This window comes from Oenanthe melanoleuca, chromosome 8 (assembly GCF_029582105.1).
Source record: "Oenanthe melanoleuca isolate GR-GAL-2019-014 chromosome 8, OMel1.0, whole genome shotgun sequence".
NCBI lineage: Eukaryota > Metazoa > Chordata > Aves > Passeriformes > Muscicapidae > Oenanthe > Oenanthe melanoleuca.
In genome coordinates this window covers 15,489,850-15,561,938 of record NC_079342.1, presented here as the reverse complement: position 1 = coordinate 15,561,938, position 72,089 = coordinate 15,489,850, and the positions used below count along the sequence as shown (strand labels likewise).

At 39.7% G+C, this 72,089-nt stretch overlaps 1 protein-coding gene across 1 annotated transcript; it reads right to left on the bottom strand.

Moving 5' to 3' along the window:
- Window positions 1-27,425: 27,425 nt before the first annotated feature.
- LOC130256323 (vitellogenin-1-like) lies at window positions 27,426-70,611 on the bottom strand. The gene is made up of 37 exons (XM_056497842.1): window positions 70,572-70,611; window positions 70,249-70,269; window positions 69,868-70,019; window positions 66,838-67,089; window positions 64,518-64,679; window positions 63,680-63,831; window positions 60,847-60,997; window positions 60,595-60,752; window positions 60,329-60,494; window positions 59,147-59,269; window positions 57,369-57,587; window positions 55,068-55,285; window positions 54,891-54,988; window positions 50,466-50,590; window positions 50,279-50,380; window positions 50,076-50,195; window positions 49,633-49,822; window positions 49,451-49,544; window positions 49,149-49,334; window positions 43,985-44,129; window positions 42,235-42,454; window positions 41,200-41,369; window positions 40,139-40,559; window positions 39,690-39,814; window positions 39,546-39,629; window positions 39,403-39,459; window positions 38,490-38,711; window positions 37,292-37,498; window positions 36,053-36,195; window positions 35,403-35,541; window positions 34,147-34,282; window positions 33,290-33,476; window positions 32,783-32,880; window positions 32,115-32,209; window positions 31,850-32,009; window positions 30,510-30,671; window positions 27,426-27,608 (listed from the first exon to the last, which is right to left on the bottom strand). Exons 1-37 carry the CDS (start codon window positions 70,609-70,611, stop codon window positions 27,490-27,492), a joined length of 5,619 nt encoding a protein of 1,872 aa, XP_056353817.1. The 3' UTR covers window positions 27,426-27,489.
- Window positions 70,612-72,089: the final 1,478 nt, after the last annotated feature.

The window sequence follows — 72,089 nt, the reverse complement described above, 5'->3', positions numbered from 1 at the left end:
CCCTGTCTCCCATATTTGATCTACATTAAAGGCCTATTTCAATCTCAAATGTGTTTCAGAGATCTATTAAAATGATGTGCCAGGAACTAAAGACAAAATCTTCAGCACGTAAATGGAAAGATTTTTTTTTTTTCCTGTAACTGCCAGCCTAGCAAATTAATTTTTGGCCCTGGAAGCCAAATTATGTTCTTTATTTCTATTTCATTACCCGTTATGAGTGGTTAGCAGGTCAAATTATGCTCCCACAAAAGTGTGCAACCTTTTCTGATGTTCTTGCAGCATCAAAGTAGGAGCAAAACTGGGCTGTTACCAGGCAGCACCTCTGATAGCCCTGCAGAATAATAGATTCCCTGGAGGAGCAAAAGGCTGGAACTCAGTGGAACAGGAAATGGTCTTAGGGCTACAGTAAGGTTGTGGGGCTATGTTTTTTAAGGCAAAGATTAGGGAAATAACTGCTAAGTATGATACTGCAGGAATACAGAAAAAAAGAGCTGTATTTCCTTAGAGACACGTATGTATCTCCAAGATTTTAGTTTTTACCCTTCACATGCCACAAAGTAACACTTGGTACAGGCTCCTGCACACTTTTACTGTTCATATGTGACAGTCAAGGGCTCTTGGCTGCAGCTCAAAGGATGGCTGTCTCATAAGGATATTTCTTCCAGAGGGTGCTCTGTACCCTTCCCTTTCTGCCATGACATGTTTCCCTCTGCCCTGCCCTGAGAACCTCCTTTCTGGGGCTTAGTGGAGCAAGCTGTTTCAACAAGTACCCAAATCTGTCCCAAATTTTGTTCAAACGCCTCCAATCAGAGTGCCCCAGCAGTGCCTAAGCTCTGCTTGCCTGTCCTGCTGTGTAAATTGTGTAGCTGCTGCAGGCAGCTGCTTCCCACAGCTGTGCCAGGTGCAGGGCCACAGGGACTGGGAGCTGGTTATTCATTCCCAGCATCAAGAAGGATTTCTGTGGTGGATCTTCTCCCAGGTCAGGGCTGTGCAGTAGTTGCACTGAGAGCTGTGGAGGTTGCAGTGAGGAGTGACAGCATGTGCTGGGGCCAGGCTGTTGGGACAGCACAGCCACAGACTTGGTCCCAGAACCTGTGAATTAATTCAGGAATTCTGCTTTGTCTTCTGCTAAAGAAAGTAACAGGGAGAAATAGATTCTATATATATATATACATAAATAAAGTGAAACTAGAGTATTGCAGCTATGCATCATGAATAAGGCAAGGGTATTGTATACCATAGCGCAGACAATATACCATGAGGGCCATCTTGTGGTCAGAGAAAGTTTATTTTCTGTGAGCATAGGAAAAAAAAAAACTTCCAGAAATTTTTTTTATGTACCTGAAGATACTGTCAGCTCCATTGTAATTCTTAGAACCATGGAATGGTTTGGGTTGGAAGGGAGCAATAAAGGTCACCTAGCTCCATCCTCTCTGCCATGGAAAGGGACCTTCCATTTGACCAGGCTGCTCAAAGCCCCTGGCCTAGAACATTCCAGGGATAGGGCATCCAGAGCTTCGCTGGGCAAAAAATTCCAGTTCCTCATCACCCTCACAATAATGAACTCCTTGAAGGATGCACAGGAGCACCTCTCGAGCTTGTCAGGGTCCCTCTGGATGACATCCCTCCAGAGTGATAAATTTGGTTCTGATCAGCTGTAATGAATGGAGCTGCTCTGCTGCTCCATTAATCCTTGTGGTCATTATTCCTTAAGTGACATACAGGATTAGCTGTGATCCCATGCCAAAAAACAAAATAGGATGTTCCATGGGTTTAGAAGGCTGCTGTAGATTAATAACTAGAGTAAAGAATTTTTCCTTGATGGATATTTTATGCCTATTTGCTTTGGAAATTTCTTTCATCCTTTATGTTGTATAAAAGCTTTTTGAAATCCATGGATTAAATACCATTCTAGTGCTAGAGTTAAGAGTGCTATTATTTATTGTCAAATAACAGTCCAAAAAAAGAATCAACATTCTTTTCATGGTTATCATATGATGAACCCACTCTGTGTGAGATAGAGTTCTCAGCTGCACGTCTCTTTAGTTCTGTATCCCTGCATTCTGTGTTCTTGATCACAAACTAAAAATGCTGAATTGAAAGGAGGACTGTCCATTCAAATTAAATGTATTATCCAACACAGACATAGAAAGTTGAATAAGATCTACTGTGTATTAACTGATCTACTCAGAATTACTCAATTTCCCTTTTTTTTTTTTTTTTTTTTTTTTTTTTTTTTTTTTTGTGTGCTTCCCAGTGGATCCAGATGCCTCCCAAAGAACCCAGGAACTTTTCTTTACTGCTTTCCTAATGGGAACCGTCTGCCAATGGTGCTGGGCAGGCACAGCTTTGCTTGGTTTATGGGACCATGATCCATGGTCTATTAACCAGGCTTTTTTGGTTCTAGAAGAGGTGTGTTTACAAAAAACCAGCCCCTCCATCTGGTGCCATTGGCTGTAGGTCTGCTGTAGATCACTCACAGTGAACAAATATTTTTCTCATTTGTCAGTCAGCCTTTGTCCACACACAACTGACTTTTCTAATAACATTAAGTGTTCCTTATTGTACTGTTTTACTGCTACTTATGGATTATTTAATTCTTTTAATGGCTCTGCAATGGTTCATTTGCTTTCTAAAATTATTCTTTAAAGTGCTTGTGCAGATGGGGATAGACAAGGTTGATTCCTCCTGCAAGGAGCTGTTGATAGATTCAGAGATGCTGGCTGCAGAGCACTGCTGTAAATATTCACTATCTCAGCTCTGCAGGCTTAGCCTCTTTGTAGGGTGTTTGGGAATATCTGACAGTACAGAGTATAAAAGCAGAGCAGTGGAGAGCTGCCTTCAGCTTCCAAATGAAAATGACTGATTATAAAACCAGTGTTTTAATGGCATTGTCTCTCTCAGGAACATTTGAAAGTTAATCCAGCAGAGTCCCAAACAGATTTTATGGACCAGGCACATCTGTGGGTTGTAGATGCACATGTCACTCACTGTGCACCAATTCCCAGAGCCACAGCTCAGGTTTTGCAGCTCTCTGCCCATGTCCTCAGCAGTGCTCCCACTGCTGGCCTGGAGAGACCAGGAACCAGCCAGGAGAGACCTCACCTGGGAGGAACCTTCACCAACAGCAGCTTTTCAGTGAAGGCTCAGCTGGCCTTGATGTTCTGATGTTCTGTGTGACCCAGCCTGGCTCCTGGACACCTGCTCAGAGGAGCAGCCATCACCTTTGCAGCAGGGAGATGAGAGCAGGATGGGTAAGAATGGCACAGTGTCCCCTGAGGGATGGATTCCCCACCCCTTTCAGCTCCTTCTGTGCAGGCTGCAGCTCTGGTGCCTTCACAGTGCCCTCTGCTGCAGGCTGCTGCTTCCAGTCTCTGCTCTGCCTCACCTGGGAAGGGAGGAACAGCTCCCAGCCAGACCCAGCACCCCAGTGCAAAGAAATCCTGACACAGCACAGGGCTGTGTGAGCTGAGGGAGCTTGGCATTTAAATGTATTTAGGAATTTTAATTTTTTTAAAAAGCAGAAAAGTTTCTTGCATCTACCTGTCAGATTACACAAGTATAGAATGCTTGTTAGAGATATTGTGATCTTTCTTGTGATGCTGAATCTCTGAGGGTCTCAGAGATGGAGAGCAGAGCCATGTAGGAAGTGCACTGGGTATATGTATATAATTAGTGTACACAACACACTTTCTTATGTTCCTGAATGGTCTGGTAAGGAATAAAAATTAAAAAAAAAAAAAAAAAGGAACCCTTAGAAATTCCGACTAGAATTAGTTCAAATAAATGAGATTTTTCTTCAGATAAAGGTACAAATATTGAGATAGATGTGCATATATGCAAAGTTGATTGATTTCTTTACTCCAGTAACAATCGAGGTCCTTCAATTGCAAAACACCTGGATCCAAACTTTCTTGGGACTCTGTCAGCACAGGATATGTGAGGAGCTCAGGGGGCACTTTGACACGTTTCTGCAGCTTTTGGAGGGGTAAAGGCTCCTGACTCCGAGGCCAGTTTGCACAACGTGGCTGCAGGACTTTTTTATATCTAGTTAAGTTTTCCCCAGAAGATGGAGGAACCTGCTTTCCATTTTCAGAGGGAACCTGTGCAGAGGAATGAGGAATCCAAGGCTGCTCAGGGCAGCAGCCACAGCTGACAGCCTTTGGGAATGGGGGTGCTTCTTGTGGCTGGACTGTGCTGCTGGGTTTGGTGTCCTGGCCAGGAGAGAGCCTGAGTGCCCTTTCTGACCACATCAACAGGATTATTAATCCCTTCTGCTTTTTCCTTGCACAGGAAGAGTGGTAGAATGTAAGTACTTCTCCCACTTGTTCATTTCCATTTCTGAGAGCGTTTGTAGTAAGTGGTGAGCACACAAAATTACAGCTTGGTAGTGGGTGAGAAAGCTGCTTGCTGCAATCACAGTGAGACAGACTCTTGACAGCAGACTTTGGTGCTTGCACAGGAAACCAGAAAAATAAGAAATGTCAGGAATTATTCTGATGACATGCCCAAAGCTTTGGGTGAATCTTGCCAGACCTCAGACCAGATGTTTAACCCTCCCATCTTCTTATGACATTGCCACTTGTTAAGAAAATGCCCCCATGTAAACAAAATACAGGGTTTTTCCATCTAGGACTGTACTGAGACATTTCAGAGTGTTTGGTCTGCTATTTGGAGGCATTGTAGTTGCATTTCCCTTGTAGGGAATAATTGCCCCTTTGCAAAAAAAAAAAAAAAAAAAGTTAAATATCTCTCTACTTCTATATATACCCTCTAAGGGAAGCTTCAGAACATTTTCATATCAATAGTAAAGAACAGTGAGCATGAACATGTTCCTTAGTATTAAAATGTTAGCAAAGATAGAAAAAATAAACACAGTCATGAATGAGGCCTCATCAAATTAATTGCTGAAATCTGGTTAATACTCATTGATATTTTTGCTTGTGCCACAGCTGGCTGATATTTTATGTAAGGATATTGTTCAGAAAGGGCTAATGCAATTGATTGATTATTAATAGTTACTTTTACAAGAGCAGACCATAATGTTATTTATTATAAATAACATACAGGCAAGCAAATCAGTGTTAGCAGTGTAAATCTGTACCTGGTATTTTATATTGCTTTACTTTTAGCTTTCTGGAACTCAAGACTATTCATGTGTAAAACATGCTCTTGATATTTTAATTAATTAGCTTATCTAAACCAGTAATGGAAAGTGGAACTTGTGGCTTTGGTGCTGTTTGGTTTATTATTATCCTGCTACCTTTTTGGCAAACAATGCACAAATTTCATGCTGTAATAACTCCCCTTGGATTAGCTAAGGAGCAGAAGGAAGGGAAAAGAGAAAGGGTATAGAATGAGTGCTATGTTTGCAACTTGTATTCACTTTTTTGTCCCCTGTGACAGTATAGGTTTGATGTAATATTTAAATACAAGCAAAGCAAAGTTATTGATACAATTTCTTTCTTGTGCCACGATCTATTTAGGCTGAATTCTGTTGACAGCTGAGTAACACTGTTACCTGCCAGTATGATTACAGCCTTCATTTTCAAATCCAATTTGCATTTAATAAAATGAAAGATGAAAGCAACCTGGCTGAAAGTGCATCATCAGCACCAGCTTGCTGAATAATGGATTTGAAAGCCTGGGAAGAAGTCACCAAACTAGTTACAACGTTGGAGTGAATCTAGGTCAGAGAAACTTCAGCGTGACTTATTGCAAGCCCATGACATAAATCATCCAGGAGAGGCCAGAGAAGATCAGCTTCTGAGCTTATTTATGGTGGGAAGATTGGCATTAATGAGCTGGAGGAGCAGAATGCATCCATCTGGGATCACAACCCAGCACGTCCTTCAAGGGATGGTGGCTCCAGAAAGCTGGAGCTGCTTGTACAGCTTGGCATTCTGGGCTCAGCTGGCACTGCCTGTTCTGGCATTCCCCTGGTGCTGAGGTGGCTGAGGGGAGCCTGTGGCTGTGTTACAGATTGTGGTGAACCAAAACCCAGCCCTTTGTGAAAACCAGCCCTTTCTACCACTGTGATTCGTCTTTTTGGGCACAGGCAGAAAAATGTTACAGCTTTGGTTCATGTGGGTTGAATTGTTGCTGTTTGCTGCCTTTGGGCAGAGAGGATTGAAAGTTTGTGGGCTTGGGACTAGCCTAGTTTTCTTCTCCTCTGGGGTATAAATATTTAGTGCTCAGTTGGACAGGGACGTTTTCCAGTGCAGTTCTGTTTTCAGCATGATTTCCATTTTAGCTTCCATTTCTAAATCACAAAATGTTGCACTAATGATTTTGGGTGCAAAAGGATGGAAGCAGTTGGATTGTGGGAGTTTGGATATCATGACAGTATTAATATGTTATTTTCTTTCCTCTATCTGATTTATTTGTAAGGCCTGTTACTTTACTGTCATTTTCCTGGCTGGATTTCCTGTTTTATGTTCTTGTCCCAAAGAATTTATTTCTCTTTTGTCTGAACCCAGTACTTGCAAGTGTCTTAATTTTGTTTTTTCTTGACATGCTCCTGTGATGCTTTATTTCACAAAAAAGTACACCTGGCAGGGAAGCCTTGTTCAGCCCATCAGTTCTCAAGAGTGTTTATAGAAAAAAAAGAACTTCCTGATGTTTCTGAAGGCGTAAATGTGTTCAGCCACACCTAACATTCACAATTGTAAGTTATTTTAGTAGGTTTTTTTTCAGGAAATGATAATTATACAACAGTAATTTCTTTCAAGTTTTACTCTCATATGCATTGCAAGGCATGCAGGAAACTCTTTGGTTTCAAAACTTTACATATTTTAAAAGGACTAAGACTTTGGTTATTACTGCTGGCACAGTCTCTATAATGCTTGTCATTTTAATAAGATTTTAAAAGTTAAGCTGTATTAAACATGCTTTTGAAGCAAGGAAAGAGGACTTGAATATACCTAAAAAAACCTACATAAATCTTACTGGGGAGCTGATGTAACTGGAACCAGGATGTCAAAACTTTCAAGGGCCTGACATCTATCAGCAGGACCTTAAGTGAGGGGAAGCTTTTGTTCAGGAGAGCTGATGAACAGCTCACTGATGCTAATAGGGCACTTTTCATGTACTTTGAGTTTTTGGACTTTGAATCAGGTCTAACATTCTCATTGAAAGTGTGATATTGCAATCCTTCTGTTGCCATAAGAATGACACCTTCTTCAGAGGAGATTATTTTCTTTTGGAAAGGGAGGGAGCCATGAAGGAAATAATTGATAGTCTTAAATCCTGTACTTTGGAAATTCAGGTTCTCTTTATAATCCTCACAGAATGAGAAAAATTACTAGCAACTGCACAATACTTACAGTAGACCTGATAATGGAGTAATTATTTTACAGAGGAGCCCATTCTTTATTGCAAAGATGAGCATTTAATTCTATCTATGCACAGCTTTGCAATAAAGGTAATAATTTCTACCAGAACATGTATGATTAAATGAGCAACTCAGTATAGAGTTGTCAATCTTGGATGTTCTGGTAGCAAGGAAAGAACAAGGACACCTTGTCTGTGATTATTGTTATTGGGGTGGGGGTGGACAGAAAGCTCTTACGAATATTGTCTCAACTCACCTTAGCTGTATCCTTTAGATCCACAGAAGAGAATGGGGGATAAGGGGAATTAAGGAGATAAAATGACTGCCTGCTTGCTGCTGAACAAACCAGTCCCTAGGAAAAATGAAGTAGAAGTCTAAGATGGGGGAAATGCATGATCTGTGCCTGAAGAGAATAATATGGAAGTAGACAGAAAAAAATTAGTACAACAACGTTTAAGAGAATAGCATTATCTAAAATTACAGTGCCTTGAAGGCAATAAAAATATTTTAATATCTTTAATCTATGGGATTTTTTTAAAAATTAGTAAGAATTGGAAAAGCTAAGTTCTAATTAATTTTTTTATATATGCAGGCAATTATATTTTTCTTTCTAATGGTACATATGCGTGGATTAGTAATTTAAAAAAACTATTTTATTTTTTGCTTAAAATGATAATTGCATTAATGGTTCATAATCTGTTAATAATAATATATATTTCATGTAGTTTGGTTAAAAGACATGCTCCAAAGTAGAAAAAAAAAAATGCATTAGAGATATGCAGTGCAATCTTCAGTGTACTGGCAAAACACATGAATGGGCACAGTGGAAGTGGAAGCAAATTTTTAGGAACAAGCATTTGAGCTTCACAGTTTAAATCAATGATGTGTCTCTGGAGAGCTGTGGGTCACAGCAGCAGGAACTTCTGTGCCCACCCAAACTTCAGCCCTGGGAACATTTCAAGGCTTCAGGGCCAGCAGCTTTGTGTGCCCAGCACTGCAGCCCTCTCCACACTGCAGCAGAGAAAGGAAGCTCATTTTTCATCCCTTAGGTTTTGCACTGTGTGGCACAGATTCTGATGAGCTTTTGCCTCCTGTTGTGTAAGCAGTGGAACTCTCTGCAGTGTTTCAGTCTGTTGTTGTCCTGTGGCATTGAGTTCCTTGAATTCCACAGGCTGCATTTGCATGAATTTTGGCTTCTAACTTTCCTGTTATTTCTCACTTTGAGCATTAGTTTGGGAAGACAAAGGAGTGTGATCTCTGTTTTCTGAGCCCTGCTGCAGCAAGGACAAGGACAAGAATGTATTTGTTGGTGAGCACACAACTTAGCAAAACGCCATGAGCTGTGAGAACTTTGAATTTGCTCCTTTGTTGATCTGTTATCCGTGTGCTGTCCTCTTTGCTCCATCCTCCTGAGGGTCTCTTGACCTGGTGTTAGTACTTTGCTGCCTCTGTTTACCCGGCTCCTTGTAAGTGAGGTGTCAATGAACATGTAAAGGGACTCTGTGTTCTATATATATTGAAAAAGAAGATGTTTCTTAGTATCAGGTTTTCTTATACAACCTGAGAACATTTGCAATGGTGCATGTTTTATTATAAAATGACTGTACAGATAATTCTGATCCCTATTTAAAAGCCATGCAATAGCACTGGGTTGTATGTAAATACATTGTCACCCAGCTACCAAAGTGATGAACCAGGTTCATGAATCTTTGTTTTCTTTGCAACTGGTAACAGTGAAAGCCATCTCATTTTGGCATGTGCTATTCATTCTGTCATTTTCTGCCCCTTCAAGCTGCTGGTGTTTTCATTTCTGTATTGAAGCTTACAGACCACAGAGAAGTCCAGGATAGAGCCCAGCCCCTGCTGAGTCACTCCTGCTCATCAAAAGGTATAGATGAATGCTATAGAGCTGTGGATTTGAGGTTTAAGGAAATCTAAGCCTCCACAATGGAAAAAGTACCCTGTAACAAAAATATTAATCCCAAATTGCTTCAGAGTTCAAAGCTGTAGACGAGACTGGGAGTGCTCACCCTTAGTTGTGTACATTTTTTTCAACACAGAGATGAAAGAAAGTAAGTGGCATTCAGAGGAACTTCACAATCCTTTTTTTGATGAAGACTGTAAGATATGTGTGAGAAGAAAGGCAAGGGAGTCTCAGCAAACCTGACGTCTTTAAAAACAAAATGAGTGAGCCAAGTCTATATAGGCTTTATATAGATGTGAAAAGGGTTGCATTTAAATTTCATACTGGTTAAATGATTTTATAAATGCACAGGAATGGGCTATGAACCCTTGGCTTTTGTTTGTTCAGAATCTACTTACATGTTTTAGTGTGTATATATATGCATAGAATTGGTGATTAGGTCCTTAACATCTCTGCTAGACATTTTCAGCCATCTCAGCTTTTCTACTTTCCATTCTCTGATCAGCTAAAATTTGATCCTGAAAATCCCATCCTTTCTCCAGTGATAGTTTTAAGAAATAATGGAACATAATGAAACAGACATCTTCCAGTTTGTGCAGAGCAGATGAAGTCACTTCTTTAGAAGCAAATATTGCATGAAGAAATATGGTTTTCCAAAGAAATAGCCCTTATAGGGAACATTTTCAAGAAACCCACAATGAGGACTATCATTGAATAGCTGAACCCAATGTTTGTATTTATGAAATCATGTTTTATTAGCGAGAGCCACAGTGATGAGTTTCAGACAGAGAGCAGCAGCGAGGGTGTGACCCCAGCCCTTACTCTCCATCTGCAGGCTGGGGGACACACTTGCAAGTGACAGTAACACCAGAAATTAAAACATTCCCTTGACATCAGAGACAATAATTCAGTCTTTTTTTTACAGATGAAAACACAGACACTTGCTTGCCACAGCGACAGAAATAATTTCAGAACAAGTGTTAGGGAGCACTCCGTGGGCTACGATGAGCTACAGGTTTATTGTGTTTTGTATCTTTTGTATCATTTTTATTTTGCCTGGATTTAAGTTACTTAGGGAATCTTGAAAGATTCTTTTAGATTATCTGGGGCTGAAAGGAGATAATGTTGTATGTATTTGATACAAGTATAAGCATCCTGCCACATGAAGATTTATTTTTCAGCGTACAGGTAGATGTACTCAAAGAGACCTTTTGATAATAAAGAATAAGAGATGTGAAAACAGCCTGACCCACTAGTCAGGAAATTAGCAATCTGGGCTATGCATACCTGGCCAAAAAAGGACAATAACCTTGTTTGGGGGATGTTTTCTCATCTGGCTGAACAGGGAAGATTTATTCTGGCAAAGCTTCCAGTATGAATAGGAGGGCAAAGGGCAAAAGCAGGGTGTGATAGAAAAATAATTCAAACAAGGAAACCAACAGCTGGTTTGAGTTGGGTCAACCCATATTCTAGTTTTTGACACCCATGCACAAAGAGGAAAATGCAAGTTGGCTAGAAAAATGCACAGGTAAAATTGTTGTGCTCCCTAAGCGACGCAGTTTGACATTCCAGAATTCAAGAGGTTTTTGCAGACCATAAAAATGTCAGTACAACAGTCTGCTGTATGATCAGTCTTTATAGAAACTGTTTAAAATATGTCTATAAAAAGTTTATAAATAATGCAAAATATTAGTGAGGACATAGATATGATTTTACTCACTCAGGACTGACTAGTCTAGTAGTTTTTGATGCCTTTTTAACTCTTAAGAAAAAGTAATTGCAAAGATTATAAAGTCCTTGAGACTATTTAAAGATTTGTCTTGTGTTTCTTTTCCTTTATCTTAAAAATGGAGATAAAACCAGTTGCTTTTACTCGTTTGCCTTGTTTGTTCCAGCTCTGGGCCTTGAATTTCAAGAACCATAATTTCTGTTCTGTCATCTCTCTGACCTCAGTAGCCCTGACCTCAGACTGGTGTTTCCAAGCACTGCAGCTAAAACTATAACAATATTAATGTTACCAGTAATAGCCATTGCATCTGATGTGGGAATAGATCTGTAAATATTTTTATTTTCACTTTCCTGTTCAGAAAAGAAGTATTTCTGAATTACTGGAATGTAATTTTTTATCTCTTCTTAATTAGAACAGTGTCCCTGGTTACCTTGCTGCTGCCAGTAAAGCCAAGTGTTGTCATCAAGGTCTGACTGTTAGCAGTCATACAGAATAAAACTGATGGTATTTATAGATGTTTTATTAGTCAAATTATATTCCAGCTGAAAGGTTTGCTAAAGATGAAATGGATTTTCATTGCACATTTAATAGGAAAGAGTGCAAAGGAAAAGTATCCTACTATAGACAATGCACTGTATGCAAATTTATAAAATTGACCCTCATTTTGGAAACAAGTCTCTAATCTTGCTGTGCAAGAAACACATGCTGCACAATAACAGCACAGCCATAACATCAGGTTTTAAAAACTGCACGTTCAGTGTGACAGAATTCCTTGGAAATTATCTAAATCTCATGGAATGTGAGCCAAAGGCAGGTTAATCTTAAAAAGCTCTGGTTACCCACTCTGCACTGCTCTGTCTCCTGGTGAGTGTCTGGCATGGACACAGATTGCATGGCAGAGAGTCCTTGCAGCAGCTGCTCTTGACTGTGGTTGGGAAAGTGACTTCTCTTGGGAAATAACTAAAGTAGATTCTAGGAGGTCATCCAGTTGTCTTTGATGCTTGAATTTTAGGTTCTTACCCATTCCTAAGAAGTCCAAGTGCCTCTATGCCTCTTGCATGCTCCCCAGTCTTGTGGTACTGACCTGGAAATGCAGCTGTCCAGAAGATTTCATCCCCATTGTAGAGAGGGTAAGATATGTTAGAAAAGACAAGGACAGATGAAATATAACATACTATTCCTTCTCAAATGATCTTTATTTAAAATCCTTGAGGATATTTATTCTAAAATCCTTTAGGTTGTTCCTTCCTGGATAGGGGATTTTTAATTTAGCTTTCTTTTTACTGCAACCTAATTAAATATTACTTGATATATAATATTACATCATACAGGGGGTATGATGCCCCAATTAAATGGATGACTGCTGTAATAATAGAACATCTTTGAAATTAAATAGAAAGGTTTCCTGTTCCAGGTGCAGGCAGTTCCATGGATACCAAAGATATGTGCTGTCCCAAAGACAAATGCATGAGGATAGTGAAGCTGCAGTACTTACATTAATGCTGCTGTTCCACATCTCTGTGACCCAGGGAATACAATAGCTTGAACTTCAGTGAAAGAAAGAATATCTGCACTGTGCCATGGAGGGGCAGTGCAGAGACATTCAAGCTGCAGCAGAACTGAAATAATATAATTGCACTAGCACTTTGCAAATAAGGCTTGCCAAGAGGACTGGCATCATTATCTAACCTAGTGATTATGGAGCTTGGCCAAGAGTGATGTATTCCTGGTCCCAGTCTCCCTGTCCTTGATTATTTCTGGCTTGTATTTGTATTTTAATCCAGATGCCATCTGATGTTAGGTATTTGAACATCCCAGGGAGCAGAAACAGAGTCCCAAGTCTTTTCTACTCAAATCCAGGTTTGTCCTTCTTTGCAGACTCTGCATTCCCCCCAGGAAGTAGAAGCCTTGGTTTCAGCCCTTCTCAGCAGGGAAAAGCCTGGAATTCAGGTCTGCCACTTCCTGAGCAAATACTCTTTTGGGTATAATGCTGAAGGCCATGCCTGTGAATAAAAACTTGGCATACATTAAGATTGCTCAAAGCATACCAAATAAATCAGGCTCTTCAGGAGGGATAGCTAGTTGGTAAATCCCAAGCAGCCTTTGTTGACAGAGAAGTGCTTAGATTGTCAGCTCAGCTTGGATTTTTCAGAAATCTAGTGCAAAATCCCTTTGTGTCTTCAGTTTTCATTACCCCCTGAGCTGTGAGGTGGAGTATTCGTGTTTGGCATCCAGGATGAGGTGCTTTGCTGTCCTGTGCACCCATAGCAGCTGCACCCAGAGTCCTTTTCCTGTAAGAGGATTGTGGCCAGAGAGCAGCAGCAGTGCTGGACTGTTTGAGGGCACTGGCCTGGCAGGGGACAGCACCCAGTGAATCAAAATTCAAAACAGGAGACTGGTGAATGTATCAAGAAGGAAAACACAAACAGATTCCCAGTCTGCTTACATGTTCAAAAGCTGCTTCTTAAAAAAAAAAAAAAAAAAAAAAAAAAAAAAAAAAAAAAAAAAAAGGAGAAGAAAAAGGTTATAGCCATAACAAAGAGGTTAATTTTAAAACAATTGTATAAGCCCAAATTTTAATTCAGTTTTGAAAGGAAACAGCCTTTTAATACACACTTGAGCAGCTAATGTCTCATCCTTGTTAGTTTCCCAAAAAGGTGATGCTAATTGCTTACAGCCAGTAACTCCATAACAGTGACAGCAAGTTCTTCTGTGCAGCTGTGCTGTGCTTGCCTAACTGCTCAGGATGTCCTGGAAATAATGTCTAATGCCAACAACATTTGTGTCTTGGTTCTTGTCTCAGACATGGGAAATTAGAAAGCTTGATATGCCTGTCCTGGGTATTCAGGAAGTTCTTACTTCTCTGGCATCTTTTCCCAGTGTTCATTCTCTGAGTTACAGAATGGTTTATACACACTAAATCTATTTATGTGTTCATAGTATAAAGATTGCCAGGGCTTATTTGCATTTGTGGTTTATAAAACCTGAACATGATTTCCTGAGTGTGTGACAGTGCCCTGTATTGTCTCCTGATATGCTCTGAGAACCAACCTCCTAATGACTTCTAGCCTATTCCTAAGGCTGCTTACATTATTGTAAAGTTGTTGAGTTACCTCTAACAGAGCCAGCAGCTCACTGTGGTGTTTTATTCCCTTGTGAGATGGTAAAGCAGCCCTTTTTCTAGCTGCATTAGCTGTCTCACTGCAGATAACTCGGCCCAGATTTACACAGGTGTTGGATGTCACAGCTGCATGTCCCAGTGGCAGCAAAAGGCACGTGGGACTGCTCAGTGCCTGCTGAAAAATGACACTATTCAGATTCCAAATTTACCACTGCAAATTAGAGGAGTGGAAAGTATGAGGCAATGAAGGATGGGATTTATTTGCATTCTCCTGATTCCTGTATACTGTTGTGACTGCTAAATATATTTTGAGATCCCCTGAGTCTTAGTGAGAATGCAATATTTTTTTTGGCCTTAACAAGGAAAGGAAGAAAATGATGGATGAAATTGGATGTCACAAATTTTATTTAAACATGCTGTCATTGATTTGCATTTTATTTCTTGGTCCAACTGGAGTAGGAAAATCCTGCTTTCTCCAAGTTCTATGATTACAGGAGTACCCCCTAAAGAGCTGATAAAACAACTGTGACAACTCAAGATAAATAATTGCTCCTGGCTAATTGTTTCCAAACTACAGATGCAATCACATAGTCAAAAATCATCTTGGCCAGTTCATGGAACAGCTGTTTCATATAGAAATGCTGTGATTCATTTTGTATTCCTGTCCATTATGTGCTCTTGGTGAATTTAGTGCAATTATGTGTAGAAAAAGGTTGTTACTGTTTTTGAGGAAGGCACTGTAAACTGTCATTTTTCAGCACTGTATTTCTGTCCTGTATTATTCCTCTCTACAAGAAGCAGCCAGAAAGGTGTGTCAGAAAGACATTATCTTCAAAAACACATGAAAGGTGTCAGTCTGATTTTAACACAATTTTGTGCAATTTATATTTGTTTTCTGTCACATTAACTGTTAACTGTCCTGTTTGGTAAAAATGCATGCTGATAGGAAAAAAATCCAAATGAGAAATGGCAGGATTTTCTAAAGAAAATTGCTTGTGAGAAATTTTTGGGGCTGTTCCTTCTATTGCAACAAATAAACAAACTGCCATCCCAATAAACAAGATTCTGCCCAAATCTGGCTCTCCACCCATGGGAATGGATGTGGAACTGAAGCTGCAGTGATCCTGTCTGTTAATTTTCCTGGGTGTTTGCTCTCTTATCTCACTTTCCTTCCTATAAAATGGGATATTAATCCTTCTTTCATGCAGAGAATTAGTTGGGTTTTGTGCAGTCCTTTGGTACTATTAATGAAGGATTTCCTCTGCAATTTAACTCATCTTTCCCTCTTTGCACAGACAATCCTCACTACACCAGGAACCTTTCTTTTCAGAGTCAGATTTGCTGTTTTTCATTAGGAGCTGATGAATGCAAGAGCCAAGATTTTCCCTGAGAATCTGGAAGCGAAGCTGAAATCACTTCAGTGAAAAGTGATCCAGCATGGTGAGTTTTATATCCCTAAATTAGCACTGAAGAGAAGGGGAAAACTTAAGAAGTAATTTCACAGAAAAGCCTCAGTGTGCTGGTGAGTAGGAAAATAAAGTATTCTTCATCCATGAATCATGCTCACTCCCAGGGAGGAGAGATAGATACTTATTGTTCTTGCCATTTACCCTCTAGCCAGCTGTCTGAAGAAGAGTCATGCACCTATAGCCACATCTTGAAAATATCTTCTCTGCTCTCTCGAGTTGTTATAATGGTTAGAACAGAGAAGAATTGTGAAGGACTTCATTATTCTCCCCATTTAATTTTGCAGGATGCCCTTTGGTGCTCCTGCTCTGCAGCACAGCAGAGTCATTCTGATTGATGTATACATCTGGTGGACACCAAAATAAGGCTGCCATTACTAAGAAATACTGACTTTGAAGTCATGAATTACAAAAAGAAGAAAGAAAGCAGTAAGAGCATTTTGAAAATATGAAGTAGCAATGCTTACTAATTTAGCAGATATAGCACAGAAGGAGAACACCAAAAAGCAAATAACCCCCCCTAAAGTATGGGACTCTAGTGCTAGCAAGCACCAGTTAGTCTTGTCTCCTATGGATACAGCTGGATGCAGCAGCAGGAGTGTTATTTTCTCCCTGCACGGTACAAGTCACTTCCACAGGAGACAATGAGCAATCCTAAGAGCTGAGCACTAGGTGTTTCATATTTGCTGAATCTCTTGCTTTGAGTCATTGATTTCTTCACATCGAATCTCATCTCTGGCCCAGTTAGTGAGCCATTAAGTGAGGAGTCTACTGTGTTGATGAAATAATAATTCTGTTTACAGAGAGCCTTCTCACCAAGGCACTGTAGGTGCAGCACACTGTCTGCTTAATTCACAGTCTTTTAATTATTAAAGCTTTTCTACCTAATGCCTTTGTGAAAAACTGAATTCTTGTGTGAGCTTCAACCAGAAGCAATTGAGAGAGGCTTCCTGGGGAGCAGTTCCTAGAAGGCTGTCCATTTGTTTGGTGCCAGAGCATACTTTTCTCTAGAATGAGGAAAACATTTCCTTCTTTGGAGGAAGATGTTCAGCCTTGTACTCAAGCACATCGGCTGAGGAAAATGCAGCTCTTCTCCACTTCTGCCACTTTTGTCCCATCAGGGATCACCATTCTCTGAATACATAAGTCATGGGACAATTCAAAAGCTTTTTTCACCTTCTAAAAAATTAGGGTGTGCTGAAATGATACATATTCCTCAAAGAATAAATTTTATTCAGTTAGCAGAGAAAAAGATGAGCTTAGGAAAAGTAAGGGCTGGCATGAATTGCTGCATCCATCCCAATCCAGAACAGCAGGAGTTTACCCACCCAGCTGAGGAGTTCCCTTGAAGGAAAAAAAATTATGTTCATATATTTTTTGGACAATCACCTTCTACAAAATGCCTTTTTTTTTTTTTTTTTTTTAAATCTCAAGCATAATTAGGGAAGGAAGGAGAAAGAGAGTGAGCTATGCTGGCTGTTAGGTGATGTGCTGTCTCATTCCCTAACACCTGCACACTGCTGGCTTCAATGTGAGCAGTTCTTTATGTTCCACTTAACATTCTGTGGGGGCACTTGCAAAACCTGTCCAGAGCTTTTCTTTCCTGGGCCACAAAGGTACATCTTTGTATGCTTGGTGAATCTAATCCAGGAGGGAAAAAGATTTAGCTATAAAGGCAAAAATTTTGCTTTAACCTTAAGGGCTTGTGTCTCCTTTTTTTCCCCTTCTGTGGACATTCATGAAGTTTTTGCAAAAAGAGACACTAGGTCTCTGTACATACCTTGTGTGGGTGTAAAGACACCCAAAAGCACAAAAAAAGAAGGATGTAAAGGATCACATGTCATAATCTTAAAGTGGCATTATTTGTGATTTGCATCTGTAGACCTGCCCTTGGGCTAATACTGGGTGATTAATTGGATATGGCTCTGAAGTGACCATCTACAGGAGCATAGCTGAGAAACCAGCTATGAAACCTGGTGACTCTCACACCTGACTGCTGTGGCTTCCCTTAACCTGTGGGAAGAGCTGCTGGAAGCTGCAGCTCTTGTAGCAAAATTTAGACTTCAGGTCACATTACTGCTTGTTTTGGAAGTATGCTTTGAACAGGAAGAAAACCTAGCAGGGAACAGATGATAGTCCATGTTGGCAGGAATGAATTAATTTGCTTTTTACACTTGTGTGAGCATTGGCTTCAGGAAGCAGTGTCTGTTCCCACTGCCATGGCGTGTCCTTGGTGGCCATGTCAGGGGACCACTGACAGAATAGGTTAAGCTCATCAAGCAGAAACATCTTGAAAGTGCCAAGCTGTTTTTTTTTAAATGTTCTTGCATTTCTGTTCTCTCTCTCCCTGTGTTTGGAGGGTCTCTGGTTAAGGGATGGTGCAGAGAGTGTATTTCAATTCTCATTGTGCTGTCCCAAGCACTTTCTCTGAAAGCAATAGACTGCAGTAGTAGATGAACAGTTCTGGTGGCATTAGCCCACTGTGAGCTGTTTCCTGAAGCAGTTCTGGGTGTCCTGGTGTGCTGACAGAGGGCTGGAGCTCATGTGGGAAGGGTCCCCAGACCCCCAGGAAAGGTGTTAGTGGAAAGCAAATGTCATCAGCCAAACTGCACCCACGTGTCACCATTGCTGGTGTGAAGGCAGAGGAGCAGCTAACACTTACAGTCTCCTCAAAAAATGTCTTTGAAAATGTTTTACTAAAATTTTTACTTTACTTTTGTCACAAAAAGCAAGGCTAGAAGATAGTTTAAGGGGTCTTTAAGATAAATCCTTTTGTGCCTTTCTTACAGATTCAGGTAATTGCAGAGAGATTTGGGATCTGTCTAAGTCAGATCCTGCCCATTAAAAAATATATCTCAGTGTTGGATTTGACATGCAGTGTTGACATCCTCCTTTCTATAGTAAGTCAGATGATATGTTTAGCAGACAGCTACTTTGACAACTTTCCTTCTGAGAAGCTGGAGGAAAATGCTGAAAATTTCCTATAGCTTTTGACATTTTGTGTGCTTGCTGGGCTAATCTTTGTAAAATCCTGATGTTGGGAGGTCACTTACTGATACCAGAGGCAAATGCAACTCCATTTCATTGCAGTTAGGGAGCTGGACCTCCTGTTAACAAAAAATATTGCCTTGCTTACATTAAAGGGAAAACAGACTCACCAGCTTCTGAACTTTGATACCAATTCTGCAGGATCTTTCTAAACCTATCATTTCTTTCCATTAGAAAAATCACCTGTGCAAATCTTTCAAGAAATTATCAAACAAATACTTTTTTCTCTTCATAATTTAAATTACATCTTGAATGATTCCCTACAGAGTTTTTTTGCTTCCTCCTTTCACTTTGCTGCACTAGGAACTACCTTCTGTATCTGGAATAGTTGAATAGCTAAGCACCCATATTATGGGATAATGACTAACTCCACATACAGACCCTGAAGCCATTATGAAGAGTTATTGAACAAGGCTTGAGCTGCCTATGTCCTCATTCAGAGTGAGATGAAAGCCAGACAAGAGCCTTGTACAGAGAGTCAGTCTGGATGTCTCATTGTATCACCTCCTGCATTAGCAGGAAACACCCAGAGTGAGATCTCAACACTTTTCTGGAAGCCTTCTGACTGGTTACTGTGAATATGGTTTTTCAAAATAATTCTTTTCCATAGAGTGTAAAATATCTGGTTTGTTTTCATTTGTATTGGTTTGAAGAACATCAATGCATAAGCCATATTTGTTCTTGAATATCTAAAGAGAGTATTTCATTTGCTCGCAGTTATAAAATTTTTTAGGGATCCCTGTTATAAAGTGCCCTTGTATTTTGGGAAAGTTCCAACCATTAATATTTTTAGTGTGTCTCTGGTAGAGGATACCATCACAGTATCCTTTCTGAAGGTACAAGTAGGCAAAGAGGCTTCTTCTCACAAAATTAGCCATAATGAACACTGATTATCTATTAATGCAGTGGGATTTATTTTATTAAATGGCTTGGTCATGTTTGCCCTCTAGTGGCAGTGAATTTGCAGCTGATGGGCCCCAGGAAGTGGCCAAGAGGAGCAGAGAACATCACTAAGGGATTTTATTTAACTCTGCTGTTTGTTTTGTGGTTCTATTTATCAGCCTCCACTGTGAGCATATCACTGTAGAGGGAAGGCTTCCTCTCACCTAGAGGTCAGGGTGAAGTGTGAGCAAACCTAATTCCTGCTGCTCCATTCCCTCAAGGGTGAAACCATAGAGGAGAGCACCAAGTCTCTTATCTAAAGGTTAATGCAGCAGCAGCTGGCAGGAGCAGAGGGGGCTGCAGTTTGGTTTCCTGAGGGTTTGCTGTAGGAATCTGTTCAGCTTGTTGAGACACACTTGATTATGTAGTGCTTTCCTGACAGCCCTGCTTACTGACTAACAAGGGAAAAATAAGCCCTACAAATAGCATAATGCAGAATTCAGGCAAAGAGAAGAACTCAAAGTAGGAAAGGTCTTTTCATAGGAAGAAAATCTTCTGGGGAGAGAAGAGGGTAATGAAACCCAGTAGCTGTGAAATTGCTGTGTGATCACCAAGCAAGAAAAGTACTTGGTTTGTCATTCAGAAAAATTATTGCAGTTTTCAGTCTTGAGACATTAGAATAGTAAGACAGACTCTGCCACACATTTTATTTCTCATATACCATTTTAAAAGATCTATCAACATTTTTGCAGCAGAAGAAAAGTTTTTTACTTTTTTTCCTTAAGCACATATTGACATGGAGGAAAGCAGGAAGGTTCATGTTTTCAGTGTTAGTGCAACTATTGAGGAAATTGACATTTAAGGATGATGTAATGAGGAAATCACCAGGTATCTTCCTGAGGGGCTGACTCTGGGTGATCCCACTCCATCTGTATTCCAAACACCTATGACTCAGGGCCATTGGTTTTTAAAAAGCACTATTTATTACTGTCTTGATTGCCTTAGGATGAAGTGATTGTAGAACAGTGGAAGTGTAATGAGAGTCTTATTGGATGAGAGACTTCCCAAGCTAAAATATGAGTTTTGGCAGCTTGGCTAAACAAATATATTTCCAGCTAACAGTTGTGAAAATCTCACACTGTCTCCAACCCAGAGGTTATGCAAATGTAAGCTGTTGTGGCACTGCTTGTCTCTTCTGCTCCATATGGAGCTGCAGTTAAAAGGGGACTTGATGACTGGAACAATGGTGAAGGGATGGACACAGTTACAGGAAATATTTTTATTGCTGTTAGGGGGCCATTCAGGCATAGAGTTCTGATCACTGATTTAAAATAAAAATCCAATGCATATATAAATAATTAAAAAACCTCCTTTAAAATGAGACTTTTAAGGAGAAACAAGCTCGGGAGGAGCAAAAACTTCTTCTATATTTCAACTACTCTTTGGTACCATGCTGAAAACGTGCAGCAGCTGAGTGAAGGTGACATTCAAGTGTTTGTAACATAAAGGAGTTACCCTTAGAATTGATAACAGAAGCTGTGAAAGAAATGAGAAATCCTCCTTAATTATTTTGATATTTATATTGATACGATATGGAGCCATCCTATACTCTGAGCTATGATTCTGCTTGGTCAGGACAGGGCTGACTCTGTAGGTGTTTGTCCTTGTAAAGCTGCAGATTTGGTAGAATACAGAGCACAGAGCTTTGCCTGTGCCTATAACCTAAACCATGACCTGTTATCCAGCCAGTCTGTGCCTAAGCATTGAAAGCAAGCTGAAATGGGACACTAAATGACATGCAAAAATTTAGTGCTTTGAGCTTCAGATCCTTTGAGAAATGCAAATGAAGTGACTTCATCACAGCATCCCCAAAAGGCTGCTCTGTGCCCTGCCCCAGAGAAGAAGGTGAGGCAGAGAGCAGCCTGCAGGTGCTGCAGAAAGAACCCACTGCCAGGGCAGTCTGGGGCTGTCACAGCGCTCTGCCAGGAGGGGATTTCAGCATCCCAGGATTTCTCATGAGCGGAGCAATCCATTTTGTCTGTCTACCAGCTGGCCAAAAGGTGGGGGCAGTGCCAGGCTGCCTGTCTGCCTGGTGCTAAGCAGCTGGCCCTGGGCAGGCTGGGGAGCCTGCAGAGCCAAGCTGCAGGCAGGAGGCTGGGCTGGGAGCTGGGCTGGGAGCTGGCAGCCCTACCCAGCCCAGGAGGCACTGCAACCCGAACGGCTGCAGCTGGGCAGCTGAGCACTTGGCAAAGGGGGCAACCTGCCTGCCAGATTTATTTTGGTCTGTCAGGCAAGGTCACCAATTAATTCCTCTGGAGCATTGCAGTTTGGTTGCATTAGGATTTTCCAGTGTGAAGCTGTAGTGTTGTAGAGACTGATGCCCGGCTTCACAGAGGAAAGGAAAAGACTCACAAACGATGCAGGTGCTTATACTCAAGACTGAAATCCTTGATACCCCCTTCTGTATTTTTCAATAGCAAAGTTTTTCACTGCCTAATTTTCACAAGCTGTAGAGCTCTCCAGCATCCTAAAAAGCAGCCTTGCCTTTGCTAAGAAATGGTGGAAAATCTGCAGGGCTCAGCCCCTTTTCACATGTATGATGTGAAAAGCATCACACAACTTCCTCTTCCCTCTATACTCCCCCTGTGATTATGCTAATACCTATTTTCATACACTGATTTAACAGGTTGAGCAATCATGGGAGATGTGAGCCTCCTTCCCTGGCCCACCATCTCTGCTGTGTTTCAGAGTGGGCAATGCATGAGGCAAAACCTAGAAGGTGATTTCAGGTATGGAAACCTGTTCCCAGGGAGCCCAGAGCACTGTGGAATGGGGTGTGTATGATGACATCTTCAGCATTTCCTGTTGAAGTCTTGGTAGGTATTGGGCTGGAGGCAAAGATGCCTTAGATCCCACCTGAAGTGCTTTACACTCCTTAATAATGGAATTCAGTACATTGCCCTGGGATGGACACTGTGCTCTGGCTTCAGACACAGGAAGGTCAGAACTTGTAATCCAGGGGCTTGGAATGCCAGAGACAATGGGAGCACCATGGTTCAGGGTGTAGATCAAAAGGAAGTGGTGCTGTTTCTCAGAGGTGAAACACTCAGAGACTGATGTGTCTGCAAAATGTAGGCAGGTTAAGGCCAGGGTGAGACAAGCACTTGTCTGCCCCAGCCTGAGCCTGTGTTAATCTCATATGCCCATAGTGAATCTATCCTGTATATCATCCCCCAAATCATGAACAGATCTTGAATTCATATTTTTCTCCAAAGCACTGTCAATTTTCCTAAAGATCAAATGTATCAGAGATGGTGGAGAGTATGGCTTTTCAGTAAGAGTATACTTGGGTTAGCTGCTACTGGAAAGATTTTGACTTAATTTTGCCTACAGTATGCAGATGGCAATTGGAGTAATCCAAAGTAATCCATAGAGGTTTTGGATGCTCAGGCTTGGGTGTTCTGGGACCTGAATCCAACCTTGCCTAAAATCAACATCACCATTGCAACATCCATGGTGTCACATGCACCCCTGACTCAGCCTGATCAGAGATGAGTGAAAGGCACTGCAGAAAGAAAGTCCAGAGAGGAGAGGGAGCAAGTTTGTAAATCTCCAAAATCTTCAGCTCACTGATATTTCAGCCTGGGGTGCAATGTGAATTTGAAGATGCCTGAATAGATGGGGCACAGTGCAAGCTGCAGCACTGCCTGCTCTCCCAGGAACAGGGGGAGGCTGTGCTGAGGTGCCTGCATTTGTCCTGACCAGTGGATGCATAAACAGGGAAGGGAAGCTGGATGGCAGGAAGAGACAGGCTACAGATTATGAAGGGAAAGCTCTGCGATCAGATCTGCCAATAATTCCTGCTCCCAAACCCCACCTGAAAGGCAATTTAATATTAGTGTGCTGGTTTTGCATAGAAGTGTTTGCTGTGAATTACAGCTAAGTGAAAAAAGAGGGGTAACCAGATTTTTTTCTGTACATTAAGCATTTTCAGGTACCAAAATAACAACATTCTCTCACTGATCCAGGATGAACTGTAAGTACTATTTTGAACAGTTTTGGATTTTCATAGTAAACTGTTCTTCCAGTATTTGCAGTATAATTATTGCCTATCCAGCAATACCAGAAATAAGAATGTCTTATGCAATGTCTTTTTCCTCTGGGGACAATGTGAAATTATACTCAGAATGGTGCCAATCTGTAATGTACTTACAGGAAAAAAAAAATCACATAATAATCAGGTGTGACGATAACAGGGAAAAATCATCCCACCCTAAACCCTGTTTAGAATTTATGTAAAATTACCTGGAATATATCAGACCTATTAAAAAACTGAAAGGAAAAAAAAAATTAAACTACTGTAACTAAACAAAAAAGCCAGTAGATGGCATGAGAGACCTTGAGATTTGACATAAAACTCAGATGGCCACTAATAGCTCCTCACTTCTGCAACCTTCTGAGCTGTCTCTGGTTTTAGCCCTAACCACTGTATTTGCTAGATTCCTGAGGTTTCTTATTCATCAGCTGCACTTAGATCCGCACAGTACATTTATTTTTAGGGACAACTAAAGTTCATTTAATAACTCATTCAAACATGCTGAGTAAAAGCCTAGCTTTGTTGAGTTTAACCATTGGCTTCAGTGGGGTTAGAATTGTAGATGCTATTTTTTTAATGCTCATGCTGTGGAGCTGGCATTTCATTTCCAGGAGGGGTCTGGTATTAGTGGTTTTGTCCTTTCCTATCACACTGCAGCACTTTTCTCTGGAGTAGAATGATCATGCTTTCCTGAGTCACTGTGTCATTTAAAATTAGTGAATCAAAAGAGCCAGATCTGATGGACAAAAGGTTTGTTGTCTTTGTCCAGGATACAAAAGGCCTTTTTGCCTATCTGTCTGTAATAGCACCATCCAATTCTAGGCTTTTAGGAATAATCCACTAAGGTTTAACCAAAGCTGACCGTGAACAAATTAAGTATATTGTTTTGATTTTTTCCAAATGTATAGTTATTTTACAGTTGGATGAATCTGAAAATGAAAACTTTCAACTTAGCAATAAAATATACTCATGTGGTTAGGAGATCTAGTGGAAAAATTTACTTTTCATTTCCAGAATCACTGAAGAACTTGCAAAAGACATATGGGACTATAAATTCATAAGCATTTCTGACTCCATCAAGTAGGTAAGTAGTCATATCTTTCTGATGCAGAAAATGAGACACAGAAGTCCCCAGCTTCATGAAAATCCACATTACAGAGCTGCAAGGGCAGGATTAGGACTCAAGCCTGGCTTATGCTTAGGTCTGCATTTTTTTTCTGATGCTTTTTTAAAAAACAATACTAGAGTACCATAATTGCAAGATTATATTACTTGGTTACTGCAGTAAAGTCCAGAATTCATTAATACATACAACTGAGAAGCACTAGGAATGAAAAGCAGAGTGCATAAAAGCTCAGCCTGTGTAGCACACATTTTAATACTCAGTTGGGTACATAGCTTTGGCTTGCTCCATAAGATAGGACAGGCATGATTTCCAAATGAGGTTTAAATCTGGACTGCAGATATTCTCCCAGATGGGTTGGAAATGCCTGTGTGGTGCATTAGAAATTCCAAAAGGGCTTTTTCACACTTGTACTGCTAATGTTCTTAATTCCTTTGGCAAAATGAGCTGGTTCTAAGTCTTTTGCTTTGCTGTGCACACTACCAACCTCAGGCTTTTCTAACATTCATTGCATTGTGATTTTACAGCTGCAGTGAAGCCTTTCAGGCAGTCAAAGGCATTCAGCTGTCTCAGCAAGAGGGCACTAACGAACAGGAGCTGGACAGAAGGGAAAGCTGCCCCTTGGAAGTGGAAATAATGAGAGCTGTGTCCTGCCCATGCCCTGTGCAGACCAGAGAAAGGTCTGTGCCTGGGCTTTGCCAGTGACTGCTTCCCCTGGCTGAGCCTGCACCCCAGACAGGCTGCAGTGCTGGTGTGGTGATGGGGAGTGAACTCCCTGCCCTGGGAGCAGAATTTCTTCTCTTACTAATGGCTCTTTGCTGTTACTAAATCCCTGTTTTAGTAGTTGAGCATGAAACTTCATTTTTCTTCTCTCCCTACTACCTTTGTCTTATCTGAAGTGGTTGACTGGCAAAAGTTTCTCTTTTGTAAACAAGGGGATTAAAGAGAGAGGTGTTGGATTAAAGATGACAGCCTGATCCTATGAAAGTCAATGTCAAATCTCCCATAAGACACAGTGAAAACAATACCAGCAAGAAAAGAACTTTCCAGGTGTAAGACTAGTGTAATTTTAAGGGAAAGTGGAATGCAATATTCTTCATCTCCCCTCTTGTTTGAAGCTATGTTTTGCAGTCTAGCACTTCTGATGAGTTAGTAAAACACAGCTTTGTGCAGGGAGTTTGTGAACGCTTTATTACAAATAAAAACACAGGGCAAGAATTCATGTTACTGGTCTTAGTTTGGAGATACATGCATGAAAAAAGCTGTTAAATAGAGCACTGGCTATTTGCATATATTCTCAAATACAATACATAGATCAAATTAAGGCTGGGGGAAGAGGAAGAGGCAGGTAACTCTCCCCAGGAGAGAGGCTTGGGGCAGAGGCAAATACCCTTGCTCCAGAGTATGCACCAGGCATGAACAAACTTGTAATGGCTTACTTCTGGAAGTGATGTTATGGCTGTACAGGGAGGAAAAATGGGCCTTTTCTGAAAGTGGGTGGCAAGCTGCAACTCAAAAGAGAGTAAAAGGAGTATGTCCTTACATTACTCATGCTTCTGCTCTTGAAAGAAGAGCAAGGGAAGTGTTATGCTGCAATTGTTGAACTATTTAGTCTTCAATCATCTTTCTGATAGATCAGTTTTTAGTTAGAAAGAAAGGTATTTTCTTTAATTACAGTTTTCTGCCAGGGTTTGGTTCAGTTGTACCTTGCCCATGCCAAGGCTTCTCTTGGAAGAGAGTGCTGGCTGCTATTGACTGTCATGGCAAACAGAGCATGGTCCAGTGCACGGCTGATTTGTGACACAGGCTGAAGAGACACTGTGCCACTGCTTGGGGCTTTGAAGGTGCCACCTATTCCTGGTCCCCTGGGGTGGGAGGGAATTGCCTTTCTGTACAGGGAAAGCCAGCAGATTGACTCTTCACTGGTCAAACACAGTCTGACTGTCCTGCTTGTATTTTATTTTAGCTTCAGGATGCTATTGATCTTACATATCTTTCTATATATTGCTTTTCGGAGTATTTGGAATGCTACTTGATGTATTATTGTTCCCTGAAGTTTTTGAAGCCATCATTTTCATAAATATACAATAGGAGATGGTAAAGCAAAAAAAAAGTTCCTATTCACACTTTTAGTTAGTTCATGAAGCAACAGCACATCCATTGAAATTTAAATGAAAATGGGGACTGTGTCACACACTATAGCTCTCTGGAAAGCTACAGTGGGAGTCTAGCAGTCCAATTCATTCCTTTGTAGAATGTACTAAGGCTAATGGTCTTGCTGGGAGTAAAATATATTTTTTTGCAGAACGATTCCAGGAACAGACGTTGCTCTTTACCAGAAAACATAAAAGAAAACAAATGCTTACTGTGTCTTTAGTATGCTAAATATGAAATTCTTTGCACAATGGAATGTTAGCAGTAGCCGTAATCATGTTTTCCTTTCATCACCTAGTGAACATAATTTTAAGAGCAGACTGCTGTAATTATATTGCAGATAAAAGGGAGCAGAATTTCTGTATAATATTATAGTTGGCCTGATTGTTTTGTTGATAGGGAAAAATAAAGAGAGACCACATGAATACTTATTTAATGAACATATTTATTAAGCAGTGCAGACTGTACATAATGCATTTGACTTTGCAGTAGGCTTACTTTCTTCAAGCACCTTTCTTAATATTTTACTACAGCTATTATGTTCCCTTCCTATCTGTCCAGCTATTCAATTATTTGTGTAGTATGTCTGTAGCACAACGCTGAAGTGTTTAGCTTAACTGCAGCTGCCAGTGCAGGTACAATCAATGTCAGCATCCACAGACTCCACAACATCCTCAGATGCAGATTTCTTATCGCTGCTTTTCTGCCATTCCAACAGGCTTGCAGCAGTTTCTGTCAGAAGAGTGAAGCCATTGTTAACTAACATCAAGCAAATTAACACATTTCAAAGGAATACTGTTTTGATGGCTGTCAACTCCCTCATCAAGTAAAGAGTGAAATCCTGCCCTCACGACTGACATCTGACTCATTGACTTGGAACAGGATTTTCATCCCTGACATAATTACTGTAATACTTCCCTAAAACCAAACTGAATTCCTTTTTGTGAAGCACAAAGACAAAAGGAGGCTGTGAAAGCGCTGGAGGTGGCCCCTGTCAGTGTAAGACCACCACGTACCAACCCACATCAGCAATCACTTCTGCTAGTGCTGCTTATCTCTGGGTATTTCAGCTATTTGTCCAAGTTCATTTCTGAAGGGTAAGCCCTCTGGAGAATTTTCAGAGGTTCATAAACTTCTAATTAAAGTTTCCTGTATATTGTGAAATCTGGCAGAGCATTGTCAGTTGCAGTATTAACCTTACCACACTGCTTTATCAACAGCATCTTGAATAAGCCATATTCCTTAATGCTGAAATAATCTAAATGGAATAATGATATTCATCCTGCCAATAAATATTCCTAGCTAGTTGGAGGTTTATCATTGCATCTGGAAGAATATTAGGACATCCATTTAGATTAAGTTTGTATAATGAGAATGCATAAAGCTTTCATAATTTTACTTCCATTTGTTTTATTCCTTGGTTGGACAGTACATTTATAACATTTCCCTCATCACAGGGAAATGTGGACACTGCTGTATGAGTTCAGGTTGCATCAGTCACTTATCTTCTGAAAGGTTAACACTCTCATGGCTAAATTACTGTCCAACATTAAATGCAGGTTTTGCATAATAAACTGGATAATAAATATTTCCCAGAAAGATGCTGGAGATGCTTTTAAAAATATGTATTATGTTTTCAGGCTGTGAGAAGAGAAATGCTATAAAATGTCTGAATTCTGTTTTTTATAGACATTATTTCTCTTGGCACACTGTGGGTCTGAGCACATTCATATCCATGTAGGAAATAGTTTCCTTGCAAACTGGATCATGGCTGAGTAACTGATTCCCATGTGTAGGCCTTGTGGCATGTTTGAAATATAAACCAATATGTGGGCTTAAACTTGGAGTGATGCCTGCCTCAGGTTCCTAAGGCCACAGCCTTGCTGATTTGAGGACAACAGGAGAAATTGTGCATTGTTGTACTTCATTTTATCCTTGATGGTTTGAAACAGAAAACTATAATGTCTTAATTCTCATATAAAGAGTTGAGAGAAGTTCTATGTCCTGCACATGCATGTTCCTAGATTGAGAAAGGTGAAGATTTCTACTGTTTCTACTGATTCTCCAAGCCATCAGACAAAGAAAGAAAAAGAATAGTTTTTAAGTGCTGGCCTTGTATTCCTATTGATCCTTAGCCTAAGAAAAAGTAATTAATTTATCAAGCTAAAGAGTAATAAATGGCATACTTTTTCTTTTTTTCTCCCCCTCCTCCTCTTTTTCTGCTTCCTCTTCAGGACAAATAAATGAATAAATAAATAAATAAGGCCTTGATTAGAAGTATTGCAAGCAGACTTTCCAGTCTCTGCTTCAGTAAATGAGCAAGAGAAGCCTGCAGTTGCTCTGAAAGCAGCACTGGCTGCAGCAACTAACATATCTTTTTTTCTGATTTTCCTCTTTTCTCAAACAGTTTTGTGAAAGAACGAGACAGCTTTATTATAGACTAATGTTCTGAGGCAGTGAGTGGTCTGGGGTTATGACACTTCAGAGATACAGACTTGGATACACAATAGAAATCTGTGAAACATGGATATAACAAGATTTTGGAAAGGTTTTTTTGTAGAGGGTGGGTTTTTCTATTTATGAAAGAATGCATCCATTCTCATCTCAGGGAGCCACCAGAAAACTATTAACACTCTCTCTGTGCTACTTGTTGAACTGGCTGTTGCAGATATTTGGCTATTATAGAGAGGATCCTCTCCACTTTTCTGGGCTGATTCAGCACATTGCAGATATTAATAACATAAGCAAAGTACAAAGTTCTACACAGATGTTTAAATTCAGACATAAAATACCCTGTGCTTTCCAGAACTACTCAACACAGGGGTGCATTGGCTCCAGTGAAACTACACTGGATTATCCCAGACAACAATGGATTTGGCCAACAATGGTGAGCAGAGAACAAACCACTTCAATAGATACTTCCTAATGGTAGGTTTCTCCTGAAAGCTATATAGGTAATTAATTAAAAGACATAAGAAAGAATGAACCAGAAATATCTGTACGTTTCAGGTTGGATTCTTCTTTCTTGATTATATAACTTCAGTGTGAAACTCTGCCTCATATCCTTTTTCTTTTTTTTTTTTTTTTTTTTAAATCTGGGGCATGAGTGTGTGTATAAAAAAAACCCTTTAAAACCAAACCATTTTCTGGAACAATCTAGAGAAACTTCCAGAAATGTGTTTTTGCTGATGTATTGCACAGTGGCATAGCATGGCAGTCTAATTACAGCACTCATGTCCCACTACTTGACTGACTTTCAATTGCCTTGCCTGCCCTGGTCTACACGAAATTGCAGGCTGTAATGTACATAAAAGGACTCAGTGTTGCTTATCTCAACTTTATGGAGATCCTGAAGACATGACAAATTTTATTTTGTGATTTTATTGATCGCTGCTGCCCCTTTTACCTCCTCAAATGTTTTTCTCAGATGATGCTACCTGCCATCCCCTACCCTAGCTTTTAGCTGGCCAGCACTGTCAGCAGTTATAGCAAATACTAACAGGATTAAAAACAGCAGCTCAGAGAGGAGCCAGAGCAATGCAGGTCTGTGCATGGCTGTGCTGTTTTTTGTTCTTTCAAGGGCTCTGACAGCTCCTGCAGTACATGACACATGGAGGGAGAAAAATACTGTACCTTTTGGGAAGCAGTGGAAGCCAACCTTTACTGAGGCTTTTTCAATTGGAGTACAGTCTTTCATACATTTCAGTACTGGGTCAACAGAGTAGCACGTAGATTCCTCACCATCAATAGTAGGATTTCGATTCAGCTTCACATAACTGCGCTGCAGCTTGCACCCTAAGAGGAAAAGGAAAGGTAGTTAAAATTGTAGAAATAAATCCCAATCGATCCTTGCAATAATAAAGGTCCACATTTTCTCTTCAGCTTTTATTAAAACACAGGTATCTGACAAACCATTTTCACAGTAGTGAGGTTATCAAGATAGGACAATAACAAGTTGAGGAAGGAGTCTGAAAGGGGAGCTATTTTTAAAATCTAATTGCACAGCATAACCCAAATGGAATCATGTATACTCAGTTTTTTAGAACTACATAATACACAGAAAATAACCTCTCCTGTCTGAAAGCTATTAAGAATAGATACTGCAAGCACAATGGCTACTTCATTGCATTAGGAAAAATGTCAACCGTAGTGAATGGATAAAAAAAAAAAGGCAGCATTTATATACTAACAACAAGGATAATTTTTGTATTGGATGATTTTTATAATGCTGCAATTATCTCACTAGAAAGGTATAACGTAACTTAACAGGATCCCAGCTACTACTCTGTTTCCTGACACACAGATAAGTACAATTCTGCTGCCACTGAAGTCAAGGAAAAAGCAACCATTAACTTCAATAAAATTATTTCAGGTCCGAGGTAAATGGAGACCTATCAAACAAAATTGTATTGATATTATGGGAGTCTAACATTGTTTTTCCAGCTACACGTAAGATGAAGCTCTTTAGTGTAGGAGTAGTTCTAAATATTTTCCTGAGATTTCACCTTCACATGGTGCAGAACAAAAATAAAATTTTTTTGTGCTTTGGAAATTTACATGGGTGTAGGATCTGACACTGCATTCATAGTCTGCATCTTGTGTGGTGAAATTAGTCTGCAGATAACAGCTGAAACTGCTTTGATACAAGGGTGAAAAATCACACTTTTTTCCAGTGGGAACAAGATTAGGGCTGATTTTGCCTTGTAAGAAAATAAGTGTAAGAAATAAAAATATATTATTTAACACTGAATTGCACATGAGACAAAGACTTTTGCTGGAGTATATATCCTTTATATTCACAAGCTGGGTTTTAAACAGTCAGTGGTTAATAAAGTTAAAATGGATACACATTGCTATTGAAATTACTAAGTAAAAGATATCTACTGATTTACAAAAAATATTTTCTTGCTGTTGGCAGAGGAAAAGTGAAATCATAATCTATCCAAGCATAAAATTTTTCCAGATCCACTCACCACCAGAGCAGGTTTCTTCTAGCAATACCCATGACTGAACAAACGCAGAACAGCTGTGTGCCAGCCTATGGTTTGGCATGAGGAATTCATTTTCCTTTTCTCTGTCATTATTGCCACAAACTCCACAGGTCTTTCCTCTCATCCATGAAGCAACTGTAACCTGCAAAACAGCTCATCTTTGTAGGGAGTGCTGAAGTGTTGGTCTGTCACACCAGCAAGGTACTAGGCAGAAAGAAAGCAGAAAACTTGAAAGTCAGTGCAGTACCTTAAGATTTACACCATCAAAAGTCACCTTCTTCAGTCCAAGTTCTGGAACTTCCACAGTAACAGTTTTTCCATCTTTATAAATTTTAACATTGCCTGTGAAAAGATGGTGAATCATACAGTGATCATCTTAAACTAATGGAGAAACTGCAACACAAAACCCACCACAATGCATTTTCCTTCACAATGACAATTTTGCTGCTACAGTTATATATATATTTAAGTGGAGACGAAAAACAAAAATAAAAGAAATAATATATTTTCAAAAATATTCTACTGCTCTTACCTATAGCTGGAACTGACTTCTGTATCCAGTGTGCTAAATTTTGAAATTATAATGACAGTGGTGGTGCTCCAGCAAAATGTCTGAACTAAAGCACCTCTCTGTGACTATAACATGAACTTTTTTTCTGAACAATCACCAACCCGGGTATATTATGAGAAAGGGCTTTATTCACCTGTCTGTTATGCTGGAGGACAGTAAGAGTGTATATACGATAGGAAATATGAACATAAGTCATAGCAAATCTTAAAAAAACTAGTCTTTAGTTTTCTCTTTGAATTAATTCCAATTGTGTTTTCTTTACACTGAGATTTTTCTGTGAAATTTATAAAATCTTGATATTTAGTTCCCAGGTCAGTCCTGGAAAACTGGGTATCCCAGCTTACCTTTTTCATACTCAGAACCTCCACTGTGTGATAGAACTTGTTCTTCATTGCATGCCACAAGGAGAGATGAATTTGAGGCAGGACAGATTGTGATGTTCCTTCAGAAAAAGCAAAAATAAAAGAAAATAAATTAGTGGTTAATTTAAAATGTGAAAAGTATAGATATTTGTGACTATCTGAATTTGAATGAATGAACAAGCAGTTTTATTTCCAAAGTGCAAAATTCATTGGGACTATGGGCTTTATTATTCAGCCTTTAAAGAAAAGACAGCATGGGGATTTAGTGAGTAAGTTATAACATATTGGTGGCTGTGGAATTAAGAATTCAAGACAATAGAAACTACACCATAGAGTCTCAGATGAGGACCCCTTCTGGAAATTCTCTCATTCCCCATATGTCTCAGTGAAAACCAGTTTCAGCTAGAGACTAGGTATCTCCCACTCCTAGACTAACTCCTTGAGAAACTTTATACCTAATTTCTAAGCCTCAGTATAAAGCACACTTACGCTAATGTTGTATTTATGTGAACCTCTCTTGAGAAAGATTGAGGATCAGCCTTTCTTGTAGTAATGATGAATTTTGGGTGTTCAGTACAGTCTTGAACTGCCACCAGGTTGCAGCTTTTATTGAAAGAACATGAATGGCTCACACCATCAAATGTTTTGAAGTCTCTCTCCCTGATTTCGCACGTGGCTGCAAAATAAAACCATAAAAGAAATGGCAGATATGATCACTGTATGTGTTGCTGTGAAGTACTGAAAGACACCTCTATAAGCCTGAAATACCCAGCAAACAGGAAGAAAACTTCACCTCCTTGGCAGAAGCCAGTCTGTAAGGACATGAGAACACTACAGAATAACTACCTGCTGTACACTATACTAGTATTGATTTTGATTGCATGCCAAACACAAAACTCAAGCTAACAGGGACTAAAATACACAAAATTCTTGAGAAACTGGATGCCATAACAAACTGTGGTAAAAATTCCCCATTTCCCACAGGAGTGCTAGGCACCAACCAGGTAGAGGCTCCTTTTTGAATAAAATAAACTGGACAGAAAATGCACGGACTCTCTTGTTCCCATCACCTGATGTCTCTCAATGCAGAGCTGGCAAAATACAACCTCTAGTCCTTGAAGACAGGAGGCATTCCCAAACTCTGAATGCTTACAGCAGTTTGAAGCCTCCTCATTCACCTGCCAAAAAACCTGCTTCTCTGTGAGGGAACAAACTGCTGGAAGCAGGGCTGCAGATGCTGTGCTTCCCTGTAAGACCATTAGAAGGAAAGCCAGGGCCTAGTCATGGCAGAGTATGGATCTAAACCCATTGCTTATTCATGAGACAAACATATAAGTAACATTTACATTGATCTTCTTGTGCTATTTGTGAAGCTATTTCAGGAAATAAATTCCAGGCAGTGATATCTCGAGTCTCGTAAGCTGGAGATGGGCCTAAGGGCAGAGTGAATGGCAATCGGAATCCCTGACAATAAAGTGTTACCTGAAAAAGCAGAAATGAAAATACATTAAGATAAATTGAACCATATGCTCAAGATATGACTGCAAAAAAATCCTACTCTTATCTTGGAAAAAAAAACCCCTTGAAGATGCATTTCTACAATTGCAGTTGTGTTAGTCTCTGCAGAATGCACCCTAACCTTCAGCTTTTGTGAGAAATCATTATCCTCTCTTCTAGTCATACTTGACTTTTTGAGAAATTGTTAAGAACATTGAAAAGTAACTGATAGAAATGAGTTTAAGTGATAATTGAGCGACTTCTTAAAAAATAAGGTAACGAGTAGAGTAACTGAGATGATGGATGTGTTTGCAAAAATGAATATCATCCATTAAGGGCTGAAAACCAGCATGTTCAGCATTGGGGTAAAATCTTTCACTGTAGCTACAAGTTATATTTGCCAAGAGAATCAAAGGAATGCCTAATGCACCGACATCTTCATGGTCACGTTAAAGATCCTGCAGTACTGAAGCAGCACGGGGAGTTAAAGACACACAGGTTTCTGTGCATGAATAGCTAGCTGTTATCAATTTACCAGAGATCCATAGGGAACATTTTTCCCAGAGAAAAGGAGCACTGAGTGAGTGGGACTCTGCAGACTGAGAGGGTGGCTGGCTGCTCCAGTTTGGTTAGAGCAGAGCTGTATTTGTGGCTTGCTCAGAGAAACTGCAGATGTGGGGCTGGAGTGCCAGCACACACAGATGCTGTTTGTGGCTGCAGCAGACTGAAAAGTGTCCTCAAGGCCCCCTCTATCTGCTCTGAGACCCTCATGCAAGAACTAGTCACACTGGGTAAAAATGCACAAAGGTGTGAGTGCAGAGCAGCCATCCTTGAGACTATTTGGCTTCACTGCTGTTCTCAGAATGCAAATAAATTATTTTACTACATAGTCTGATTTTCAACTTACTACTGTGCTGGGCCAAAGCAGCACAAAATCAAGAGAACTGTTGTATGCATTTGAACACTCATCTAATATAGTCAGGTATATAGTAACTTCTCTAAAAGGGAATGTTTTGCTCTTTTTGTTTCTTTACACTGAGTGTCAAAACATTCCAAGCTGAAAATCATCCAAGGTAAGGAAAAGCAAAATAAAAATTTAACGTACCTCAGGAGCTTTAATTATTGTATCAATTGTTCGTGGAGATGTTGCAGCTGCCCTTACTATAAATTCATGAGATGGATTTCTCTGATGTACTTCTGAGAAGCCCAACACGAGTGCTGCACCAGGAATGTATTGCATGAATCTAGAGATAAACAAGATGTGACAAACTCAGGTGCATGAACAAAAGCACCTATGGGACAGTGAGGACTACTGCAGATCCAAAAAATCAGGAAAAAATGGAAGAACTGTAAAGTCAAGGAAATAGTTCTTTAGGTCAAATTAAATGGTTGATTTATCCAGAAGAAACACACTGGTTTAATTATGCCTATTTAAAATGGCTATTTTTTGAGACTAAATAGAAGAAAATTTTAAAAGAAAAAGGCATTTTGAACTGAAATAGTAGATAATGTAATACTGAAAATGAAATCAAGCATACTTTTTAAATATTTGGAGGCTATCATTTAATATGAAACATGTGGAAAAAGTAGAACACATTCATAAAATACTTGTGCACCACTGAACTTGTGGTTTCTATCCAAGCACTTCCTGGACAGTTTGGGTTGAAAAATTTAATCCAATTCTTTCAGTGTTTTTCAAAAGCCAAGTAGGATAAAAAAGTAAAATAAAAACGAAGGAAATAATGAATTACATACTCTGTGCTTGTCTTTTTTATCCAGGATGGAAGCTTTCCCCATTGCACCTTCAGCTGTGCAGCTGGCTTCCTTGCCAGTTGTCCTGTGGTAGCCACTGCTGCTATCCTGTAATCCTGGCACTCCTTGCCCCATCTCAGCCTGGCCTTTGTAAACAGGGAAACAGTCACCCAACATTCAGAAAAGAGTTCCAGAATGAACCTTGACTGTTTCAAGGTACAACATTTTCTTTCAATTTGTGCATTGATCCTTCACATTTCCAGTCTTTTACTCTAAACAGGGAAATTTTGACTTCATGCAAAATCCAAGGCATAGTAGGAGAAGTTTTCTGGTCTGTGCAGAGCTACATATCCTGTCTCAAAGCAGCCACTGAAGCATTTGAGATTTTCTTAGATGTGGTAATTTCTTAATCAATATGTACTTTTTTCCTAGAAGAGGACTGCACTATAATTTCTCTTTGCCCTCACCAAAACATCCTGATATGAACCCACCTCTCCTTATGCTGAATTTGTTAATTGCAGCTACAAAAAGCTGAGGTTTATAAATTGTTGCACAAACATCTCTTGCTCTAAAAAGCTCTTGGGAAGCACAGCACACAAATATGCAAAAAAAGTAAGGACCTGTTCCTTCATTTAGGATGCTCTCTGGCATCAACCTGTTACCCAACTTTGCTTTTTCCATCTTTTCATATAAATCCTAAGAAATACAACATTGTAAATATATTTGAGTTATGAGTTCTTTTGAAATCACAGAGCAGTCTGACTTGGAAGGGACCGAGAAGAATCATCCAACTCCATCCAGAAAGAGCTCAACTCCTAAGTGAATGGCCCATACAGGGATCAAACCCATGTCCTTAGTGTTATCAACACCATGCTATAACCAACTGAGCTAATCTTGGGGTCAATAAATTATACACAGAAAAACAGGCAGATTCCCAGACAAGAAAACTCATATTAGAACAAATAATAAATAGTGATGAAGAAGTCAATTTTTCAAATATTTTTATGCTTCTACTGGTTATATTTTAATTTATCTTGAAAATCAATATTTTTTGCCAGATTTCGAAGTGTGTATTTTTTTTTTCATTATTATTTTTTTTAATTCTAAGGAATGGTGAAACATTTCCTGAAACTTCCCCAACTTTATGAAACATTTAAGAATAAGCATGCCTTTCCTGTTTAATACTCCTAATCAGCAGATTCTCTGTGCCTGCTCTTTGTAGATGTCTCTCTGTGCACTTACCTGTGCTTTCAGAGGCACTATCACAGCATCAGCACACGCTTTCCAATTGGTTTCAGCCAGCTGAACCACAACTAGTTGCACATCAACTTTGGCAGCATCAGAACGAACATATGCTGTAGCCTGATAACCTTGATTTCTGTTGTCACTCCTTACTGCCTGTGCCACAACCGTAATGCCAGGTGGAATTACGTCTCCCAGGAAGTTGCGCTGAAAAAGAGCCCCCAACCATCTGTGCTTAAGTATTTCTGTGTGCTCACCAGAGAGCCTGCAGTCCAGCCAATGTGTGCTGATAGCAGGCTGCAGTGTCCTTCATCACTTTGGTTTGCAGCACATATTTCTGTATCCACAATAGCTAAGGATGGATTTAGTTGGTAACTTCATTATTCAAAAACGTGATTATTTTGGTGAGGGATCCAAGGTGTTTCCAAGATATCTTTATGCATACAGCAAGATTTTATTCATTATTTTAATGTTTCAAATAGCTGCCTACAATGTGTACTAGAGACATTCAGAGCAGTATACACATTCACAACTTATTTTACTATACTACAGTTTCTTCAAGCCAATCAAATATTTTGAAATCCTGCTTAGTAAAAGAATTCCCCTAGACTTTGCCTGCATTTGCAGAGCTATTTATTCTATTATTATGTAGATACCTTTATGCAGTATAATTATAGAATACTAAGTGCACAATAAAGGTAAAGACTATCTGTGCTTAATGGGCCTTCACATTTACCAATCAGTGATGTCCATGGAAAGCCTGATTTCAGTTATACTCTGCATGCACTCATGACCTCCAGTCCACATTTAAAAATAATAAGGCACAGTTATTTATTTCTTCCTCATTTTTACCTAGAGCAACTGATTTTGTATTCTGGGCTTTCACAGGGAAAAAAAATTCTTTCCTCTTTAACTCACAGCTACATTCCCTTCAATGTGTATAATTTCCAAATCCAGCTTTCACATACTGCAAATACCTTCAGAAATGAAGGAAAGGAAACAGGAAAACCAAAGCCTGAACACAAGGGGATTTGGAAAAAAAAAAAAAAAGTTGGGTTTGTTTTTTTTTTTTGTGGGGGGAAATATCTCAATGAGCTTTGACTTTCAATTACACACTTGACTTTTAGTGTCCCTCCTAGCCCCTCAGCTAGTGGCACCACATCTGCAGCTGAGCCTGGGTACCACACACAGGCTGTACCTCACGTGTCAGGCTGGAGCCATGGCTGTGGTCATGGTAGTGAATGCTGACTTTTTTGCTCCTCTTTGAGCTGTGGGCAGATTTTTTTCCGTGGTGGTGGCTGCTGCTGCTGCTGCTGCTGTCACTGCTACTGCTGTCACTGCTGCTGCTGCTGTTTCTGTGGCTGCTTCCCGACTCAGAGGAAGATGATGATGAGCTGCTTGATCCTTTATGATCTGGATGCTATGAAATAAAAATAGGTTAAAAATGAGATAGCCTTTAGTTTTAGCCTTTTCTGAAAGACAGACTGCATAGACACTGATTGCAAATGACAACATCAAGCTGTTTGTGTCTCATGCTAGGGAAAATGAAAAGTGGCATTTCATAAGTAGTCAAATACATCCATATCCAGAAAAATAAAATAATACAATTTTATAAATAACAGAATAAATCATCTTCCTCTTTCACATGCAGGATATATAATAGCTATACAGGTAACACTTACAAAAGCCATTCCGTTATCACCCTTCTAATATATGCTAAAAATACTTTTGTGCCATAATGTGTACTGAACCTGGTTTCTGAAAAAATCTGTGTCATGATTTTGCCACAGTTGCCTAAGAACGGTGGACATAACTGTTCCCATTGGAAGGCCCCACTGTTTTGTCATTCCCCCATGGTCTTTGTTAACCTAGCTTTGAATGCATTTGTGAGTCCTGACCCAAATTTGAGAATTGCAAGTGCTGCAACACCAAAAAGACACAGTGTAATAACATATTAGTAATAAATCTGCTTTTTTAAAATTCATCTTCAATATTGTTATTGGGCATTATGGAATGGTCAAAGGAAATGGCCCCAACAAAGCCCTTCAGTAACAGGCTTGATGACATCAGCTGCAGCTACCGTGGCAATGTGCACTTGGATCAGCACCTACCCAATGGATGTGAGCAGGCTTGAAGCGGAGACTGTATACTTTTGGAAGGTGAGATTCCTGCAAAATTCCAAAAGAAGTTATTACCTACAGCTCAGTCAAGCCCAGCTCCTAGCAGAAGTCAAAGCATTAGCTGGACATTTTACCCATTCTGTGGAAGTGTCGCGAGTGCTGCCGCTGTTGGCTCGGCGCTTGCCGTGGCTGCTCTCAGCTCGTTTGCCAGGCTTGCTCTGCCAACGGGAAGCACCAGTGCTTTCACTGCTGCTGCTGCTCTGTGCTCTGGGCTGCTGCTCACCCACACTCCTCTCTCCTTCAGCAGCACTGGCAAGTGGAAATGATGTGCTCTTGGACTGCTTCTTAGCCTTATGCTTTATACCAGATGCTGTGCTACTGCTGCTGCTGCTACCTGTGCTGCCTCTGGTACTGCCTTTGCTGCTGCTGCTACTGCTGCTCCTACTGCTACTACTGCTGCTGCTGTCCTTGCTGCTGCTGCTCCTGCTGCTCCTACTGCTACTACTGCTGCTGCTGTCCTTGCTGCTGCTGCTCCTACTGCTACTGCTGCTCCTGCTGCTGTCCTTGCTGCTGCTGCTTTTGCTACTGCTACTATTGCTCTTACTGTCACTATTGCTGCTCTTACTGCCACTATTGCTGCTCTTGCTGCTACTACTACTGCTCTTACTGCTACTACTGCTGCTACTACTGCTGCTCTTATTGCTACTACTACTGCTCTTACTGCTACTACTGCTGCTCTTACTGCTACTACTGCTGCTTTTGCTGCTACTACTGCTATTACTGCCACTTTTGCTGCTACTACTGCTGCTCTTACTGCTACTCTTGCTGCTGCTACTGCTGCTCTTGCTGCTACTACTATCACTACTACTACCACTGCTACTACTGCTGCTACTACTATCACTACTACTGCTACTGCTGCTGCTACTACTGCTCTTGCTGCTGCTGCTGCTGCTGCTGCTACCACTGTCCCCAAAGGGGTAGAACTTCTTTCCTTTGGCTTTGGAGTGGCCTGTTTTCAGATTTATCTGGGCGCCCTCCTGTGATGCTCTGCCATCAGAGTCGCTGCTGGAGGGGCTGCTCGTTGTACTCTCAGCACTTCCACTGGCACTGCTGGCGCTGGATGATGAGCTCCTGTATTTTCTTGTTCCCTAGTCAAGGGTAACATTGGAAAAAAAAATATTTTTCTGTGTTCCTGCAGAACAACATAAGTAAAATCAAGTGCAGACACCTCTGAATCTCTGCTGCCTGAGAAGCCAAGGTGTGTGCTTGATAACATTCTTGGAACACATCACAATAATTCAAAGGCTATTTCATAATAATGTGTTAAACCCACACACAAACAGAACAATACCCCAAACACTTTGGTGATAAGGAGTGTGTGCAGACGCTGTTGACCACACAATGACATGTAACTGGTATCAGTAATGACAATGCTGTAGCTGTCACTGTCTCAGGGCAGGCTGTGTAGTTGGTGTCAGAGCATTTTGCTGCAGTTGCAGTAGCTGTAAATAACAGACTATTTTTTGGCCACACAACAGCTATTTTATCTCTTACAAGAGATTTTCAGAAAAGCATACAAAACCAACCTGCTCTTTCTAATGTCTTTCACTTGCAGAAGGATAAGTACAAACAAAAGACCTGCCGAAAGACTTATGTCTTTCTTTAGTCTGTTTTTATTTTCCACTTTGGCATAATATCTAAACAAAGGAAGCTACTTAGTAGAAGGAATAAAAACAAGCTTTGTGTAATGTCTCCCACAAATCCAGAAGTGGAATTTCGCAGCAGTACCTGATCATCAGTGTCAGCAAGGATTTTCTTCACTTTTTTAATTGCTTCTTTTCTGGAAGATGCTTGTGCCTCTGGATCTTCAAATGTCACTAGACGTACCATTTTTGTAGGAGCTTGGTCTCCTGCTTGAATTGTGACTTGTATTTTTTCAATAGGTGCCTCAGTGTAAACTGAAATTGCATGACATTACTGTTACTACTAGCAACTGAATGAGAGAATAAGCCAATTTTACCACAATTTATTTAGCAATTTTTTCTCAAATATAAAAGCTCAATGATTATTATTGGTATCGAGCAACTTTGTTAAAAATTTTCTCTAATACCTAAAGCACATAATGGCAATCAAATTTTTAAATATTACCAGAATACTGGATTCTTTTCAAGTCAATAAACAAAATGATCAGCAGATTTAAGTCAAGTGAATTGGATTGCTTAAAGACATAAACCATGGGTTAGTGAATTAAACATCAGACAGCAATTGAGGCTCAACTCTTGAGCACTAAAGAATGGCCCAATGGTTAGGCCATTAGTTTGGTACTTAGGAGACCTAGATTCAGTGGCCTGCTGTGCTTTTATTTCTTATGATCATGGATTAAGACATTAAGGACTAGGTCCTGGCAGGGTTAATCCATAATTCCCTTTTAGAGTCTGGGTTTTAGAATGTAGCTACAGGACACTGCATCAGATCTGTTGCCCATGTCCAATTGCTTCGTGCTTGCATCCCAAATCCAATGATTCAGGATGCATCAGACACACTCTGCAGGCACAGATCAGCTCTGCTTGACGCTGGCCATGCTGAGTGCCATTGCTGGGAGAGCTGGGAAATTGCAGCTCAGGCAAGTGGGGTAGGAATGGATCCCTGCTGTGAGCATGGTCTGTTGCCAGTACTGGCAGGCCTGGTACATCTAATTATAGATTTAGTGGTACTTAAGATGCAGAAAATATATATGTACATAGACATCTGTATCTATTTATCTCTATGTGTGTGTAAATACCTTCACCCACTATTTTCCTTTTTGTGCCCTCTTGTATTTACCTGGCTTGAAGCTCATTCTCAGGGCATGCTCTCCAACTAGGTAATAAAGAGGCAGGTTTTTGATAAATGCTGCGTGCACGCTTTTCTTCTCAATGCACACTTGAACTCCAAACGTACTTGCATTGAAGCACAGGGACTGAACAAATGGCTCTTTTTGGGAAGAAGAGTGTCCAGAAGAAAAGGGATTTCCAGATGAAACATCCTCTGCAGACTGCCTGTCCTATTAGATAGCAGACATGTCCAGTTAACTCAGACAACAGTGAGAGGAATACCTGCATGCTACCATGTTATGGCAACAGCTACCTGTACTCTGCAGGGGGAATTAACCAGTTTATTCGAGATAGCAAGGCTGTTACATAGGACAGCTTGGTTTTAAATTGGACAAAATTATCATCTGAATGGGTTGATTAGGCTACCTACCGTAGAAAAAGGCTTCAGGTTATAAGAATGGAAAATTAATCACAGATTAATTCTAAATATTTAATTTTGTTTTCCTGGAATTTTAGACAGTGTTAACAGGTTCTTGATAAAACTGAGTGTGCCTTAGACTGACAGGAGTTTTTTCCTTTGATTTTCTATGTGTCAGACAACAGAATGTTCAACAATGTCCCCAAAAATTCTGACTCAGATGAGGTCTGACATGAATGTGACACTATATCAATTAAACGTTCAAAACATATAATCTATTAGAAATTTCCACTAAAAACTATGTAATTTACATGTAATAAGCAATGCTTGCAGAAGAAAAAATTAATTAAAATTGGAATCAAATCCATGAAATGAAAACTATGATTTCCTGAAGCAATGAAGCAAGTACCTAAAGACACAATAATCACAAGCTTTCGTTTCACATAAAATTCAGATTTGCAATTAGTTTTTTATCCAGTTTATCATGTCTCACAAGATCCCAGCCTTGCACGAACCCTACCAAAAACCCTGGAACTTCTAGTGATACTGGGAAATGCTCCAGCCAGTGCCATTTTCTAGTTGCTGTTCATTTAAGAATAACTGTGGATGCCAAGTTTTCAGGAAGGGCAGCACAGAGGCACAAAGCAGAAGAAAAGCATGTTCCAGGATATTGGAAACTGCTCTCAGTGATAGCACGTTTGTCTATTGACTTCTCTGTGGGAAAGTGCTGTTCCTGTCCTCTGTTCATCTCTAATTTTATCTGAAAACCCTTCAGACTTGCAGGATAACAATGAAAACAGAACAAGACAGTGCATTCCTCACCTCTGTCAGTCTCTCACTGAATGAATTCCCACAGTGATGCCTTCACAACACTGCCCATCTTAGAAACCTATCCTGGCTTTTATGGAAACCTGGCTCAGGAAGTCATGACACAAACTGCACTCCATCCTTGAGTCAGGATGCTTGTAAGCATTAAATTTGGCTCCATAAGTCAAGCAGTGGAACATCTTGTGGAACATTTGTGACTGCCCCAGAAATGAGATACTTGCATAATGGTTGCAAAAAATTTTAAAGATTGTGGGCCTGTAGATGGCAGTGCAAAATTAATTACCAAAGAAAATGCTTTTGCTTTAGAAAAAGTGTTGCAAGTTTGATGCATTACACTCCAGATTTTAAAATAATGTCACTATAAAGCTATTTGTGTTATTAGATTGAACCTGACTTATTTTGAGTGAAGCAGCATCGGTCAGAGATGAATTGTACCCTTTCCTACAGAGAAAAGAAATGGTTCCCTACTGTTTAGAAGCCCAAAAAAAGAATAGTCAGACACTACATCATTTACCCTGATGTTTTCACTCTCTCCTGATGCAGAATCTGAATTGAAGGACGTCTTCATTATGTTGGGCACTGCTTCAGGTAAAAGAACTGGAGTTGTCTTGCTAGCAGCCAAATCCCCAATATTTCGTGTAACAGCAAATGTCTTAGACCTGCAGAATAAACATTAGAGGAGACCTGTATTGATAAAGCACTACTGAGGAAAAGACCTAAATAATGCCTTGTAGCCTGCACTCAGCAACAAGTATCATCCCTTGCAAATTGCTTTACAGATATTTACAGCATCCTTCCTGTTAGCTGTGTTTTCAAGGACTGCTAAGAGTCAATAAAGACACAGACCAATCTCAGTGGCAGGTAGCTCAGTCAGGCTTTTAGAATCAAATGCACAGGTTAAAAACATTATGGTTGGTTGGATCTCCATACCCTAATTCCATGAAAAACAGCATGCTTACTTAGAAGTCTGGCTGTGGATTACATTATTAAATTTTTGAGTTTTCTACTTTGAGCTCCGGGAATTTTAAATTTTTAAACTCATCTTGTGTGTATTCACTGCACTAGCCTTAGTTCTAATTTCTTTTGACATTATATTTGGAAAAATACTGCCATAACTTCAAAAAACAACCCGGGGACAGGTGACTACTGAATGCTGTCTCCTGCCCAATTTTTATTAAAGCAGAATTGGAGAAAGGAGCATGAAATCATGAAAGCAAGTGTCTCCAGCTTGATTTAAATTTACAAATACTAATGGCTTGGCCATGACTTGGCAAGAGGTCAGGAGAGTTGAGCAGGAAGGTTAAGAGCCTATTTATGTAAATGTGTTCAGTACATTGTTTCCAGTGTTGTGAACTCTAAGTGTATTAGGCAGGATCCCAGACAAGTGATAGAAGGTGCAGCATAAGACTGAGGCTCTCATGGCTAAATATTCTGAGCCCCACATTCATACCCCACATTCCTAGGGAGCTTCTTACAGTGCTGTGAGCTGTGAGTTTTGTTTTGGGTCAGAGAAACGTCTCAAACCCTGAAATGTTTTTGAGAGACAAAACCTATTTCCCTCAGCTATTAACACTGTGCTACCTCTACCTTATTAGCCCTTTATCAGCTAACATCCATCTCCAAATTCCCCATGTGCTCTTTCTCAAGGATGAAGCTGATCTCTTTGCCCTGGGGCTTTTGTGGTCTTCCAATGGAGGTGGCTGCTGTGACAGTGAATGGAAAGATGGTCTCAAAATGGTCTCTATTTTAACACGGTCCACACTGTACTAGCCTGAGCAATTCCAATCTAACCTGTTTGAAAGATGAATTTGTATTCATTTGATAGCCCTCTCTTCCTCTTGAAGGCTCCTACCGTGCTGTGTGCAATGTAAAGCACACAATTGCTCTTCATGTGGAACACCTCAATAAAACGTGTGTCACCTGTGGGCTTTGTTTTCTTTTCCATCTCTCTCTTTTTTTAGATAAGGACATGACAGCAACGCTCCACGCTGGGTGATAGGAGAACCTTGAAGAATGGAATCTGAAATAAAATATTCTCCCTAACAAGCTGAAGGGATAAAAGAAAATACAAATCAACTTGCATTTCAGATGGCTCATCTGGGTAAAGAGACAAAAAAGGAAATAGTTTTATTTTAATCCCATTCAATAATTCAAATGACCACTGAACTGCAGGCTGGATCTCCAAGCAGAAAGCCCTGGGGTTTCTTTTCCAATTTTTTTAGTATTTTTATGCCAATAGTCTACTCCTGCCACCTAATGAAAGCGAAGGATCGATTCCTCCCTGTTGAGCACAGAGAGCCGACAAATGTGGCTGCATCACAGGTGACACATGTCAATGTCTGCAGAATCACACGGCACAGTAAAAATAGGCTACAAGAGCCAGCTCTGGTGCTTTAACAAGAAAAAACAGTCACAAAGAAGGCCTAAAGCTATGGTATGAAAGAATCTCTTCTCTCTGATCCCGCACAAGGGAGAAAAAAATAGAAAGGAGATTTTCCAATATGTATTAGTGCGTTTTTTGGATGAGAGAAGCTGTGCTATAAGCCAAACTCACTGCAGGGGTAAGGGACAAGCAACTCTGCTATGTTGGACCCACTGATGTTTCAGAGAGTGTGGCCTTACACACATCTCTAACATGGGCACAGAAGAGCTCAAATGTCTGTTTAAAACAAAAAACAATCAACAAAAAACTGTTTTCCCAGGTTTTAAGACACAGTGTGACATGCCATGCAAATAAATGAGAAACAAGATACAATCAGCCAGCCAGATCTTTAGCTCTCTTTCTGATGCAGTGAAACAAAATCTTCTGCCTTTCCTACACATCTTCCTTCCAGCTTTGGTGCAAAGGTGTTATAAAAACAGAGACTTGGAGCCCCACCTGTTTCCCTTTTCTGACCCCCAAACACATCTTGCTGCCTCAACAAGATCCCTGAATATGCTGTCTCTTCTGCATTTTGTGCTATACATGGTGTAGTCATGTTGGACAAAGAGTTTTCTAATTACCTTGTTCCTTTTATAAATAAGATGCCTATTTGAAGCAATTTCTGCTTATCTTACAACTAAAATAAGCAAAAAACCTTATGGTACAAGCTCTATTCGTGATTATGTATATACTTCAGTAGGCTGTCATTATAAATATGTGGTATATTAGCAAAGTGCATTCTTTGGCAGCTCTCCATGTTTATACTTTAATCACAGAGCTCTAATTTCCCCTGAAATTTATTTGATTTTTACTTCTTGTAAATTTTGTTTAAAAGTATGTTGAAGTAGCCATCTGCAGTATACTAAATAATTACGTTAAAAGAGCCTTAAAAATAACCATTATTTTTAATTAAATTTTGATAGGATTGAATTGAAACACATGCTATATATTCTCTCCATAGTAGAATTAATTACTGTACTCTGATTTTTGCTATAGAGAGAATTGAGCCCATAACGTGCTGATTTGTCTTGGGAATGCAACCTCTCTATCACCAAAGTTTTCTTTTCTGTTCTTTTTTTGTTTTTGTTTTTGAGCCTGTGATTACTTACTTGAATTTCTCTTTGGCTTTTGAAAATTTATATAAATCCCACTGCTGTGACAGGTTATAACCTTTATGATCCTTTATGGTGTGCAGGATAGAAATGAACTTAATGCTGTTGAAAACTGTTTGCTTCCTGTGTCTGAATGTGAGAGATGATGAGGAAAATAGTAGCTTATTCTGTCTAGCTTTAATGACATGGGACTGTCATTAGTAACCTGTTGACCATCAAGACAGTGCTCAACACTACAATATTTTGAACAGAGGTTACAAACACATGAAAAATCAATAGCTTTCTAGGACTATTTCTTTAAATGGGGAATTTAAAGTTAACAAGGGAAGGTGTCACAATACCTCTAAAATATTGAGTTCATTTGGATCTTTATTATTTGGTAGATATATGCAAGAGGAAGAAAAAGACTATGTTAAACTAATTTTTTTAAACTCAGTCTATATAAATATATATAGTTATATCTATATATCTATCTCATTTCTCTCTGCCATGTCTGCTTGTTTCTCTTCATACATCTAAGATTTTACTTTGCTTGGTCTTTGACCTCCTCAGTGATGTGGTTCAATGTTACATTCTCTAGTTATTGCTTTGCCTTCACTTGCACTCATTGCTGTTTCATTGCTCTGTGTGGTTTCCACTGGCCATTTGTTTTGTAACAGTGAATGGGAATGCTTTTTGGAGAGAAATTGATGGTGCTAGAAGTCATCTAGTGAGTATTAGCTTTCTCATATACTTGACATTATGGAGCTATTTCCAAGTGACTACTTCATTTTATGAATGGTAATGCTGCAGGGTCTAGAGCAGGGCTTGTGCTGGAACTCATGGGCTTCTCTGCTGTAATACCTTGTTTCTGATACTGACTTGCTTTATGCCTTATGGCAATGCATTTAACCCTTTTTGTGTCTCATTTGATCTCCCCTTAAGTCAAAGGAGGAGAATATTTTTTATTTATTTGCAGGGAGGATCCTTCTGCTAATATTTCTCTCTGCTTGAGGCTCTAAACCCTTGATCAGTATTCAATGTTCTCATTTCAGTTCAGTGTGCTTATTGAGCTCATTAATATCTGCCTCACCCTCTCTAACAGTGGGAACTAGTGAGAGTTATTGCCTGATGTCCCTGATGACCTTAGGAGCAGCTTGTCCTGGCCTCCATAAGAAACAACCAAAAAAAACATGCAGCTAGCTTTTCATCTCTGAAATGCTGAGACCCTCCCTACGTCTGCTTATTACAGCCACACTTGATGGAGTGGAGGAACTGTGTTAGGGAGGAGGATGAGATGTCAAATGCATGTCAAATGGTCTGTGACTATTGAAGGACAAGGGAAAATAATTATTAGCTTAACTGGTGGCTAAATTGAGGAGACCTGCAGAGTCTCTGGGCCAGCAGCCATGAATGCTAATTGCAGCTCTTTTGTTACGGCTGTATTCCTAGAGCAGAAACTTGTTAACATTTCAGTGGTTTGCATGATCACCGATTTCTGTTGTCAGTGAAGCCTTTTCCTTTGTGATGAATTTTCAGCTTCTCTTTCTCAGGTTTTTTCATGTGTGAAGGTTTTTTAAGTTTGGTCTACTGCTTTGATTCCTTGGACATTCTCTTTCTGTTTCTTCCTGCTCTCTGTGTTTGTATTTCCATCTGTTTTCATTTGTTTGGCATCTGGCTACAACAGTTTTCCAGAGTGCATTGTAATTGCATGCACTGATAATAAATCAAGGAGACCTAACGGGTAAGAATACCAAATGGCAGCCACAGGGGAACAAGGTAAAAACATACGAGACACCAAACCTTCTATGCTTCAAGGCATTTAATGCAAATTTAGATGGGCTAACTGTTCTAACTCATAGGATTCAGCTGGTTGATATTTTACCTAGTGTTTCCAGTTCAAATATTTGTATCAAGATAGAAATTTTATATAATTTTTGTTTCAGATAGCTTATGGATCTCAACAACTGAGATATAGTCCTAAGGAGGACTTTGAGGTGAAGACCACACATTTTCAAGCAAAGCTTTGGTGAATGTCACTTCATTTAAAAGAAACATAGACTATATCAATCACCACCACTTATCCAAGCTTTAATTCAAAGACAAGATTCCTGAATGTATTTGGGTTCATTTACATAATACACAGAATAAATGCTATGTCTTACCTTAGGCTTATTATGTTAGTCTCATCTTTACATGGAGGCATTTCAATTTTGATACTTTTTTCCCTCATCTGGATAGTGGCAACAACATTCACAGGTATACGAGCATTCATTTTGGTGCGTGCTTCCAGCCCTGCCTGGACTGTGTGAGTGTTGATTCCCATTACAAAGGTCATCTCCTTGGCCATGCTGAAAAGGTAGAATGAGGGAAGGTGTAATTATGTTCATGCAGCAAACAGCTGTTGAATATTTATGGCCTCTGTCACTTGAAAATATTATTCTTTTATTTTATACATAATACTTACCTTAGACTTGTTTTGGATCTCAGCTTAATGTTGGCATTTAGTAACTCAGTCAATCTGAAATCAGACTTTGGAGAAGGCGTAATCTGTGCTTGAACTATTACAAAGAAAGCAAAGGAAGGGTTAAAAAAGCCCTTTGGTCCTAGCAAGAATGTTTGTATTGCTAAAGCAATGAGATTTGTTACCATTTCCTGCCACTTTTGTGACAGAGGAGTAATAGAAGCTGGTCTCTGTTGGGAAGCCAGTGCAGGTGGGCACAATGCGGCGGATCTCAGAGGACAGGAGAGCTTTGGTCCACTGCTTCCCTACCCCACTTTGAAGGCTACTGATTATTCTCCTTAGTGAAGGGATTTTTTCATCAGATCCATGCCATGCCTGCAATTACAGAGTTCAACATGTCTAAATAAGCAGAACTTGAATATCATGATCCGTGTCATTAACTATGCCTCAGGGGAAATTCTGCCAGCAATGATTATAAATAATCCTGATCAAAGCTTGACCTTATTTGCCTTGATTAATACTGGAGACAAAAGAGCCAACCATGAATTTATAAAAGGGAGAGAATAAGCAAAAATAACAGTGTTTTACAGCTTTTGATGCCTGGGTAATGGTGCTTTAAAAATGATACCTGCAGTGCATTTTGGATGGCGTTTTTATCAAGTCCACCAAAAAACAGCTCTTGGCCAAACATCTTCAAGTAGCCTGACACAAAAGGTTTGTCACTGGAGAATGCCTTCCAGTCAGAGAGCTGTGTGAGAAGATGAAAAAAGCCTGATTCTTCATAACATTTGAGAAACAATATTAGAGATTTTCTTCTCCCCCAGAATTTACCGTTTTCAGGATTTTCTTGAAGTCATAGTCAGTCTCCCAGTCCCTGTCAGGAGAGGAACCTTTAGCAAATATCTCCTGCAGTCCTTCAGCTGTTATTCCTACCTGTGGGAAGAAGTAAAGTGCAGATGCCAGTGGATGACAGTTGTAAGAAGGGATGAGAGGGCAAACTGTGGGTAGATTCAATTACCTCCAAGGGGTCAGCCACTCTTCCAAGGAAATGTGTCCGTAGCTGGGACATTGCCATAGCTGGAATTAAGCTACCAGCATTATTCAATACCAAATATTTAGCTGCCAGCCCACTCATAAGGAACTCTGCAGAGAAACAGGCAGTGAGACACAGCACAGTTAGTTTTTAGGTCAGAGTGTGCAGATTGTGTCTATTTACTAATTTAATAATCAGCATCATATGAGCAAGGCCAGAAAACTCAGCTGTAAAACTGGTGTTCTAAAACAGTTATAAACAAAATATTGTGGATTCAGAATATTTTTAAACTAATAATGGGCAAAGCTACAAGCTCACTGATCCTTGCATGGTGGTTACGCCATTTTTTCAGTTGCTTCTGCTATATCATATCATAGTATGGTTTGGGTTGAAAGGATCCTCAAGGATCATCCAGTTCCAACCTGCTGCCATGGGCATGGCACCCTCCAGTAGACCAGTTTGCTCAAATCCTCATCCAGCCTGGCCTTGAATACTTCCAGAACTGGGGCATCCAGAACTTTTCTGGGCAAGCTGTGCCAGTGTCTTATCACCCTCGCAGTAAAGAATTTCCTGTTAATATCTAATATAAACCAACTCCCTTTCAGTTTGAATACATTCCCTCTCATCCTGTCACTCCATGACTTTGTGTAAAGCCCCTCTCCAGGTCTCTTGCTGGAAGGTGCTGGAAGGCCACAATTAGGCCATCCCAGAGCTGCCTCTTCTCCAGACTGACCAGCCCCAATCCTCGTAGCCTTTCCTCACAGGAAAGGTGTTCAACCCATCTGATCATCTTGCAGGTCCTCCTTGAGACTTGCTCCAGCAGGTCCATGTCTGTCCTGTGCTGAGGGCCCCAGAGCTGGATGCAGCTGGATGCAGGTGGGGTCTCACAAGAGCAGAGGACAGGTGCAGAATTCCATCCTTGTCCTGCTGGTCAGGCTTCTTTTGCAGCAGCCCAGGACACGACTGGCACATGGCTGGCTCATGACCAGGCTCTCTTTCTCCAGCACCCTGAGTCCTTCTTGGCAAGGCTTATTTTGATCTGTTCATTCCCCAGCCTGGATTGAGATGGAGGGCTGCCCTGACCCACAGGCAGCATCTTTCACTGGTCTTGTTAAACCTCCTGAGACTCCTATGGGCCCACCTCTTGAGCTTCTCCAAGGTTGGAAAATATGCCTGTCCATATCTTTTACATCCAGTAACACTTTATAAAATCAGCTTGTGAAATGCTTTTGTGAGACATCATTTAGGGCACCTTCACAAAGGAGATGAGAAATGAAAACAGAGTTGCCATCCTTTGCTAGTAGTTCAGGGAAAGTGATACAGATGTCCTATGAGGATAGATGGTGAGCTATAGATTTGTCTCTCAAATGAGTCAAAGACTATTTAATGCATGTAGTTCCAAATGCTATAACACTTACATGAAATGCACCCATTATTAAATTATTGTTGACTATTGAGTGAACTTTGAGCAAATATTTTGTTTCTATTTATTTCTCTACTTAGATTTATCATCTGTAATGTTCTTAGGTAGAGACAATCAGTGTAGAGCACAGTCAGGAATTCTTCTCAGTCTTGACACAGTTATATCCTGTCCTGTTTTACAAGTTAAAGTAATCCCACTGCTTTTCTAAGTTTCCTTAGGTTTCAAGAGGAACAAGGCTGATGGGATATGTAGGCATCCCTGTTGTGCTTCCTTCTAGCCCTTCCTCTCCTGCTCCTACACCATTTGGAGGATAAGGAAATATGTATGAACAGCAATTTTGCCACATTGCCTTCACTGTTTTGCTGTATGAATCTACTGTGCTATCCAAAGTGCTGGGCACTATCTACCTACAACATATGAGGTTCAGAAACAACTCCTGCAATCAAGACACAGGTATTTACACCACCCCAATTTTGTCAAAGGCATAAGTGGAGAACATTCAGTAGATAGTAATGGTGATCCTATTAAAAAAAAATACCAAAACCAACAAAGTGGTGCCACACTGGGACATTACTAAAGAGTTGACAGAAAACTTGGAAATGCAAAGACTAGTTTTTCTCTGCATGAGGTTAGCCAAAGCAATGCCAGGCATTCCATAGGCAGGACACTAAAACTGAGGCACAGTACTTTAAGTGAATTTGTTAAAACTGTCTTTTATGTTCTTACCACAAAACCCATTAGTTAAAAAGTCCATGGTACTTCCCGATATTTAATAAGAAGTATTGCTAATAAATGAATAAATGATTATATGCAATTCATTGACCTGAAGAGAGCAGGAATATTTTCCATACCTCAGGTGTTACATAGGGCTAATGCTCCAAGAATATATTTGCCATTTCACTGTGAGAGTTTGATGACACCTGCATGTACCTAATTAGATGTCTTACCCCAAAGATGAAGGAAAGAAAACTTAGAGAGCAAAGAAAACAGTCTTTGGTACATATAAACACTAGTACACATTTAATTATATGAACCTGTGCATACTGAGAGTCAGATTCTCACGGGCCTGACACTGAGCAGAACCTGAGTCACCTCTTTGATTTCACTAGCAATGAGTAGAACATGAAGCACTTTTTGTGGTGGCCATGTGTGACAAATTCCAGATTAGAGATAGATTCAGCTGACATTATTGCCTGTCATTAAAAATTCAGCATAGAGCACCACAAAGATCTGTGATGCTGAGGGCAGATTTTTGTTTTTATCAAGGAAATAGGTGTTGCATTACAGCCGTCACTATGGAAACTCCTCCAGAATGGACTCACAGAAACACATTTTACCTGTGGCTAGTGCAGAAAGTCAAATTAGAAAGCTGGAGGATGGATCCTCTTCCTATACTAGTGTAGCTGGAGATTGACTTAATTTAGCTGAGTTTTACAAGTCTAAGATTAGGGTGTGTGAGAAAAAGAATTTTTTTTTATTCTTCAGGATGAGGACCTACCTATCCATGGTAGCCAAATTACTGACAATGGTCTTCATCAGGAAGTATCAATTCCCTGATATTCTGCATTTCCAAGCTACAGCCAAAGTAAAGTATTCCATTTCACATAGCCCCCTGGCAGCACCTGTCATACATATTGCACCGTTCTTTCTCACCGTGTGAAAATTTGGGCTGAATTTTGAAACCAAAAATTAGAAGACAAAATGAGTGCCTAAACCAAGAAACACATATCTTCATGTTAACAGAAAATGTATCTATCCCTGAATGTCATTTAAGTAGTACAAAAGTTCACATGATATATATTAGTGGCTGTGTTTCTATGGGCACTTGCTGTCTCCATCGAGGCAGCAAGCACATGTATAATATATTACTGTGATTCTTGCAGTATGTATTAGATTTATTTCTATTATAGAGCACATTAAATGGTCATGAAAAGTCCATGAAGCTGGAGCAATAATAATATTTACAAACCACACCCCCTGTCTCCAAAAAGGAGGCAGAAGTACTTGTACACTCAGCACTGTGGATTTCAGATGTTTCAGAGTCTCTTAATATTGATTACTTTGAAAAGAATCTTAACACTTAACAGTGAATAACAGAAGTGCTAAAAACATATAACTGCTGATAAACAGCATGTGTAAAGAGCCTGTGTTTTGAGTTATAGTCTCCCTAGTCTGCCAGCTACATATGCCAAATCACTGAGGCTGTTGTGGCCATTTACATAGGAGAGTTGCTTAAAAAAATCTACTGAGAAAAATAAAATACATGGAAAATAGCAAAGGCTACCATGTGGCTGAACAAGAACCTGTCTTCTAATCTGGTCTTTCCATGCTTTAACTACATTTTTATGTGCAACTCTGATGTAACTGGCCAGTCTCCAAATACCCTACACGGATCTGCTCATTCTAGTAAAGAATCTTGGTAGGAAGAAGCAAGAAAAATCTTTAGTCAATAAACCTGATGTAGCTGCTCACGGGTGCAAGGAATTGTCACATCTGAATGTTTGCAGAGTTTTCTGTTTCACTGGGCACAACTGTTGGGGTGAAGAGTATTTAGCATCACATTTGAATGCAGCCAGAGTTGTAGATGTTCAACATGGGTAGAAATTAATCCACTTCAGCAGTAATTTCGGTCCCTTCTGTTTGTTTGGTGCTGAACAATGGTATGAAATTGTTAAGCACCACTGAGAATACAGCATTTGATACAGGAGCATGTGCCTCCCTGACTAATGAAAACAGAGGGTTAGAGCCCCACAAGCCCTCTGGTAATTTCATGCTGGCAGTGTACAATGCAAAACACACAGGGACCTAAACACTCTTCAAATGGAGAGCCTGAGATTCTAATATTTTTTTCACTGAAGATAGGAAAATACAGAAGAACAACAGGCAGCCCAACAGCTGGCTAGGAGAATTGGGCTCTCATACTATACAATTTTTTTCCCCCACATATTTACAGCATATATTTCTCTACAAAATCTTCTGGATCTTACCTTTAAAGATACTGAAGCGGAAAACCTTGCTGAACTGATATCCAGATTTGTCAAATTTGGGACTTAGTGCTCTGATAGCCATTCTGCAGGCAGACGCCCTGAAAAAGTTCGGCGAGCTCATTAACATTTCAATTAGCTTGCAACAAGTGCTTCTTCTAGGAAAGGAATTTCCCTTACATCACTTGAAGGTCTGGGGCTGTGCTTCTCCCCAGGGCCCTCAGGTGAGAGTAGATGAAACTTGCCACCTGCATGCTGGATTCCTTCAGCACAGCATCAGCCAGTGTCATCACCACTGGAAGACCAGGCTTGGTTTCAAGCAAAACCACTGCAGCTAACATTCGGATTCGAGGATGAATTTTTTGATTCAGGAAAATCTCAAGGGTAATAGCCTGGACCTGAAAATAATAGATACATCCAGTTTGACTGTGTTTTTGAACATTTTGATAACAACCACCCAACACCAGTGAATGGTCTGTTTCGTCACTAGCGCAGTAAAACTTTGAATTATTTAATTATTATGGCAACATTGTTTCTGGTTTCATAGTCTGAAGGCTGGAAGGGGCTTTATGGTTATGTAGTCTGTCTTCCTACATGATCAAAGTTAAGGAACTTCACTGGATAACATCAAATCTTTGAACTCTTTTTGAGCTATCACAGTCTAGGTAAAAGAGATTTCAGGAATCCATTACATACCTGAGAATGATTTCAGTGATCACTTATTCCTATGCATAAAGGTACAACTTATTTCTAATATTTCTTATTTCTAATAGTATTTCTAATATGAACCCCAGTTCTCCTGGGGTACTTTCTGCTAAATAATAGAATAAAAACTAAACAAATAAAACCCCAAATTTTTACCAGAAATCTCTATGCCATATAGGCAGCTTAACCCAAAATTTAATGCAATAAATGTAATTTCCTTAGTAGTACTTGTGGTGGATATGTTTACCCTCAGCAATATTCACTTCCAAGATCAATTTTGTACTAGAACCTTTGCAGTTTCCAGGGAGGCACAGCAACCTTTGGCTTTAACTTTAAAATGGGTGTGGATGATGTGCCATTGTCCTGGCAAACTCTGCACAGCCCTGTCCTGCCTGGGAGAGTGCACATCCATGAGCTGTAATAAAGAATGACCCAGGAAACTACAGCAAACTTTGGGAAAACCCTGAGTGATATTATTAATTTGAATATGTTGATTATCAAATACCAGTGTAGAAGACGTGACAAAGATGCAGTAAGCCTAAATCAGGCTTTTCAAATTAAGCAATAAGAAAGGTCATGAATTATAAGTATATTTAATCCAAATATGGGTGTGCACCTAGCTGCAAACCAGGCATTAAACTGTTTTTTTTGACAATGTAAAAAGTGGTCACAATCATTAACTTGTTCCAGATCAATCTTCTCCGAAGAAAATGCATAGAAAACAAAACTGAGTGGCCTGGGGCACCTGTGGAAAGCCAGGCCCAAGAGCAATCAGAGATGCAGCATGTTCTCAAACACCAAATTGGCTTTTTTCCTTCCCCAGCAAATACTTTAACTTCTACCCTTGCAATTCTCTCTCTTCCTTTCCCTGTATTTCCCTATCCAGCTCCTGCACACCACTAAATTGTTTCTTTATTCTTCTGGTTAAAAGCATACCCTGGCACACTATTGTCTGTGGATCAATATGTGCACTCAAACTGGGAGGCACATGCAAAAAATGAGTATAATGGAAACAATGATTAGTAGGTTAATAGTTAATGAAAGCTTTTATTTTACTTTTTATGCTAAGAATTTACTTATATAAAACAAAAAAATTTCAACTCCAGGAAAAAATCTTGTGAACCTTGAAAAGGTTTCCTTTTAAAAGCAGCTTTCTTCAAAGTGAAAATGATTGTAAAGTGATGCCTGTGGTAGATGAGAGTAGGCTGGTGTAGGCTTTGTTGTATGTGAGTTCTAACAATTATCTCAGGGACAAAAGTCACATTTAGTAAATGTTCTGTTTATGACTTAAGCCTGCACAATGTCTGTAAATTTGTAATTAGGATGCAAACCCCTGGTATCTATTTACAATAAAATCTAGTCTTGAATTACAATTAGATGTGACACTTGGTATTAAATGTCAATTCTCTGAAAACCTTGTTTTGTGGTTCCCTCACATATAGAAGGTGAAGTAGCACTAAGCACATTTGGGTCAATAATTTAGTTTTATGTCGAATGTCCTTGGAAAAGAAATGTTTGCAATGGAAATACTGATTTGTCTTCAACAATAATGGATGTACCCATTTAATGGGATTTTTTTGTTGCAGTCTGAAATACTCGAGGTTAATGTCAAAAGAAATAAGACATGCCTACCAAGGAGTGGTTAAGTAATTTTTTTTTTAAATAATGTTATCTTTGGAAAAAAAAAAAATCTGTTTTTCCCTCATTGCCCATTATCTATTAGCAGCCTTGTAAGTGGAAGTCACAAGGGCAAAGGAGGCAGCTTTGTTTTCTTACCATTTTGGGGTCTTTTAGGCCTATGTTTTTCAGGGCCATCACAGCAGTTGCTTGGACCCTGAGTGGCAAATCTGAAGCACCAGCTGCATATCCTGGCAAAAACTTCTTGATGTGCTTGATGCTGGCTGGATGTCCTACATTCCCAAGGGCTTTCAAAGCCAGGGAAATTTCTTCTGTGCTAGACTTGCTCAATGCTTCTCCTGCAAAGCCATGAAGAAGCTGAAAAATGAAAACAAATATGTTGAGTTCCATTCCAGGTCTTATCTAAATTCCATCCACCAGCCTGTTCTGGGGTTTGACTTTCATAATTTCCATTTGTTCAGTTAATTTATTTTAAATATTTTCAAATTCTTTTTTTCCCTCATGAATAGAACATTTTATTCATAGAACAACTATAGCCAAGAAAGCTGCAATGAACAGCTTCTTCATCACTATACCTTAAAGTTATCAAAAAAGATTTTTAAAGGAAAAAATAACAGCTAGGACCTAGTGCTCACTGCCTTTCAGGGTAAGTTTGGAACCCTGAAATAATGCTGCTTGAACAACTCTCATGGCTGAAAACAGGTGCAAAAAATACAGGTACAGTTAAACCTTCAGACCCTTAAAAAAGATTCCTGAAGATATGGCTGGTGGTGGTGCCCTTAAGCAGCTATGACAGCCTCTGTTCAGAGTGGATTAATAGATGGAAAATGAGATCACTGCCAAAAAATCAGCTCGTTTTACAGCCTTCATTGTAAGCAACTGGATCACACTCCCATTAGTGTGGCAAGACTACAGGTAGCTGTCTGAAGGCTGAATAAGAGCAAAGAGCTAAATCCTAATAGATACCAGTTTTAAATGGTAACAAATGGCTCTAAAAAGGAAACGGAGATGTTAGAGAATAATTTCAATACAGATTCTGTACTTTAAAATACCACATTTGAGATGCCTTGGTGCAGAAATAGTCTGCTTGATTTTGATAAAAAAATGAAGGGACATCTGAAACGCATTGAATAAGCCTAAACAATCATTTGCTTTGGGAAAGAATTTTCATTCTCTGGCACAGGGCTTCTCAGATTTAATTAGCTGAAGAGCATTGGTGGCAATTGTAACACAGGAGACGTTTGTAGGAATGTTTGCCATCCTGTGTACTACAGGGAAAACATCATGTCAGGCACACAGTGTGTTTGGAACACCCTGCTCTCGCTGGGGATGGTGGATTGACGGCTGCCAAAGACTAAGCACACATTTCTCTTCCCCCCCAGTTACTGGCTGAGCAGTTGGCCCCTATAAAACATGACATGCATTTTGAGGACTGGGAAATGCTATTTAATGACTACTCAAATTGTTTTGAGGCCTGCTGGTTAAAGGCAGAGGAGAACAGGGAGGGTGTCACTGCTGTTATAACAACCTTATAGCCTGTGTTGGTGGCTGGGCTCTGCTTCTGGCTGGGTTATATTAATTCTGACAAAAACCTGGGCTTTTGTGTCACTTAGTTAAAATATAAATATGCATAATACCTGTATTTAAAGTATTTTTGAGCAATGTCACGGGACTTCATTAATAATTGGCAATAAAGCACTCAGAGATACTCAGATAGAAAGTGTTATGAACTGTTTGCTTCTTCCTCTCACTCTCTTTGGTGTGCTAATCTAAAGATAAAAATGCTGTATTTAACCAACTGGGGTTCCTTTCCCCAAAGGAAACACTGTAGTGAAGCGAAATACAGCTTTCTGAATAATGAAAAAAGAACTCAAGGCCTAATTTTTCTTTTAGATGGTGAATAGCAAAGTGGTTACCTGGAGACACTCGGAGCAGGAGTCGGAGGAGGAGCACTGCTTGTGGCACAGGGACGCGTAGCTGAGGTGGCAAACCTTCCCCAGCACAGAGCTGGAGCGAGGGCAGTGCTTCTTCACAATGAGCTGGGGACAGGGAAGTGCTCATTACTACCATTAATGAAGAGAAACTCTATGGAAAAATATGTTTCTGCCCAATGAAAGACAAAACCATGCTCTTGATATTTATTTTGTTGATGGATTTTCAGTTAATCTGTGGATAGTACTTTATTTGACAGTGTAATTATAAAGTAATTCCAAGTAACATCTGGAAGGCAGATCTGTTTCTTTTACTGTGTTTCAGATTTAAATTTGGCATAGCCTATAATCCAAAGGGAAGAGATCACCCAGTTATGGAATGGGAAAAATGCACATTACTAAAGAAACAATCATCATATTTTATGACTGCCTCAGCTATAGGTAAAATGAATTTGAGATTTGCTCACTACTTGGGCAGACTGGAATATTTTTTATAAATGTAGGAGCTGACAGGAGGCACCAACCCACTGGTTTCTTGTGTAGGAAGCAGAGCACCAGCACACAGTAACAGCTGGGCTTTCATGGCTGTAACTGAGGCTAAAATTCTAGTCTGTAGTTCATTGTCTCTACCTAGGGTAGGCAGAGAGAAGTTCTTGCATCTGAGACTGGGATTAAACCCTGCATATACAGGAAAAATTGCAAAAATAGACTTTCTCCTACATGGCCTTTGCATTGATATAATTCCCTCGGTTTTGACAGATCTTCTCAATTCATACTCATCCTTCTAGGTCAATTAGGACAAATATGTGGATATAACAAATATGTGTTTCTTGCTTCCTTGTCTTTGTAGACAGTCAGAGATCTAATCTGATATAACTATAAAGTACATTTGGAAAAAGAGAGACTAGAAGCCACTGCTTGCAGCCATAGCCTCTGTTCCTGAGGGGTATTTTAATCTTTATTTCCTGCTTCATTCTGGACTAATTTTTGCCCTTTTGATTTGCATTCTCCTCTCCTTAAGACACTCAGGAAACAAAGCCCTTTCAACCTCATTAGAGGATATAAAACCTTTATCTTTCCAAAGCTTTTTCTACCTTGTCAAAGGAATAAATACAACAGATGCTAGAATCAGCAAAGAGTGATTTGAGAGCGTTCAGAGTGTCCTACCGTTGCTTCCTCCATCACATCCCGAGTTGGGGTGCTGGAGAGCAGAGCCACCAGCACTGTTTGTGTCACTTCCCAGCTGCTGAGCTCCTGCCTTTCCATCTTGTGCCGCAGGAACCTGAGCGCACGGTGACTGGCCACCGCAGGAATTATATCCAAAATGTGGCGCCTGCAACGGGAAAGGCAAGCAGCATTTTCCAAGTCTGCCAGTGGGCACAGGCATTGCAGAGGGTCTCCAGCAGAAGCAGCAGCACCTTTGCTCCCTGTACCTGTAGGCTGGCCGGTTGGAGAATCGCTTCCACACCGACTCGTAGTTCTCCTCGCTGGCCGCGCGGAAGAGCTGCAGGAGCTTGAGAGCTTCTGCTGGTGCATCACTGGGCAGCTGCTCAGAGGTGGCCTCTACTAATTCTTGCAGGCATTCCTCTATCTGCAGAAAGATGAAAATGCAGGAAAATGCATTGTTTCCCACATGCAGGGATTTAAATCTCCAACAAAGAGTCTGCCCAGTGGCTGGGCTTTACCTGGCTTTCCACATCTTCTATTTTGAATAAGTGGACAGGAAGCTGAAGCAATTCACTGCCAAACTGATACTGAAGAGACCCACGATTCTGGTACTCTTTTGGTGGAACCTCTGCCTTTTGCTTCTGCACATCAGTCAAAGTAAGTTTCTGCCTGGAATGGAGAACCCAGGAAAAAAACATCACAAGATACAGGGTACAAATTAAAAAACCTCAGTAATTCTGCTTCCCTATAGTGCAGTGCAACTTCAAAAGGTTTTGTTATTGAGGGCAAAGTTATTTCCAGACAGATGCATTTGGACATGCTGCTCAGAACCATACTATGAGAAGGTGTGCTCTTGAACAGCAGGGCTCAGATCAGAGCCAGGCTTTGCCTTCCTTCGGGAATAACTTGGCTTGAGAACTTACAGAAGAGGGAGGTGAGAAGCTGTGGCCTGAAGAGTATCAGAGAAGTACATGTTGTGTCTTAAGGAGTAAACTATGGACTGCAGAAGAACACAGATGGGAAACTCACTCAGAAATTATAATTTAATTTAAACATTTTAAGAAGTTCATAAAAGCTGTTATGTGTCTGTGTCTCTCCTGGAAGCTTCAAATGGAATTGAAAGTTTTTAGATACAATAAGAAATGCTACAATCTTCTTACTTGAACTATTACAATTCCCTCCCCATTTTGTTTGGTAAGCTGAATATCCTGGGGACTACATGAGAAGGTTCTCATGAAGCTTTAAATTGGATTTATCAAACAAAAAGGGCCACATAAACTCAGGACTAGTCCTTGGAAAAGTGCTCAACCTTTTGAAAAGTTTTTAAGAAGCAACAAACCTTCATCATTTGTTATTAAGAATAATTCCAATGAGAGACTTCTGTAAATATTTGCTATCTTTTTACATTTTCAGCTAAAGAGATGCAGCCTATCCTACCAGTTATGTTTAAAATGGGTCATTTAGGACACTATAATAAAGTTAGGCATTTGTACTGAACAACTGAAAACATTCCAAAAGCAATATTGCTGTACTATAGAGTCTCTCAAAATATCTGTAGAAAATTGGTGTGTTTATTTTGGAATCTCTATGATCTTCTGTATCATTTCTATTCACTCCTTCCATATGGATTGCAGAGAGCTGCTGTAGAAAAATAGCACATAACTGCTTTACAGACAAGCCACTGGAATTTGAATAGATACTGCTACAGAATCAGTAGTGATTTTTTTTCTCTCTTGAAATTTTATACAATATTATTGAAGGCCATTTGGGTTAGTAAGTATAACACCAGGTACACTTGGGCAGATTTTAACTCCCCCTTTCAAAGTGTGATGAATCTATTATGCCTTCATTTTCATTGTTTTGGGAAGAGATATAACTGCCTAGAAGAGATGGGAAAATGCTGTATTCTGAAGAGAAGAGCAAATGAATGCTAAAGATGGGATTACAATGGTGAAGCAATAGTAAAACCTCTCTTGGCCTTGAAAGGTGCTGCAAGAGTCTTATACTGAGCAGGTCTGAAAACTCAGCTCCAAGTGCTTTAAGGCCTTGATAGATGATTATTTTTAACAGGGAATGCATTGTGGAAATAACTTTTGAGACTTGAGTGAGATAGTCACATCTTCCCAACTATCTTATATTAGTCCCTTTCAGCTGGGTAATGATAAAAATGCAGAGAAAATGGGAAAAGTAAAGGTGCTACCCTTCTGAGAGCTGAGAAAGACCTTACTGAAGACAATCTCTACAGGCTGCAGGAGAAGAGTGTAAGGCATCATAAATCCATTGTCTCCAGACTAATGCTGACTCACAAAAACCTATAATTTCATAAAAGCATTGCAGTTGTGTCTATCTACACCTTGATTGCAAAAGATAATAAAGCCACTTTCATTTTTTATGTTTGTTTGTTTGTTTTGGCGTTTTGTTCAGTTTTGTTTGGTTAGCCAAATTGAACATGTTCATTACATAAATGAAGTTAATCAGTAACTTACTGACACAAACTTTTCATGTTGCTATTTCCAAAACTGTATATTATACCAATAGATCCTTGCAGAAGCTAATGGAGCAATGAAGGTTACAACAGATGTGGAGTGGGATTAAGAATACCTTCTGCACTGTGACATTTATGCAAAAAGCCTCTCCCTTCAGTGAGGAGAGTCCATAATTAAATAGGTAACTGAAATTTTTCTCAATAAATGAATTTGATAGATGAACAAATTTTCAAATACTGAAACTTGGAGTGCTTGAGCTAGGGGCACAATTTCATAGACAACCATATTCTTGTACTGCTCCAAATTTCTTTAAGAAATACGCAACATTTGCTGTGAAAAAGCAAATGCATTTAACATGCCTTGTGCCCAATTGTTTTGCAATAAAACTCAATTTCCTATCACGAAACAGGTTTGATGGGAGATTTGCAAGCTGCCGATGGTATTTAGGAATCCAAAGTCCAATCTAGGTTTCTTGTGAACTAGTCTCCATGGATCTCATACTGCATTATTATTTTCCAGGGAACTCTCTTTCCTGAGTAACTGTCTTTCAAACCATTTTACTTCAAATATATTAGTTCACAATTTCTCAGATGGAATTACATTTGTTTTGGCTTTTATGGCATAAATCAAATATCCCTGAGAAATAAAATAGTCAAGTCCTGCCAAGTTTAGCTAACAAAATTTGGATAGTGATGTGCATGTTTCAGATTTACAACTAACAGTGAAGGTTGTTTTTATGAGCTGTTTGGGATTTTATATAATTAAATTGTGGTAAACAATAGGCTGTGGAAGTAAAGGATTTATTTCACTTACAGATCTTCACTCAGATTTCTGAGTTGCTGAATTAAAGGAATGTGTATGGTACCTTGCTTCTATGATAGCATTTCCTCCTGTTATCTCGTTGAAGGGTGAAAACTGGTGGATTTCCTCGACATCAGCTTGTGTAATTACAGCTTCACTGCGTGTATATTTAATTTTGTAATTGTACGTAGCAGTTGCACGGGAATTCTTGTTCCTCTTTATAACACAAAAAAGCAATGAAACAAAGAAAATAAAAAGTCATTGAACTTTGAAATTCTGTGACTAGAGGCTATTACATCACCCACTTCAACCCATTTATTTTCCAGGGCTGTTTTGCTCATTGGCCATAAGAGCAATCTGTGAATTCTGTGTGCTCGCTTCCATGGGAGAGGTCAGGCACGCTGCCTCTCTCCATTACTTTTACTGCTAAGAAGTGTTAGCTGCCTTTTCCTTTTCCCAAATCTGAGTAATTGGTCATTCCCTCGAGAAGCAGAGAAATTTTCTGAGGAGAGCAGCTGCATAAACCACACAATTTTTTATTTCAAAGACAGGATTATAATAAAATGCAGCAGTACCTGTCTTGAATAGCAGAAAATGGACATAGTGACTATTTTTTTTTACTCAACAGAATAGGTGAATTAACTCATGCTGATAATTAATGGTTTCCAAGCCAGCTAGTTTGAGCTAGCTCAAGTGTGCTTGCAGCATATGACAGTGTGCAGCCCAGACCTCTGCTTCTCTGTGGGATCATTTTCAGACAGAAAGAAGATATTGACAACTGGATATAGCAGATCTGATTCTTCCCTCATTTTTAGTATTTCAAATGAAGAGATTGTGTGGATATCAAATGGTGTTCTGCATAAGAATGTAGAATACATAGACATAATACCACTCAGATTTACCTGCTGGCAGGTCTGGCATGGATGAGTGTATGCTGAACCTGTGACAATTTGAACTTTCTCTTCACAGCTGTTCAGATCCTTGGATTTGGTCACATAGACTACATTTGCTCTCTTGTTTTCCTGGATTGCATAAGTTGTGTTACAAATACCTCCAATCCCGGCCTGGAAAAAATGAGAGCAGGATCAGAGAAGTTCACTATTATGCAAAGCTTCAGTTCACCACATGAAATTCCCTGTTTAATTCTGCATTTTCAAAATTACTAATGGAAATGAATGCTTTATTTTTCCTTATATTCTTCAGAAGCAAAAGCATGATGACCATTACACTCATTACGTTTTTCTGGGTACAGGTCTTTAGTAAGCCAAATCAGAGCTACACAGAGAGAAGTAAACCTACCCAAAGTTTCACTTGGAACCTCAGGAAAGGGGAGTAATAATTTTCAGTTAGAGCTGTTGATTATGAAGTATGATTTGAGGAATATTAATAAATAAGTGTCAAAATAATTTGATCAGTCAGAAAGAAATCTTAACAGCAAAGTGTTTCAAGGCTGGAGATGACATTCTGCCCTCAAAACTTGCTTTTACAGACAGCTTACAAATGCCTATGGAACAGGCTTTGCAATATCAGGTGATTGTCACAATATAACCAGCTATAATTAAAAAGAATTTCAGGATAACAGAGTTTTGATTGAGGGTCTTCTTGAGTTCACAGTTTTAGCAGAGCTCTTCAATAATATTTTGAGCATATGCATTTATAAGAGCTCTTAAGTCTCCACAGTCAGTGAGATTTTTGTGGAAGAAAAATGCTTGATTGCATTTTAGGAGGAAGAGTTATTTTCCTGATTTTTTTTTTTATTTTTTTATTATTGTTATTTATAGCATAGCTAGTGCAGAGACCAGCTCTGGGCTATGTGAGAGCAGTGAAATGGCCACGTGCTGTTTAGGAAGCAAGATATACCCTCTTCAGCTTAACAGAATTCCCTGAGACACTGCCTTTGGTAAAGGCTAGAAATAGGAATTGCCAATCTTTCTGAAAGTCTTGTACTCTGCAAGTACAGGTGTGGGTCTCTGCACAGTGCACGGTATGGGAGAGACCTCCAGACTTTAAATGGGAACATCCAGCCCAGACTGCTCAGTGGGATGATGTGGATTCCTGCCTAGCTGAACTTCATGCCTGGTTGCAGTTTATGGCTAGCTCAGATACCCTGAACTCACAGGATGGGATGTTACACTTTCCCAGGTTAGTCCTTTAAACCTCCCTGCAGCTCAGATTTTGGGACTAATAACGTTTATCTTCCTTTGCAGAGTGACTCAAGATTGTCAAGCAAGAGTGCCAAAGCTCATTAATCAGTTGCTGTCTGAGAAAAGCAAAGAAAACGTGGAAATTTTTCTAGGAGGTGAAGTCACATCTACTGCCTAGCAGTGAGAGTAGAACATATTGCTAACTGAATTAGAAAGAATTAAGATGAAACTCGATATGAGGAAATAGTGTTGCACAATATCCAACAACACCACCCGGATTTTATGTGCAGCAACCAGCATTAAAAAAATTAAATCATCTAGTTCCTTTCCCAGAAACAACTCCACTTACATAAAAATAAATTTTAAAAAAATTAGGGTTACTCTGGTCTATAGCTTCAATAAAAATAAAATGAAAGCATAATAATTTCAAGGTTTTTGCTGATCTCTGAATTGTCTGTAGTCTAATCAATGTAAATATGGTTTCACAAAAACTAAACACATTGCAATTTCTGTGCTGAATAGTAATATCAGATGATTGACCTTGACTAATATATTAAAACTTGAAAAACAGTGGAAAATTCCAACAGAGCATCAATTGCAACTGTCAAAGCTGTTACAGTAATGTTATGACATATATACTATTTTCTTCCTAAAAGAGGAGCTAGAAGAGATTAAAGTATATATGATTGGTAGAAAAAGTCAAATTACTGTTATTTTGACTCTAATATTAAACTGCATTTTTAAGCTTGCTTTATATAGTGTTCACATTTTATGTAGGCTTCATCTTTCACAGTTTACTTTCTCTGGAATCACAAGCCAGATTTTCTAAGGGTTTAATTCTGCAAATGTGTTTTCTGAAATACCTTCATCAATCAGTTTAAAAATACACTCTTCTGTTGTCCTGTTTAAAAGCATATCTCCACCAAACGTTGTTCCATATGAAACAATCATATCACCAAGTTTAGGTCTTTTTTGTAAGTGAAGTTTATGTCAAGGATGAATTCAGAAAATGCAGAGGAAGACCCTGAAGTGAAAGTTTATTTATGAAGCCACCACAATGGGCAAACCCAAAACCCACCTCCTGTAAGCTGTATGAATTCTGCGCCTTCTTTATGCTCAGCTCCAGCACGTTCACAATCCCTCTGTAGATGTTCAGACCATCCTCTGAGACAGAATCAGGAGCCATGATGCTCCCAACGTGGCCATTGCTGTACTCGAACTGGATGGGGGTGCTGAGCTGCCCAGTCAGGACCTGGCTCAGTTTCAGTGAGCGGGAGAAGGAGCTGCTGGGCCAGGCACCGTTGAACTCTGCAGCTTCGACCGAGTGCACCTGCAACACAGGGCCAATTAAACTCCTCCTTGTGTTCTTTTTCTCCAGGTTTTTCAATACACATCAGCAACTAGTGTGGACACTGCTGAAGGCTCAGGGAAAATTCCAGCTCGGATCTTTGCCAGGCTGGAGACTTTCTCAGAGATAAACAAGAGAAGGCAAAATAAATTAATAAATTAACACCTAGTGTTGATCACAGAGCAGTGCATGTGCTACGTGATGTTTTGCTGAAGCATGTTCTCAAGAAGTTTTTCCTTCTTAGACCAATAAACTTTTCTATTCTGTATTGCACAAACTATCCTATATAAGTACAATAACCTTTCAATAAAGTGCTGCTTCTTTCTGCCTCAAAAGAAATCGTGTGTGTGTGTATTGCTATATTCGCCATCCTTAATCAAACAGGGACAATCTAGAGCTTGAATCACATCAAAAATACACTTGGAAATAACACAAAGCCTCTTCAAAGGGGAAACTTACAAGTTGTAATTTAGCATAACTAGTGTCAATACACATATTTCATTATATAAAAGGAAAGAGAGCACTGCAAATGGCTGATATTTCCACAGCCACTGCACTCTGCTCTGTTTCACAGACAATCCATATTGCCAAAGGTTGGCTTGTGCAAAGAAATGAGCCAGAGAAGAGCCACATGAAGCAGGTTGCTACCCAAAAGTAGTATGGAAGATCTGCAGGAAATTGCAGGAGAAAGTTAATGTTGCATAAAGCATCATTAACTCCTGTTGTGAACTCTGTCATTTCCCTCACTGGGGTCACAGAGCTCAGGCAGCAATCTGAAACTAATAAACACATGGACTCCAGGCCAGCCAGACATGCAGAATTAGCCTGAGCAGTGGACAGCAGATTACAGAAATTGTCCTTCCCTACGTGTTTTGCTGTGGAACCAAAGGCTGAGGCACTGGCTCCAACCCCACTCTGCACTTCAGGCTCCAGCCTCAACCTCCAAACACATAGAAAGTTGTGCTAAACTATGCATAACTTGAATAATTCCTACCCCGTGGGAATGGGCATGTTTAGCTTGGTTTCTCAGAGGACCCTTCCCTTCTATGTATTTTGACAATTTAAAGAGACTTTTCTCTGACACCTCAGGCTGGTGATGTGGTGCAAGACACGGATTAATTTCTCAAAAAGCCCCACAAACTAAATCCTCATACAGCAACTCGCAGGAGACTGCACTTTCATATTTATTTTTGTTATTGTTGGTGGAGATCACTGCCAACCCCAGTAACTGAAGCTTCCAGGGAAGGCTGTTAGGGATAAATCCCTCATGCTGCCTCTTGGACATGCTTCTGGCATATTGCATCCAGGCAGGTTTGGGACTGCTCTGCAGGGTCAGGGCGAGGTAGTTTTCCCCAGCCCTCGGGGCCCAGGCAGGACTTGGGCTGTCTGCTTGGTTTTGAACACAGCTGGCAATTCTTACTTGTAGGTTTGTGATGAAAAAATTGTCAGCTGGAAACTGCCCAGGGAACACAGCTTTTTGTTTGGGCTGAATGTGAACTAGTAGGCTGCAGATGAAAGTTTAATTCCCTGAACCATCTCTCCAAACTGTCTAATTTAAATATAACAGCAGCAAAATAAACTTTTTCCCAGAGAAGGAGGGAATAAATCTACTATTACCTTTAGCTTAGAACTTGCACAAAAAGTTTGGTTTTTTTTTTTACCTTTTCTCCTTTTCTTGCCTGAAATTATTTCTGAAATGGAAACTTTTCACAAATGCAGTAACACCAGTAAAATTACGTTAGAAGGTTTTAGAGAACAGGAGTCAAATTTTGGTGAAGATCCACCCTGTCACACCAAGAGCCATTTAGGCAGGAGTGAAAGTGGATCTGGGATAAGGACAAGACTCCTTCTGCCTCTTTTCTGACAGGGAAACATTCTACTCACCTCTGCAGATGCTTGACTCTCATTTCCTTGGCTTTTTTTTTTGTTTTGTTTTGAAATCCACTCCCTTAAAATGTCGTGGAAAAGCAATATTTCCCATCTAGATCTATTATAATTTGAACTTACAAAAATACCTAGTAACAGCAGGCTGATTCAGGCTGGAAGGCTACAACATTTACAGGCATTTATCAGACAGTCACCAGTCTTTCTAATCTAAAGTTTTCCATATGCCAAATTAAAGCCTTTAAAAATACCATTTTTCTTCCCCATATACATAAGACTTAGTGGAGTTTGTGTAAAGAAATTGAGGTGTGCATTTCTATACAGTCATTATAAGTAGGATAGGCTGCTGTTAAAGGCAAAATTGTATTTCACATAATCAAAACCCTCAGTAATTACTCAGCAAGCAGTAAAATTATACAATTGAGGATGACAAAGAATGCCACTCAGGACCCTTCAGAAAAAAGAAGGATGACATTAATTATGCTAAATATTGAATCACATGCAACTACTGTCGCATGTTTTATTGTCTTTTGTCTGCTGGTTATGAAATCAGTTGATTAAATAATGCTATGTTGTACAGTTTGAAACAATTGGATTGATCCAGTAATAAATTATTGTGCATTTCAAATTACATTCCATGGTCTCCCTGAGCCACAAAGCAGAAGAAATCCTTCAAGCCCAAGGTTGGCTTGAGCTGAGAATTACCTTGCAAAGTGCAAATAGAATTTAGGGCACTGGATAAAAAAATAACAGTGTTAGTTACATTATCCCTGAGTAAGCACAACACATGATGAAACCTGATTACTTCACAAAAGCTTAAAAAAGCAGCTAAGTATGATGAGAATTTTACCTTTCAAATTGAATACATTTTCTTACCCTAATAAGACAAAGTTTTGGCCCAATACCACTTATTTCCACTTTACTTTTTATTTTTATTCCAGCTCTTGCAAGTCCTTTCTCTGGAAGTCCACTGAGAAGCGTGGTTTCATAATCAAATGTATAAACTTTGTTTTCACTGAAATCAGGTTCTGCAAAGAAATGGTTCCCATAAAATATTACACAGAATGTACAGAACATATTAAAATATCTGCATTAGAATATATGGAACAACAAAAAAAAGATGAATTTGTTCATTTTTGCATTGCACCTGAACAGAATTAGCTGTTGTAAAGCTATATTAAACCTTGATACGCTTTTCAGATTCTATTTTTAATTTCACTCATTATAATTTTATTAGTTGATAGGAAAATTACTTACGGTAATTAAGATGCTGGCTCCCTGAAAGAGAAGAAAAAACAGAGGAATGAAACAACAAAGAAAAAAAACAACCCCAAAATGTTAATGTATTGTATGAAAGGCTATATCTCATCTTGCACATATAGCATAACACTTTCTAATTAACTTCACTTCTATTTCAGTGCCAGCCAAACCCTTTTTTTTAAACAACAAAAGAAGTAATAAAATATTTTTTCTATAACTTGTTAAAGTTCATGTCTGCAAGTGAACTATATTTAGATTCTGAAACCTTTTCCTAGATATGCAATTTTAAATTCACCAAAGCAGATAAGTTAGGTACTTACCCCCCAGGGTTAAAACCAGGGCTAATATCAAGCCCCTCATGATGGGGATAAAGTAAAGGTGAACATGATGAGTTTCTCTTTTATAAAGCCATGTGATATCACATGTTTCTTTTGGCACATTAGTTTGACAAATACGAGTATTCTAGAATGCATATTGATCAATCAAAAAATAAACATTTCTGAGGTCACAAATGCTGACAACTTCAAATCACATCCTGATTTCAGCTACCTTAATTTCCATGTGGTTCACCATGTTTGTGAGCCCTGTGAAGTTCAGCAGGACACCTTGGCAGGTATATGCTGGAAAAGAGATTTCATTTTCAAAATATCCTGTTTGCAATTAACCCCCCATTTCTCTACATTCTATTTATAGAGTAAAACCCCCCTAAAATTTAAATTATACAAATACAGTTCCTCCATCATAACTGAAATAATTTAGCCTTCTTTCAGTCGTGTCTTCAATCTCCTGATATTTTACTCTTCACAAGGGTCACTGCTTTGGAGACAAACCTTGAAACTTTACTTTAGAGGAGAATTTGTGTTTGATTTTAGAGGTTTAGGCTTGAAGCACCTTCCAGCTCATAGGCATGCAATGAGAAACTGCCTTTGTGTGGTATCTGCCACGTCTGTCTTTGCAGGCATATCTTGTTACCCACACCTGGAAAGAAAAAACTTGTCAGTATGACCATCACATCAGCCTGTGGCTAATAGTGAAAGTTTATACTATGAAAACAGGAGGGAAATTAATCTCTTTGTTTATAAGAAGAATCTAATAAGAAGTGAGTTACATTTCCAGCAGGACCTCAGTGAGTTGTGAGAATTGGGAGCTTCTCACGGGGCTTTTGGTGCTGTCACTCTTGGGGAAATATATCCAGAATTTCTCACTTGTAGCAATAACATTTAGATCAATCCTCAGCAAAATTATGTCAGGAGGGAGTTTGCTCCCTAACTTGAGTTATACGTACTTTTCTTGCAAGTGTTTAACATTTACTTTGAATTTAAGCTTGTCTTTTGTTCAATGATAAATTAAATATCATGCAAAAAACCACCTGCGTGCAAAGGTTACTGAGGGGGCAGGAAGGAGAGCTCAGGAATGCAAACCTGGTATTTCTGTGAGGCTGTGGAAGGTGCAACACAGCAAATGCTGCACTAAGGCAGGCAACCAGACCTTGTCCTCCAGGAGGGGAACAAGGATTTCTCTGCTGGTGCTATCCATCAGGGAGGAGAAAGGGGAAACCTAAACCCAGGTCCTGAGTTCTTCACCTTCAGGCCTGAGGACACACTTGCTGCAGACCCCATCAAACACTCCTTTATTATTGCTTCATTTACTTGGAGTGATGCCACCTGACTGAGGAATCAAGAAATTCATTATTGTGGTGCCAGGGCACCTGAGCTGGAGTCAGGGATGCAGTTGCATGGTCCCTCTGCTCCATCACTGCTCCACCAAGAGTCAGATGAGGGCTCCTTCACTACCCAGACCTGAAATCTCAAGGATTTCTCAGCTTTCCTTCATGGAGG

Excerpts from the sequence above, each read along its gene's own strand:
- LOC130256323 (XM_056497842.1), bottom strand. The coding sequence starts at position 70,611 with ATGAGGGGCTTGATATTAGCCCTGGTTTTAACCCTGGGGG. Across the intron at positions 59,270-60,328 it reads ATGTGATGGAGGAAGCAACG|CTCATTGTGAAGAAGCACTG; the intron begins GTAGGACACTCT and ends CCCTGTCCCCAG. Across the intron at positions 49,545-49,632 it reads CACAAAAGTGGCAGGAAATG|TTCAAGCACAGATTACGCCT; the intron begins GTAACAAATCTC and ends TCTTTGTAATAG.